The 72089-nt window shown below is 39.8% G+C and overlaps 3 protein-coding genes across 3 annotated transcripts; 1 reads left to right on the top strand and 2 right to left on the bottom strand.

Moving 5' to 3' along the window:
• Positions 1–24766: 24766 nt before the first annotated feature.
• Positions 24767–25312, bottom strand: LOC137834208 (uncharacterized). Its single transcript, XM_068642270.1, has one exon. The coding sequence runs from the start codon at positions 25310–25312 to the stop codon at positions 24767–24769; it is 546 nt and encodes a 181-aa protein (XP_068498371.1).
• A 23544-nt stretch (positions 25313–48856) lies between these two features.
• LOC137834207 (uncharacterized) lies at positions 48857–51301 on the top strand. The gene is made up of 2 exons (XM_068642269.1): positions 48857–49143; positions 51202–51301. Exons 1-2 carry the CDS (start codon positions 48857–48859, stop codon positions 51299–51301), a joined length of 387 nt encoding a protein of 128 aa, XP_068498370.1.
• A 1925-nt stretch (positions 51302–53226) lies between these two features.
• Positions 53227–58868, bottom strand: LOC137834206 (uncharacterized). The gene is made up of 6 exons (XM_068642268.1): positions 58577–58868; positions 58104–58387; positions 56910–57025; positions 55937–56333; positions 53563–53834; positions 53227–53455 (listed from the first exon to the last, which is right to left on the bottom strand). Exons 1-6 carry the CDS (start codon positions 58866–58868, stop codon positions 53227–53229), a joined length of 1590 nt encoding a protein of 529 aa, XP_068498369.1.
• Between the last annotated feature and the right edge of the window lie 13221 nt (positions 58869–72089).

The raw sequence follows: 72089 nt of genomic DNA, 5'->3' as shown, positions 1-72089 counted from the left end.
TCATTGATTTCTGCATGTGTTCCTTGATGATGCGGATCCAATTGATTTTGACATTGCTCATAATGCAATACATGTAGACAAGATCCTCCTCACTAAGCACAGAGTGATTGCTCCCCCTAGGTGTAAGCATCCACGTCACAATTAAGGAAATTAGCTTTTCATTAAATTTTAGACCTCCAACTGAAAAATTTCTCACTTTTGCTTGAGGATTCTTCAAGCAATTCTTGTAAAACTGAATTTTGTTAAATTCTTCCACCACACCAATGTTCCCTTTGTTGATTCGCAGCCCTGCATACTTTGATCCAGTGATGGCAGTCCATACTTCCTGTGTAATCTCCATATCAACCCCTTTTACATGAGAAACAAGGTTATTTCCAACAAACTGAAGGTTGGTATAGAATACCTTTATAAGATCAGGATACATGTTCCCTAATATCTCCAAGAACCTCTTCAGCATCTGTTCCTTGAGAAGACTTCTCAGCTCAACTAGCTTCTGCTCCTTTAACCAGTTGAAAGAGATGAGCTTTGGGTTGTTTATTGTCTTCTACTTGTTTCATGAAGATTTTTCTCAATCTTTTCATCTTCACCCGAGAACCATGCCTCAATGCGTCCTCCCCTTCTTACAACACTTGTATTGATCCTCTTTGATGAAGGGGGTGTGGGATCTATGAAGGCAAAAAGAATAAAAGAAAACAGGATGAGACTTTTGGCAGATTTAAAAACGAGCAAGAGATGCGGCAATGAATTGTTTTTGTGAAGAGAAACAACTAAATATGAGTTTATATATTCATAAAAAACAGTTCCAATCCTAGGCATTTAGTGGGTTTCAGTCTTCAAGAAAGAGAATCTGGTCCAAGACTACACAGTGGCATATTTCACATGGAAGTACATGAAGACTTTGACTAGTAAAAAAGGTTCTTAATTTTCCAAGAAATTGTGGAATATATTCCATTTATGACAAATGTAACACCCTTCTGAACGAAATCAAACCCATGATAAATTCATTTTGACCCATAACTGCTTGAGGAAAGAATCTGCAACAGACAGAATGCATAACAAAATTAATTCAATTTAATGTAGTGTTGTCAGAGGGAAACAATCGATTGTTTTGTGAAAACAATCGGTTGTTTTTCTGTGACAACAACTTAAGCATTTCACAGATTCATAATTGACAGGCAAAGATGAATCAGAAAGGAAGGCTTCACATACACATTACATAGATGAAAGATAAAGACATCAATCAATATTTTTCATACTACAGAATTAAAGAAAAATTCAAGAGAAGAAAATAAAAACAAGGAAAGTCTTATCCTTTTGACAAAGTAGTTATTTCAATAAGTCATTGTCCATGATCAAGAAATTTCTCTTGGCCTCCAAGAAGACTAAGCTGATACAACACAGTAATTGGAAGTTCAGAAGGTCCCTTCATAAGCTTGATCTTGTGAATCAAGACTCCTTGATCTCTTAGTAATTCTGCAAAATCATGAAATCAAGCAACAAGATTTGGTCCCCTTACAAATGTGGGTCCGTTGGCATTAACTTTATCATGAGGAACCTCAGAATTCTTGGGAATCCATCTCATTACCCCTTTAGGAAAAAAAAAATCCTAATAATGCAGAATCTAATTGAGTGACCTCTTTTCATGCAATAAAAACATGTAACAACCGGTTGTTTCGATTTTTCAATCGGTTGTTTTTCTGTCAGTTTTGAAAAAGACTTTGAAAACTCAGTTTTCTTGCTTTGTGGATTAAAACCTAAACCTGCTTTTCCAAAAACACAATTTTGAGATGCCAAGACAGTCTCAAAGTTGGATTTACCCTTTGAAAGCCTATCCACAGTTTTTACAAGGTAGTGAACCTTCTTTGCAATAGATTCACAATTTTCACAAACAAGTGAGTTACACTTGCAAGAAGAGTTCTTGTAAAGCATTTCTAGATTTTCAAAATCAGTTTTTGAATTCTCCAACTCTTTTTCTAGTGCCTTGACTCTGTTTTCAAGCAAGTTATTCAACCCTTTCAATCGATTGTTCAAGAGTGCCAATCAGTTAGCTTCCTCATGTGTTTCTTTAAAGGATTGAAGAATTTGATTATAATTTTCAGCATTTAAAAAAGTACAAGAACTTACACTACTTGCATCATCTTCTTCCTTGGCCATCAAACACATATTAGCTTATTCATCTTCACTTGATGAGGAGCTTGATGAAGAGACATCAGTTTCATCCCAAGCAATGTAGGCTCTTTTTGATTTTGCCTTCTTTTCCTTCTTGCTTGACTTCTTCTCTTTATTTGGGCATTCGGCCTTTATGTGCCCCTGTTCTCCACAACCATAACAAGTATAATTGTTAACATTAAAATAACTAGTTTTCTTGTTGTCATACCTTTCTTTGTTGGAGTCTTTGTTGCGGTTCTTCTTCAAGAATTTGCTGAAGTTTTTGGACAGCAAACTAAGAGTTTCTCCTTCACTCTCATCACTTGAAACTTGGTTGTTCTTGTGCTTGGTAGTTTTCAAGCCAATGTTTCTCACATGCTTTTCTTCACTCTCTTAAATATTGAGTCTATTCATCTCCATTTCATGCTCCCTAAGCCTTCCAAACAAGGAGGTCGTAGTCAAAGATGTCAAGTCCTTTAATTCTGAGATAGCCGTGACTTTAGGTTGCCAAGATCTATCAAGACATTTGAGAATCTTGATATTCAATTCTTCTTTGTCAAATACCTTTCCAAGACTCATGAGGTGATTGACAATATGAGTGAACCGCTTTTGCACATCCGCAATAGATTCTCCTTTAAGCATTTTGAACATCTCATACTCTTGGATTAGAGTATGTTTCCTTGCCCTCTTTACATCCTTCGTTCTTTCATGAGTTACTTCTAGAGTATCCCACATCTCCTTAACAGATATACATTGAGAGACCCATAAACACTCATAAGAATTTAAGGCAAAGGTGAGAATATTTTTTGCAATGCAATCAAACTTTGCTCTTTTGTTTTCAGCATCAATCCATTGGGACCTAGGCTTTTCAATAGAAACACCATCCGTTTCAAGCTTACGAATAAACAGGCCATTTTCAATTGCATCCCATATTCCTTTATCAAGAGATTCAACAAAGATCTTCATACGTACCTTACAAAATTGGTAATTCAAACCACATAACAAAGGTGATCTGTTTATTGAAGCACCCTCTCCAAAGGGTAATTTTTCAGCCATAAGAAAAAAAAATTAGGATCAAACTTGAATATTTTTCAAGAACCAAGCTCTTGATGCCAATTGTTAGAATATATGGCCTTAAACAAGAGGGGGGGGTGAATTGTTTATGAAAGACTTTCACAAACTTTGAAGGTATAATGAAGTTCAATACAGAATCACATATATAGAAATCCATAAAGCAATCAATCAAAAACTGTTTAAGTTGATTGTCAGAAAATCAACTGGTTGTTTTTGCGATTCAACTGATTGTTTTTATCAGCAGAGTTAAAAACAACTTAAAAGCAGAATTTAAATGAGTTCAGGGTAAGAGAAAAACACACAAGCAATTTATACTGGTTCACACTTATCCCAAGAGCTACATCCAGTCCCCATAAACCACTATGTATCTACTATGCAATCAAAATCCAGATTACAAACACACCACCAAAGAAGTGACCTTAAACACCTCAAGTCTCACATTTCCTTTGGCACACAATCACCACAGAAATCAGAACACCCTTTGATTCTGCACTTACGCACCAATATTGAGAAATACAAGAGATACAAAAAGGATTACACCTGATGAAGTTCAAATCAAATTATTACAACAATCCTATTCCACTTATTTGAGAAAACCCAAAAGCTTGAATGCAAATCTTGAAAACTCAAATCTGTTTTCACACTTTCATAAATGTATCAAAACTGTTATCAAACTTTAAGAGTGTATAACAACCTTTTTAAATACTCCAGAAGTTTTTTAAAAACATATAAAACAGGAGCCTATTCAGTTAGAAAACATTTAAAGTTGATTTGCAAACATAACAAAAATTCTGTTATGGATTTTCAACAAACAATTGGTTGAATTCTCGAAACAACCGATTGAATTGGTTTGACAACAAAGTCAACCAAGCCAAACAACTTCAAACCCTGTTCGAAAACCACTAAGTGTTAAACAACAGATTGAAACGATAACACAACTGATTATTTTTCTACTTCTTTAAAAAACAATATTTTTCAAAAAGGTTTTGATTCCAAACTGTTTTAGATTCAAACAAAGAGTGGATTACACATTAATCTATCCAGATCCCACCCACACAAGCAACAACTTTTGCCTTCCATCAAACACTACAAATTTGGAGACATCAAAACTTCAAGATCATCCTGGATCAACAAAAAACACGCCGGCTTGCATCGGCCAACTAGAGCGACAGAAATTGCATTGGCCAAGCCGACGTGTGACAGAGGCAAATATCGCTGACCTGGTCGACGTAAAAGGGGATGCAATACCGTCGTTAAGACTGATGCAAAAGTATTAGAAACGGCAGAATGCATCGACCAAACTGACGCAAAAAAGTTATATCAAGATTTATTTTGACTAGGCCGACACGAAATTGGACAAAAATAAAAGTCAACTTGGACCTATTTTGCTGCTAATAAGTTTTGCTATATGCAACCTCTATTTATTTTATACATCCACTAGCTTGGGCGCATTCAACACCATGTTTTGTCAAGTTAAACATTCAACTGGGCCATGATTTTTCCTATCTACACCATCCAAGATAGACTACACAATTTGTATTTAGAAGCTAATTCAGAAGTTTAACTCCCCAAAACAAACTTCACTCCCATGTAAATCACATAAATTTCCCACAAAATTTCCCAAACAAAATCAAATCAAACCATAAAATGAAACAATCATAAAAAAAAAAAAAAAAAAATCCTAAACCAAACCAAACCATATACAAACAATCATAAACAAGAATATTCATAAATAAAAACAACCTAATCCAACAACTAACAATGAAATAACTCAAAATAACACTTTGCAATTTAAAAATTTACCTTTGGGAAACAACTAAAAAGGAAAAGGGAGATTGAGTTGGAATGTTAGAAGTAGATGTGGTGGAGCTTGCTGAAATGAAGAAAAAAGTCAATAACAAATGAGCTTCAAAAACAAAAACAGAAGCAACATAAAAGGGAGAAAATAGACGCGTATGAAGCGCCAACGGAGGCATAGCGGCGGAGACAAACTGCGAGGGAGCGACCGGCGGAGGCACTGCAGCGGCAGGACTGCGACAGAGGGAGGAAGGCATGATGAAGCTCCAAGAGAGTGAAGAGAGAGAACAGAGAGAAATTAGGTTTTTCATTTGAGAATTTCGAATTTAGGGAAAACTCAATACGGAGAGCAAAATTGCGCTATATATTAAAGAATTTGCATCAACCAAGCACTTCACGTCGCCCATGACTGGTGCAAAATGACACACTTTGCATCGGTCTCAGCCGATGAAAAACAATGTAACATTGGCTCCCACTTTTGCATCGACAATTAGAATACCACATTAGTGTCGGACTAGGCTGACACAAAAAAATAAAATAATTTTTTTAAAACTAATATTCTCATTTAATTAATTACTTAAAAATGACATTTATTAAAATTATAGAAAATTTATTACAATGAAAATATTTAGAAAATTTTGGATTAATTTTGTTAGAATTTATTACTTTATTTAAATTGTTAAATTATAATCTACATTAATTAAATATATTCTTAGATCATTGTTTATGAAAGTGTATAAGTAATATTTTATATATTTTAAAGAATGACATATGTTATACCTTAGTATTTGGTAGTCAGTATTTTATAGTGATATGATATATTTTAGTATTCTAACCTTCACAATTTAAAACTATCACATTATAAATATTATTATTTTTCAGTTTGTTTTATCTTTGTAATTTGAAAATGTAGATAAAGAGTAAACGTTAACTATTATAACTCTTACGATACTTTAATCAATATTCAAAACCTTTAATAAAACTTAGTTCATCCTATTATGTTTTTTTATAAATATATAAGTTGACAAATTCTTTGTTAAATTAATGAGGATAACACTTCGTTAAATTTATATATGTTAATAAGATATCAACATATTTATTCTATCTTAACTTTACATTTATTAAAAAAAACCATTTATAAAATACTTTTTTGAATAAACTAACACACAATTGTTTCTTCAATAACAAACAAAAATCAATAACTTATACTTATATAAATTTCATAATAACCAACTAAGTAAATTTATCATGTCTTAATAATTAAAAAGGAGGACATGCATACGAATGAGACAAATTTCGACATACAAATATTCCTGTATGATATTCAATGTTAGATTTATTGAGGTCAAATGTAATGATGTGGATTTTATATTTATGATAATATCAAAATACACATGTAAACTAAAAAATGAATTATTTTTCAATCATAATATATAATAGTATTAAGTAAATTTTTTAATAAATTAATAATTAATATTATAAATATTACAAAATATGTTCATACAAAAAAGACTAAGTACGATTGTTCCTACAAATCTAGAACTCTGCAGAACACTTCTTCTAGTTGCAATCTTCTTGTGTTTTCGGTCTCTCGATTAGTCTTCTTTCGGTTGAATCTCCTCTAATCTGAACACGATTAGGGGGGGGGTGCGCCTGCGAAGACACTCCAACGATCAAGTCAGTTCGAGAATTAGATATCAGGAGAGCAGAGAATGAATAGTTACCTCGAGTGGTGTGCCTCTCCCTCTATTTATATTATTATGGATGGGCTCTAACTGTTATAGGCTTGCTTTTGAGTCCAGTTGGAGGCCCAATTGCACCTTAATCATGCTTTGCGCTTAACCTGGTTTATTCTCGTCTAATTACATGTTTGGTTGTTAACCTTGTCGACTAGTCGGCTTTTCGGCCATCCGGTAGTACATATGCCCCGCAGGCTCGAATGTAGTCAACGTAATGCAGAGTCTAATGAATTTGTAGTGTTGCCTTTGGAAGGTTTCTAAGGTCGACATGCCGCGTAGCCAGTAGCTAATGCGAGGGATGGTTGCTATACTTGAGGCGCGTGAGCATAGTACAATGTAGGGGAGATCTGGCGTGATTTGGACCGTTAATTGGGAGTCAATCCAACGGTGGAGAATAGTTGTGACAGTTCATATTTTGGGTTTTCCTTTTCCTATAAATAGGGTGGTGGGCTCCGTTTTCCTCGCATGGTCCGTGAATTGCTCTGAGAGTTTGAGAGCCGAGTAACCTACCCCTGCAATCTTTTCATTTCGGTTGAAGAGTCTTTGGAGGTAACAATGTCTTCCCTTTCGGTTACCAGCTTATTTTCATCAGTGTCCGAAGGTCCGAGTAGGGGGCCATTGGCCACATATATCGTTTCTAGTGAGGCTGAGAGGGTTGAGGATTCTTCCCATGTTGTCGGTCCTTTGAGTAGAGAGAGTTTGGAACTGACAATGTCCTCATCGTTGAGTGTGTATGATGGTGAGGAGACCCTAGAGGCCGAATACATGTGGGTTCATGAGAGGGTCCGTGGGCTTGGATCATAACTATATGCTCATCTACCGTATGATCATTGTTGGTGTTGTTCCTTGTTGATACCATTGTTGTTGGCTGCTATTTGCTACTGGAAATTGAGTAATATCTCAGTCCCACGGTGGGCGCCAATTGTACCTGTATAGGCTGAGGGTCCTAGATAGTAACTGTGATTGAATGCACAATTGTTGGCATGTCGGTGATCTCCAAATGTCTTTAAGCCTCCTTCCTTCAACACTGATGCTCGATTGGACGGGGGGTACCTGCGATTGCACTCCGACGCTCAAGTCAGTGCTAGAATTTAGGTATATTTTTATAGGATGTCAAAACCGTACCTTACTTCTCTCCAGAAGACTCTATTTATAGTGCTTGATTTATGGCTTTGTTCCTTATGGGCTGGATCAGTTGTTAACTGGCGTGCATGGCGGTTCCTTCATATCTGAAGTGTATCTTTCAGATTATTCGGTTTTGTTTGTTACGTTAGAGATAATTTCTTAGGTTGAAGATATTTTTCGCATATTTAGAAACGTGAGTTGACTCATTCAACGCCATCATGTTGTTGTCGGAATTTTATTTCTATTCTTTTATGTTGTTAGACTCGGACGTTCGATGATTGAGACTGAGACACACTCATCCAATACCTACCGATACAATAGAAAAATAATCCAATATCTAAACTTTTATTGTTATATGTTTTGGCTTGGTAATAAGTCCTATATTTGATCAAATCTTATTTAATGTATAATATCATAATTTGTTTTCGTTTATAAACTTCTATTTTACTCAATGCGTTTGTCTTTTTCATGGCATCTTTTCTTCCACCTTTGATTTTAAGAATGAGGTAATAAAAATATAGTCTCCGTAAACTTGTCACTTAAATTTATCCAAATTTAGAAAGTTACGAAGCTAAAGTTAACATTATAAAATGAAGATTTTTACTAGTCTGGTATACTTTTATTTTTTAATTATTAAAATAAGTATTTTTTTTTTAAAAAATTACCAGAATAGATAAATCATGCTACATTCATATAATTTTAGTTAAAATTTAATTATATGGATGATACATTACACTAAAATTGTATTATTTTGGTATAATTTTTTCATAATAAAATTTTGTTATTTGACACACTCATTTGTTTTAATAATTTTTTAAAATTTTATTAATTTTGATAATTAAGAAATAAAATTTCACGTAAAAAAATCTATAAAATAATCATGCATTTTCTAACCTCCATTTAATTTGAATTACCTCTTACTAATTTGAGAACATTTTGGAGACACAAAAAGTAAATAAAGGAGAGAGGATGTAGTGATGAGTGGTCCTATGGATGGAGATTTGAAGGAGAAAAGGTGAGAAAATTTGATTTTACATGTTTGTGTTCATTGTTTTGTTTTCAGGCGTGAAATAAAGTGTGTGGCTTCAATCACATTGTACGCTAGTGTACATATTCACTCCTCCGTAAACAACTCTACAATTATGTGGTTGTCCCATTAGTGTCACATCAGACATCTCCTTGTTTTGTCATAAAAATTAGACGGGGTAAGGTAACACATGCTCTGTTAAATCAATTTGTGTGAATTTGTCCCTATTCTTTTAAAAGAAATGTGAATCTTAGTTCTATGGATATACACTTAAAAAAATAAAGAAATTAAAAAATTGTAATAGGTTCCAATTATTCATGGATTCAAAGTTTTTTTGTGTGGTATGATATATTATTTTTATTAGCCCAACTTCATAACAAGACTTGCATATAAGTGTGTTATGGGAAATTATTTTAGTTTAGTATCATTACCTATTTTTTAAAGTTAAGGAAATTATTAAATGAACTTTTTGTTTTATACATTAAAAAAGTGAAATGATAACAAACTAAAAAAATTAGTTTTATCGACGGACCCAAATATGTTTGTTTCGTAATTATTGTTATTTACTATTATTTTTTTTTATTAAAGTTAATATTATGTTTTTCTGCAAATAGGAGTTTATACTGCAATAACTTTTAACATTAAATAAAAAATATCTATTAATCAATCAAGTTATGATTATTATTATTATAGTAAGAAAGAGAGAATTCACCACAAAGAATTTATATTTATTTACTCTTAATCAAAAACTACACTCAGTCTTATCACACCACTGAGAATTCACTAAGTAATCAAAACTAGATTACAAAACAACTAAGAGTGTTGATCTTGAACCCTTCAAGAACACAACACTTTCAACAAAAAATTATATTTCTGAAACACTATATGAAATTGTTTACAACACTTTACAATATAAAATAATGAATTTAGAATACATATGGGCTTTACACAATTGAAGAACGGTAGAAGAATTAACATAAAATCCTATTTCACATAGTAGTAATGATCAAGATATCCAGAATGATTCTAAAAGCTCTTTGATCTTCTTTCTTGAAAAAAATATTTTTAGTAAAGTATCTTCTTGTTTTTAAAATGATCAGAAAGCAATCTTTATATGGACTTCAAAAGATGGTTAAATCAGTTTGATCATTTAAAGAAACTGTTTAAAGTATTTAAAAAATAATTTGAAAATCATAACAACATTCTGTTAAAATTACTTAATTGATTTTAAAACAAACTGATTATTTTCATTTTCTTTTAAAATCTCAAGATAAAAAAACCAGTTCATTTATCAACATAACTGATTGATTTTTTTTACAGAAAAGACAAGAAAATAATTCATTTTTAAATCCTTTTAAAAACCTTAAGTGTTTTTCAATCGGTTGACACGATAAATCAATATATTGAAAAACTTGTTATAGTCATCAGACTTCAACATAAGTTATTTCTACTTATTTAAAATACTAATCAACTAACTTAAGTAAACACAGATTTGAAAAACAATACTTTCAAAAGAGATTTCAAACCATGTGAACTTGGATGATAACTATATGCAAATTAACAACTCAAAATCTACCTAACTACACACAACAACAGATTCTTCATGAAAGATTTTGAAATCATCAGAGCTACCTTGTTCAACATATACTACACCGATTAAATGTCCCAACCAATGTAGTATATCATGCAAAATAAAAAATTAATTTTTTTACCCTATAAGAGGTTACATTTTACACCGATTTTCCAAATAACTGATGTAATATATGTTCAATATTTACAAAATTGCCACCACATTTTTATTTATAATGGTTTTGTGTTAGTTGACCTTATATATAGTTGTAGAAAATGTTATTTGTTCTAGTGAAAACTAAGAAAGTTTGACCGATTAAAATTTGATGAAAATGCATGCAAACATAAAACGTTACGACACATGCATGAAGAACACCTATACTTCAAGGTTTTGGTTTTTCAAAAGAAAAACAACACTTTGAACCGATTAAAATGCTTAGAAATGAAATCTAATTGGTGAAATTGGAAGAAAACATCTAAAGAACAATTAAACAAGTAACAAGTTTATGTTCTTGTAGTGCTCAAGAACATATTTGTAATTTCTTTTAAAGAAATTGTCTTGTTTTAGTGAAATTCACCTTGATGTGAGGTGGAACAGCATGTAGCTCTGTTATGAGTGAACACGTATAAAATTCTTGGTGTCTCTTTTGTGTTCTTTATTTTTGCTTTATAAAATGTTTGCATAATAATTTGTACTAATATAATAATATGTTGTTTTACAAAACTAATCTATTGTTATTTATTCTTTGCAGACTTGTATTGATTCTTTGTAATAACTGAAACTAGTGTGATAATTGATATTGGTTGTTACATTAAATATTGATATATTTTGTTGCAATTTGTATTTGTTACTAATTAACAATATTAATTGAAACAAAAAATACTTTAATAAGATTTCACTCATCTTTATATAATCAATTGTTTTCTTAAAGCACTTATTGTTTTTTCCTAAAATTTGCACCTACCACATAATCAGAAAAATTTTATTTTCAGTATTTCTTGATCATAAAAATAATTTGTTAATTCCAAAAGTAACCCGTTGAAATTAATCTTGATATTTGTTTATTTTAAAATAGATTTAGATCATGTCAACTACACTTCTAGTTTATAAGATATTTGTTATAAGATCTCTATAGGAAAGGTTATTAAAATTCTAATCAATTGTTTTTAAATAAAACAAATTCATTTATTGTATTAGTGCATTTCGATTACAAAATTAATATGTTGTCTTTCATAACAATCTGTTAAAATTCTCTTTGATTTGTTATGAACCAAATATTAGTGAAAATCTTCTAAGTACAATTCACCCTCCTCTTAAAGTTAGCTTCCCCTTATTTCAACAATTGGTGTCAAGAGCTAGGGTTTAAATAATCAAGTTTTTTTGAAAAATGGTTGAGTTTAAACTTTCTTTTGTTGAGGGTGCATTTATTAAAAGACCTCTTATGTTTGGTGGTGTGAATTATTCTTTCTAAAAAGTTAAAATGAAAATCTTTATGGAATCTATTGATAGGGGTATTTGGGATGTTATGGTGAATGGTCCTTTTATTCATATGCATGTTGTTAAATATGAAACTATTAAAAAACCATGGTTTGAGTGGTATGGAGCTGAAAGTAAAAAAGCTCAATATGATACTATAGCTAAAAACATAATTACATCTGCTTTGAATCTTGATGAGTTTTTAATAATGTCTCAGTGCAACTCGGCTAAGGAGATGTAGGACATTCTTGAGGTTACTCAGGAAGGAACTAAGGATGTAAAGAGATAAAGGAAATACGCACTCATTCAGGAATATGATTTTTATAAATGCAACAAGAAAAAAATATTGTTGAGGTGCAGAAGAGGTTCACACGCATAGTGGATCATTTGACAGGCTTGGGAAAAGTTTTTGACAAAGAAGAATTGAATATAAAAAGGTTCTGAAATGTTTGGATAGAAGCTGACAACCAAAAGTTATAGCAATCTCTAAATCCAAAGACTTGTAAAACTGTCTACAACAACTTTGTTAGGAAAGTTGAGACAGCATGAGCTAAAACTTAACCGGGTGAATGATCAGAAGAGTCTTGAAATGAAATTAAAGAGTATAACTCTCAAGGATAGTCTAGAAAAGAAGGCCTCCAGTGAAGATTATGAGGACTCTGATCAAGATGAGACCTTAAGTCTACTCACAAAGAAATTTAGCAAGTTTTTGAAGAAGAAAAATCGTGACAGATTTTAATCTAAGAGGAGGTATGCTTCTAAACCTAATGATTCCAGTTTTGCTAATTACACATGCTTTGGTTGTGGTAAGTCAAGGCATATTAAAGTGGATTGTCCAAGATATCAAAACAAGGATAAGTCATAGAGTAGAAAGGCAGACAATGTAAGGGCAAGAAACCATACATATCTTGGGAAGATAATGACATGTCTTCATCCAGTGATACCTGATGACTATTTTACGGCAAATATACCGAGTCAGAAGTAATAAATTTTCCCTAAGGATGAATATCGAACCCATAAGGAACAGTTATAAAATCTTAAGTATAATATTCACTAAATATGAAAATATGTATAAGTTTGTTTGAAAGGTTGTTCATATCCTTAATTTGTGAGAAATTAAATAAAGAAAAGTAACTGATTTGTATGAGTAAATTGGGATTGGGGTTCGTCCTTCTCAATCATTTTTTATTTTCAAAAGCATATAATATTCCATCTTGATTGATATTTATGAACATATAAAAACCATTCATATCAATTCCTCACATACAAATTTATTATGAGAGTCCCCTAAATACCGAACCTAAGTCCTTTCAGTGACCAAGGAAACATTAACCACTAGACTAGACAAGTTATTTGGTCATATTATCATTTTCATTATACTTATTATTATAAATATAATTTATACATATTAATAATAATAATAGTAATATAAATTATATTCATATTATTAATATTATATTCATATTATTAATATTATTCATATTATTAATATTTGTTAATATTGTTAATATTGTTAATATTGTTAATATTATTATTAATAATAAGTATAATAAAAATCATAATAGTACTAAAGAATTTATTTGGGTTAGTGGTTAAATTTTCTTTGGTCACTGAAGAAACCTGGTTTTGAATCCCATTCACTGCAAATTTTATTTTATGGTGCCAAAAGTTACATACGGATATAATCTGTATGTAATTACATACAGAAAAAATCTGTATGTAATGTTGATTTTACATACAAATTTTGATCCGTATGTAATAATCTGTATATAATTCGTGTTTTTCTTGTAGTGAATACATAAGAGTTTGAATAGATTACTCTCAATTCCAAAAGGAAGAATTAGTCACTCATTCTGACCATTACAAGAATGGAAAGTCAAGGAAGAAGATCTAGAATGTTTCTCCTTGACGGGTGCCCCCTCTAGGGTTTTCTATCTCTCTTTATTATCCCAATGATGTCTAGGGTTATGCCTCATGCCTTCTATTTAACCTAACTGGGCTTGGACAAAGTGACATCTCGCTTAAACGAGTTATTACTTGCTTAAGTGAGTTTGACGATAAAAAAACCCAACTTCACTGGACTGAACTCGCTTGAGTGAGTTCCTCTGGAGTGATCTTACTTGGGCGAGTTTCCAATTAGGGGTTGAATTATAACTCTTTTATCAATTAATATCCATAAGTGTCTATATTTTTATATGTAATATTAATGAATGATTACACTTATCAATACCTCTTCAAAAGAGCCAACGTTTGCTTCATGGTAGATGAAACATTTAACAATGATTCAATAAGTATTTGCTCTACTGATTCTGAGAATTATGGTCATCTACTACTTGCATTTCATGAAACACATATGGAGGCGAGTAGAATTATTGTTATAGGAAACAAGTTAAAAAGTGAAAATAAATTTCTTGAATGAAAACTAAAATCATTGAAAAAGATTTGCATGATGCTCAAACTAAGCTTGTTAATTTAGAACTGATTTGTTTGCATGCTAGTTGTAAATTTGTTGAATCTAGTAAAATGAAAAGGAACCATAAAAATTGAAAATTTATGGAGGATAAGATAGAATATCTTTTTAAAACCTTGTTTAAGTTCACCATGGGAAGAGCTAATCTAGAACCTATTTTAGGATCCTAAAATGTTGTGTTTGGTAAAAGTGGATTAAGATATAAACCTAGAAAGAAAAATAATGTTAAGAAGTTATCTAGTTTCTTTGTACTAAAAAAATATGTAATCCATATCATGTTTTTAATGCATGAAGAGTGGTTATACTTCTAGGTTTTTCAGGCTAAAAAATTATCTTGTTCCAACGGGTTTAGCCAAATGGATGGATAAGGAGAAAACGAAAGGAGAAAAATATATTTGAAAAAAACTAAGGTAGTCTTCTTTGGTAAGAGGTTCAATAACAACTATCTCCTTAATATTCATCATAATACTTCTACAAATGAGTGTCTTATTTCTAAAGATTATGTATCTGTTAGAATTGTAGGCCTTAAACAAGAAGGGGGGGGGGGGGAGGGAGTGAATTGTTTATGAAAGATTTTTGCAAATGTTAAAGGTAGATTGAAAGCCAATGAAGAATCAAAGAAGTAGAAATCAGTTCAGCCAAGTTCAAAACTGTTTTTAATGTGATTCCAGAAAATCAACCGATTGTTTTTGCGAAACAATCAATTATTTTTATCAATAGTGTTAAAAATAAAGCAAAAGCAGATTTAACAGAGAGTAGGGATAGAAAGATCAACACAGAGAGTTTATACCGGTTCACTCTTTACCAAGAGCTACATCCAGTCCTCATAAACCTCTGAGAATTCACTAACCAATCAAACACCTTAATTACACAACACCCACCAAAGTGGTGATCTTGAACCCTTCAAGAATACACACCACCTTTGGCGAAAACACCACAAATCTCAGAACAACCTCTGAATTTGTACAATACCAGTCTTTACAGAAATACAGTAGTCAAGAGAAAAATGATCGAATACACCTGGGTACAATCTCAGATTGAAGAAAAAGAATACAATGCAGTCATATTCCACTTTTAGAAAAGGATCCAAAGCTTGAAGCATTCTTGGAAAAAATATTTTAAAAGTGTTATCTTAAATCAATAACAACCAGGAGCTTATAACTACTTATTTATACTCCAAGCAGTAAGCATTTAATGCAAGAGCCAAAACAATTTTTGTTAGAATTATAGGCCTTAAACTCTCGCGAAGGAGAGCGGGTGAATTGGTTATGAAAGATTTTCGCAAACTTTGAAGGTAGAGTGAAAGATAATGGAGAATTAATCAATTAGAAAACTGTTTAACTAATTAGAAAAATGTTTTTAATATGATTGCAGAAAATCAACCTATTGTTTTTATGAAACAATCGGTTGTTTTTATCAACAGTTTATAAAAACAAAAGTTAAAGAAGTTTAAAGAGTGTAAGGATAGAGAGATTCACACAGAATGTTTATACTAGTTCACTCTTAACCAAGAGCTACATCCAGTCCTCAGAAACCACTGAGAATTCACTATGTAATCAACCCTAGATTACAAGCTACACACACCAAGAGTGATGATCTTGAACTCCTCAAGAACACACACCACTCGTTGGCAAAAACCACACCAAGAATGTTGATCTTGATCCCCTCAAGAACACACAACACTTCTTGGCAACTCAAGTACAAAAATACAATTAAAAAGGAAGAAGGAAATAGAATACACCTGAGTAAATTACAAGATCAAAGTTCAGAATACAAGACTCAATCCTATTCCACACTTGAAATGATCCAAAAGCTCTTTGAAAACTGTTTTTGAATGATCTCTCTCACTTTGTTAATGCATAAGAGCGTAAAAAAACCTTTTTATCTTTCATTCAAATGGTTAAAACAGTTAAAACAAAAAACCAAAAGATGTTGGAATCATTTAAAATAGAAAAACCACTTAACAAAATTTTGTTAAGGTTTTCATAAAACAATCAGTTCATTTGTCGAAACAATCAATTGATTTTTGTATGATAGCAAAGACAAAGACAAATCTTTTCCAAATCATTTTAAAATCCACTAAGTGTCAAACATCCTGTTGATTCAAAATTTCAACTTGTTGAAATTTGTTTGATAACAAAGGCAAAGATAAAGCTTTTCCAAATCATTTTAAAATCCACTAAGTGTCAAACAACCCGTTGATTCGAAATTTCAACCTCTTAAAATTTCACTTCTATTTAGAAAATCCATCTATTCAAAAGTTTAAAGATTCAATTGAGCTTGGATCATCTTAATGACTGAATTAATAAGTTTCAAACAACTAGACAACACACCCACACCCAACAACAAGGTATTTAATCTTTCCACTTGGATTTGGAGATATCAAAGCATCTTGTTCAACAATTTTAAATCAATTAAAACAGATTCAATAAACTTAACGAAATTCTATTAAGGATTTTGTACCGACCAGGTAGTCGGGAGTGATGACGTGGCAGCAAGTGATAATATAGGCATGTCGAACGGAACACCTGGCTAACGGAAGGGAAGGACATCGAGAAGTTCGTGTAGTCGCCAATTGTTAAGTTGGTGTGCTCCGATCTCTAGCATATCTAAACCGGCGGTCACCAGGCTTGTGTCGTAGTCGCCGTATGCGAGCTTAGGCGACAAAGTGATCAGAGATCGCCAAGAGGGGGACATCGCCGAAAGATCAGGAAAGCTTGTTCAAGGCTTTCAAGGGGCACGAGTACGGAGGATGAAGTTATCCAATGATCATTCCCTAGCCAGAGGTTGAGGCCAGGGAACAGTTTACCAGAACATGCACGACGAGCAAGTAATGCAGATCGTGATAGCGGCAGGCGAGACCACAGAGAAGGTGTGCATGGTGGCACCCGTGCTCGCCATTAGAAGAGATCGCGCTCCAAGGCAGCTATGCACCGAGTTGCTCCTCACCTGAGTAACTTAGTCGAACAGCCTGAAGAATAGAAGTGGCGCTCAAGCAGAAGACGTTCCAGATGGTGACACGTGTACAGCTGGATGCGAGCCACGTGTCCAGAGGTGTAACCGTCAGGAGAGAGAAAACACACAGGTATATAAGGAACTCTTAACAGATTCTGAGGTACGCGCATTTAGAACACTTCTTTACGCTTTGAGAATACTTGAGTACGCTGAGAGAGATTTTGCACGGTTCCTTGAGTTTCTAGCTTTTCTCTTTTAGAGTTTTGGTGATTCCGTCACTGACTTGAGCGTCGGAGCGCGATCGGCCGCAGCGGCGCCACTCTGTCTTTTGCAGGTTCTTGAGAAGAATCGAGGTGTGAAGGACGGAAGCTAGCGTGGTGCAAAGCCGATCCAGAGGGAGATACCTTTGATGCGACAAGACTCTTGCGCTCTGGTCAACCGGCAGGATCATCAGGCGCCCACCGTGGGGCCGTGTAAAACCTGTCCCCATCCACAGTGTGAGTTCTCGAAGTTTCTGTAGTTTCTGTGTGGTTGTGTGCTGGTGCAACCATTTTCCACCGTTCGTTCAAGCTTTTGTTCGGTGATTTCGAGTTTTCCGCCATTCGTTCGAAGCTTTCGATCGGATTCTTGAAGTTTCTTGCTGTTTGCGCGGTTTTCAATCGGTTGATTCGAAGGTTTACCGTTCAGTCGCGTTTCTGATTGGTGAATCGGGAGTTTTGCTGGAGGAGCGGTAGGTTTGTGGTGAGATTGCAAGTATCTGTGAAGGTTTCGACGTCCGAATCTATCGGCGTGCTGTTGTGGTTGCGTTCTTGGAAGTTCTTGGGAGTTTGAGAGTTTCTGACCGATTGATTGCTGGATTGATCGTTTGCTGGTGAAGGTTTTGCTCGCTGAAGTTTGGTTTGCTGAGTTTTCATGAGAAAGATGAGAAGCAACCGTTCAAGCCCCGTTGTGCCAGTTGCTGCAGAAGGCGCCATGACCATGGCACAAATGATGGAGATCATGCGTGCGCTGCAACCGAATGTGGAGGCATCGCGCATAGAGCAAACGAAGATGCATGAAGACCTGGTCGCCTCTCAGGCCAGGAATGAAGAGCTCAGCAAAGTAACTGAGGAGTTGCGTCAAGCTCTTCAGGAGCAGAGAGGACGCCCAGTTGTTGAAGAGGTCGCGTCGTCGTCGCCACCGTGCGTTTTCCCAATGCCGTTCGCTCAGGCGATCACAGACACGCCTATCCCTGCGAGTGTAGTACCTGTGAAAGTTTCTTTCACCGGCGTGGAGGACCCTGAGGCACATCTCACTACGTTCCACACGCAGATGATGCTGTCAGGGGGCTCGGATGCTGTATATTGCAAGATGTTTGTGAGCACGCTGCAGGGAACAACGCTGGAATGGTTTATGAGCTTGCCTACAGGTCACATAACCAATTTCCAGCAGTTTTCGAAGCTTTTCGTCAAGCAGTACATTGTGAACAAGGCGCCACCTAGGGTGTCTTATGACCTGTTCGACATCAGGCAATACCAAGGAGAGTCCCTCAAGGACTATTTGAATCGTTTTGGAGCACAGATGGTCCCTCAGGGTCAAGAGCGGGTTTTTGAACGATTACCTGCTGGACAAGAGGACGGGAGGTGCGTCGAGCTCCCAGCCAGCGGGTGGTGAGGCTCAGCAGCATGAGATGCCCACTCATGGCGAGATCCACACCATCGCTGGAGGTTTCTCGGGTGGTGGATGCACTGTGTCAAAGCGGAAGAAGTATGCAAGGTCTGTGATGACAGTGGATATGTTTGAAGACCACTCACCAGATGTGGATATTACATTCACGAAGGAAGACCTCCGGGACGTTGTGCCTCACGACAACGATCCCATAGTCATCTCGCTGGTCACGGCGGGAAGGAAAGTCCACCCGGTACTGGTGGACCAAGGAAGCTCGGCGAATGTAATGTTCTGGTCGACTTTCACAAAGTTGCAACTACCCCTTGACCAGCTAAGACCCTATGGAGGGTGCTTGTATGGGTTCGCTGGCGATCAGGTGGAGGTCAGGGGGTACATCGAGCTAAGAACAACGTTCACGAATGAGGTGGCCTCGAGGACGGAGAAAATCAAGTACCTCGTTGTGAATGCCTCCTCAGCATATAACATTCTGTTGGGGAGACCAACCCTCAACAGAATAGGAGCTGTACCCTCAACTAGGCACATGAAGGTTAAGTTACCATCGATGGAGGGGGTGGTGATCACCATCAGATCTGACCAGAAGGAGGCGCAGAAATGCTATGAGAACAGCCTCAAGAATAAGAGGTCAGTAAGTTACATCACCACGACGCCGCCTCCCGGTGTGAAGCCCCAGCCAACAGAATGGCGAGTTGTTGATGCGGCGATGGAAGTGGCCGCCGGAGGCGATGTCACCATGGTGGATGCTGAGGTTGAGGGAGAGAGCGCCGGACGGGAGGAAGAAGCGAGGAACCGCCCAGAGGAAGCGAGGGAATTGGGAATCGCCAGGGTGGTGATCGCCAGGATCGCCAGGGCGGTGATCGCCAAGGAAACCAGACCCAAACCCGTCGAGGAGTGGCTCGAAAGGGAGATTGGGGGAAAGGTCTTCAAGCTGGGAAGATCTTTGGAGGCTGAGCTCCAAGACCAGATCGCCAAGGTGATAGAACGGCATCTGGATGCTTTTGCTTGGTTTGCTTCAGACATGCCGGGAATTGACCCCGATTTCTTGTGTCACCATTTGGCAATGGACACACAAGTCAGACCAGTGCGGCAGAGAAGAAGGAAGTTTAACGAGGAGAGGAGGCAGGCGATTAGGGATGAAACACAGAAGCTCCTCGTCGCAGGCCATATCAGGGAGGTCTAGTACCCTGAATGGTTGGCCAATGTCGTACTGGTGAAGAAGAGCAATGGGAAGTGGTGCATGTGCGTCGACTTCACTGACCTGAACAAGGCTTGCCCAAAGGATTCGTATCCTTTGCCAAGCATAGATGCCCTGGTCCACAGTGCAGCAGGGTGCAAGTTGCTGAGTTTTCTGGACGCCTTCTCGGGGTATAATCAGATAAAGATGCATCCTATGGATGAAGAGAAAACTGCCTTCATGACTGAGAGGTCGTGCTACTGCTACAAGGTGATGCCCTTTGGGTGAAGAATGCGGGGGCCACGTACCAAAGATTGATGGATAAGGTACTTGCACCAATGCTGGGAAGGAATGTGCAAGCGTACGTAGATGATATGGTCGTGACCTCGCCAGAAAAGAGCAAGCACGTCTCGGATCTGGAGGAGTTGTTCACCACGATTTCCAAGTTCAGATTAAAGTTAAACCCCGAGAAGTGCATTTTCGGCGTGGAGGCAGGGAAATTCTTGGGTTTCCTTTTGACTGAAAGAGGAATAGAGGCAAATCCTGATAAGTGTGCTGCCATCTTGGCGATGAGAAGCCCGACTACCGTGAAGGAGGTGCAGCAACTTACAGGTCGGATGGCCGCCCTGTCTCGTTTCGTGTCAGCTAGTGGAGAGAAGGGCCATCAGTATTTCCAATGTTTGAGGCGAAACAACAAGTTTGTCTGGTCGAAGGAGTGTGAAGAAGCCTTCGTGAAGCTTAAAGAGTACTTGGCGAGCCCGCCGGTTTTGTGTAAACCCTTAGTAGGAACCCCTCTCAGGTTGTATTTTGCTGTGACTGAGAGGGCGGTGAGTGCGGTGCTCGCCCAAGATCAAGACCAGGCTCAGAAGCCTATTTATTTCGTCAGCAAGGTGTTGCAAGGCCCGGAGGTGAGGTATCAGGCCTTGGAGAAAGCTGCACTGGCTGTAGTATTTTCAGCGAGGAGGTTGCGCCACTATTTTCACAGTTTTACAGTGCTGGTGATGACCGACTTGCCCATCCAGAAAGTCCTGAAGAAGCCTGATGTGGCTGGGAGGATGGTGAAGTGGGCGGTGGAGCTGTCGGAGTTCGACATCAAGTATGAGCCCCGAGGTCCGATCAAGGGGCAATTTTCGCTAATTTTGTGGTCGAGCTCTCGTCAGAAGCAGCACGAGTTGAAGGGGATGACTTTCGTTGGGTGCTCTCGGTGGACGGATCGTCAAACCAGCAGGGTAGCGGTGCTGGAGTCATTCTAGAAGGGCCCAATGGCGTGCTGATAGAACATTCCTTGAGGTTTGCCTTCAAAGCCAGCAACAATCAAGCAGAGTATGAAGCATTGATCGCCGGAATCTTGCTGGCCAAGGAGATGGGGGCTAGGGTGTTGATGGCTAAGAGTGACTCGTTATTAGTCACGGGACAAGTAACAGGCGAGTTCCAGGCCAAGGATCCACAAATGGCGGCTTACTTGGAGTATGTGCAAGAGTTGAAGAGTTCCTTTGTCTCATTTGAAGTGGTGCATGTGCCCAGAGAGCAGAATGCCCGAGCAGACTTGCTAGCCAAGCTCGCCAGTTCGGGCAAGGGGGGTAGGTAGAGGACAGTGATCCAAGAAACTCTGAAGACGCCTAGAGCATTTGTGGCAGACCACCTGGTTCTTCAGATAAGCAAGTCGACGGAGAAAGCGGCGAGGAGTCACAGGTCCTTGACCCAGGAGACTTTAAGATCGCCGAGAATAAGAGCATGTCGGGGGGAGAGGGTGAACATGACGTAGGTCTGCGCTACGCATGAGCCAGACACATGGATAACACAGTACCAGCGCTGCCTGGCAGATGGCCTTCTCCCGCTGGATCCGACGGAGGCTTGGAAGATAAAGAAGCACTCCAGCAAGTTCACCATGATCGATGGCGAGCTATATAGGTTTGGGTTTACACACCCACTCCTAGAATGTGTGCACGGAGAAAAATGCACTAGAATCATGGCCGAGCTCCATGAGGGGATATGTGGAAGTCAAGTCGGGGGTCGAGCTCTGGCTGCAAGAACTCTCCGTGCAGGTTATTACTGGCCAACAATGAGGGAGGACTGCAAGAAGTATGCACAGTGCTGCAAGCAATGTCAGCAGCACGCCGATTGGCACAAGGCGCCTCCTGAGGAATTAAAGTCAATTTACAGCCCTTGGCTGTTTCATACGTGGGGAATTGAAATCCTGGAACCTTTCCCATTGGCGATCAGGCAGATGAAGTAGTTGGTGGTGGCGATTGAATACTTCACCAAGTGGATCGAAGCAGAACTAGTAGCCCAGATCACCGCACACAAGATTGAGAGCTTTGTATGGAAGAACATCGTGTGCCGGTTTGGTGTGCCTAAGCGCCTTGTGTCGAACAATGGGACTCAGTTTGCAAGTCACCTACTGAAGAAGTTGTGCGAAGAGGTGGGGATTCAGCAGGTGTTTGCATCCGTCGAGCACCCTCAGACAAATGGCCAAGTAGAGTCCGCTAATCGGGTGTTGCTGAGGGGTTTAAAGAGAAGGCTGGAAAAAGCTAAGGGATCGTGGGCTGAGGAGGTACCCCGCATAGTTTGGGCGTACCATACCACCGAGCAGTCAGGAACCCACGAGACCCCGTTCAGCTTGGTCTATGGATGTGATGCAATGATTCCAGTGGAAATCCAGGAGAGCTCGCCGAGATTTCAGAATTTCGTGGCGGAAGACTCGAACGAAGAAAGAAGGTTAAATCTGGATTTGCTGGATGAGGTCAGGGAGGAGGCAAGGGTAAAGGCTGAGGCAGTGAAAAGGAGGATTGAGCGAAGGTACAACTCGAAGGTGATGCCAAGGCAGTTTAGAGAGGGCGACCTGGTGATGAGGAAGGCCCACCAATACGAGATGGAAATCAAGTTATCGCCTAAGTGGACATGACCATTCAGAATAACCGAGGCGCTCGGGAACGGCGCCTACCGCTTAGAGACGTTGGAAGGAGGGGCGATTCCTCGCACTTGGAACGCCACACACCTCAAGTTATATTACAGTTAAAGCTTTGTAAGTAAAAACGAACATGAAGAGATTTGCAAGCTTTCTGTTAAAACAGTTTGAAGGGGGCACTCTTTTTTCCCTAAGGAGGGTTTTTGACGAGGCCACCCAATAAAGAAGAGTTTTCAAAGAGTTTAAAGCTTCTAAGATTGCATGCTTGTTGTTTCGAAAGTTTTAGAAAAAAGACCTTATCACTCGTACGTGATTTAAGGCAAGTTTAAAGTTACGCTGCATGCTTTCTGAGAAAAAGTTTTAAAGTCCCCATCGCTTTTCGGCGATTGGCGGCATTAGTTAAAGTTTTAAAGTCCTCATCGTCTTTCGGCGATCGGAGGCACCAACGACGACTAAAGACCTCAGCGCTCTCGTGCGTTTGGAGGCGAGAAAGAGTAAAAGACCTCCTCGCCCTTGAACGAGTGCAGGCGAGAAAGAGAAAAAGTCCTCAGTGCATCCAGGGGGGAGGAGATGTACACCCTGGGCAAGTTGAGGCACCAGATAAAGTCCTTCTCGCCGTCGAGCGAGTTCAGGCCAGATAAAGTCCTTCTCGCCGTCGAGCGAGTTCAGGCAAGATAAAGTCCTTCTGGCCGTCGAGCGAGTTCAGGCAAGATAAAGTCCTTCTCGCCGTCGAGCGAGTTCAGGCGAGAAAAAGTCCTTCTCACCTCAGAGTGAGTTCAGGCAAGATGAACTGAAAAGTCAGGGGTGTTCGTGACCTTAAACGGCGGAAAGGAAAGAAAACGCTTTTCCCCCCTTTGAGTGAAACATCAATATTGACTTAGTAAGACCAGAGAAAACTTCCACGCCTGTAGGCGGTGTGAGGGTAGTTAAAATCCTTCTCGTCCTGAACGAGTTCAGGTATGGCGTGAAGGGTGAAAGAGGTTTAAGAGATAGCTAAGGTAGGTTCAAAGAGAACATTTCGCTATCCAGTTCTTTGTTCTGAAACTCAGGGAGGTAGAGAGGGATCCTAAAGGCGCCTCTACCCCCCAGGTGAGGGAACAATAGTCAAGCGATGAAGGCAAAGAAAGCCTACATCGCCAGAACCCTATGGTGATCAGAAGAATTCCAGGCGATGACGAGCGTAAAAGCTAGTCTTTTCGGGCAGATCAGGTAAACTGTATTGTGATACAAGTTTAAGTTAAAACCTGTTGCCTAGTAAGTGACTTATTGCCTTAAGTTTGCAAGTTACTTTAAATGTCACCGTTTGAAAGTTGGTAGTTGCTCAGATTTTACTTTGAGTTAACAGTTCGATAAATTGTTATGAGATTAACAGTTTGCTCGAGTTCAAAGCAGTGAACAGTTAAGCCTGAAGAATCGTTAAGTCAATTTGTTTAAGCGAGTTCTACCAGTTATGTTGGTTAATCACACAACGAGTAAGAAGCGTTTGAGGCACGGTATTAGACAACAATATCTTGAGCAGAAGGAGTTACATAAAGCAATGTCAGTTCAAATACATAAGAAGAAAAATTACATGTAAAGTTTTTACAAAACAGAAATGAGCACCAAGTTTTCAAAGAGCAAAGTGATGGAGGGAAACAATTAATCTTCAGAGGGCACGATCTTCCCATCCACCACTTCGTTGCAGATCGACACCATGGAGACATCGAGCTCGGGATATTGGCACGAGACTTGCTCCAAAGCGGCGTCGAACCCGACAGAAAGGACTTGGGCGGAGCTTTGCTCGAGCTCTTGAGCTTGCTTCTTCAGCTCGTCAGTTTGCCTCTTCAGCCCTTCAGTTTCTTCGCGAGCCCGAGCAAGCTCTTCAGCATCTTTCTTGTTTTCCTCCCGAGCCTGGGCCAGCTCCGCAACAATCCTCATGTTTTCCTCTTGAGCTTTGCCGAGCTCAGCCTTGGTGTTGTCCCTCTCTTTCTCAACTTTCCCGAGGAGCACGTCCCGATCTGCTGACCTCTTTTTAAGGTTCTCCACCTTGGCCGCATCTGCTTTCATTGATGCCTCCAAGTTGGCCACCTTGAGCCTGTAGGGTACCAGCTTACTCTCCAGCTCAATTTTCTCTTGAGCTAGGAGGTGCAGTTTTTGGCGCAGATCGGAGGCCTCCTTACGCGCGCCCCTTAGCTTAGCGCTCATGGCGTCCTCCAGCCTTCAATGATCGATTTCTGCCACCATCAGGTTGCAAGACAGTTTTTCCGCCTTAATCCTTATTAGGCGGTTCGCCTCCTGGAGCGTTGAGTTCTCATCTCGAAGCCTCTTGTTGGACTCCTCCACAGCTTTTGATACAATTAAGGGGAGATCCTCCGCCATCATTTTCAGCTTGGCCGTGAAGGGCCTCAAGGCCTCGTCAACAGAAGAAGGGCGGCTTGAGGTTGTTGCCGGTGGAGGTGCTGGAGGAGCTTGGTGCTGACTTTCACCACCACTCTCTTGAGTTTGTAGGGCGATGAGGGCTTCTTGGCGTGGTGGTGAAGTCGGAGATTCTGTTATCAGGATTGGCGAGTTATGGCCACCCTTATCTCCTTCTGGTGCAGCCCCAGCGATAGAGGTGGTTGAAGGAGGACCCTCTCCAGCAGATACAAATGGCGTGGAGGCGCTTGGAGGATTCTCAATAAAGTTAGGCTCGCTGCCTTCAACCACAGGGGGGGCGACAGCCAAGGGTGATGCTTGGACTAGCGGTGATGGAGCTGGAGGAGAGGGCGGTGTTGGTGTTGGGAGAGCGGGTGGTGAAGAGGGTGCCACCCTTGTTCTTTTGGTGACAAGGTCGTCCTCAGTCGCCTCGTCATCCTCTTCTTCCTGTACCACTTGAGGAGTTTTCCTCTTTGGCTTCCTCAAGACAAGTTTTTTTCTTTGTGGGGCGGGTAGTGTCTCCGGAGGAGTTGGACCTTGGGGAGGAGTTCTGCCCTGAGCAGCGGCGATCTCCACCACCGAGTTGGGCACGGTTTGGGAACCCGTCGCCAACTTGTGAGATCGGGCGATCGCCCTCAGTTCAACTAGTTTACCTTTGCCCAACATGAAGTCTGCACAGGGTAGAAAATAGATGAGTAAGCACAAAGCAAAAGCAAGATATACCAATATATGCACGCAGGAATAACGCAATCAAGTGGCACATGGATTCAAGATCAAGACCAATGCAGAACAAGCAGAACACCGAAGGATGGAATGGTAGGAACGCTGAGTTAGTTCCAACACAAAACAAGAGTCTTGGTGCTGGAGAAAGGGCTAACCTATGTGAGTTTCAAGTTGGCCCTCGAAGAACTCGAAGGAGATGATTGAGGCAGTAGGGAAAGTGATGTAGGCAGCTGCTACGCTCTTCCAGAAAAGGTAGAGATCTATGTCTAGCTCGCCCATGTTGTCAGGACTCCTTGACCTCCTGAAGCATTCCTTGGAGTCTTTGTTCCCCTTGTGTACCCAGTACAAGGGGAAACCGTCGAGCAGTGAGGGATCTTGCTCGTTTGGGCGCACCTTGATAAACTTCCCTTTCCAGTCTTTGTAAGATTGCTGGAAGATCGAGAGGATTGACCTCCCAACAATCCCGTTTAAGCTAATCCAGAGGCGGTCTCCGGGATTCTTAGCCTCGAATAGGAAAAGGAAGACATCCACTGAAGTCGGCAGCCCCAGGTGTGCGCAGATGATTTGGAACGCCCTTACGAACGCCCAGCTGTTGGGATGAAGCTGGGCGGGGGCGATATCGAGCTCGGTTAGCAGCTCTCTCTCGAAGCGAGTAAAGGGAAGTCTGAGCTTCACTTTCTTGAAGAAGGTGGCGTAGAGGAAGCAGAAGGACTCGTCGTTGTTCCCTTTGTTGTCCGCACAGATCGGCTCTCCGGGAAGCAGGGCAGCACGACCACCTTGCTATCATGTTCTTTGTGGAAGGAGAGGTCGGACTGGTCTCCTTTCCTTAGTCGGAGCACGCCCAACTCCGTGTTTATTGAAGAAGTCTCTTTTAACAAGAGTGGGGTGGCCCAAGGATAGAGTTCCTTGTAGTCTCTTGGAGGCAAGGAAGCCCCTCCGGCGACTGGCGGGGTTGCCTGAGCGAGGTTGGCGTGAGAAGTTGCAGGCCTCTCAGCCTGGTTAGAAGGAGCATCAGAGGCTCGTGGTGGATTGCGCGCTGGTGGAGGATTTGCCCCAGGAGCAACCCTACGCGCTTGGGGTGGAGGGTTTCGCGACGAAGAAGGAGGGTTCGCGGTGGATTTTGTATGAGCCATCGTAGGAACTGCAAAGGAAAATGAAAGGGATGAAGCAAAGCCAACAGAACGACTCGATTGAGAACAAAGAAGACAGAGCGAACGAACAAGAGTTCGCTGGGATGAACGTAACGAAGAACGAAGCCCTAAGCTACGAGAGAAGGAGAAAGGGAAAAACAGCCCACAACGTATGCTTCAGACAGATAATGGATGATGCGAATCGGTTAAAATGCAGCAAATATCAACAGGAGAAGTAAAAAGGGTACCTTTTGATGATCGGATGAGCGTTGAAGAGAGTTGGAGATTGAGAGAGTTGAGAAGCTTCGTGGGTTCGCAGAGAAGAACTTAGAACGTTTTGAGGGTGCAGAAAGATGATGGAACAGTGGAAGTGCAAGGGGTTTAAGGGTTTTTCGAACGTTTTCGGAAGCGCAAACGACAGTTGAAGATGACCGTTGATGAAGCCACGTGTCGAGCGATTGGAAAAAGGGGTTTGGTGGAGCGTCAGGAAAGCAGAGGGTACAGACGTTTGGAATTCCGTGCCAGCGCCACGTAGATCGACGGTGATGTGACCTCTTAGTCTTTTCGCTGGACAAGTCTTCGCTTAAGACTGGGGGGCTTGTGTACCGACCAGGTAGTCGGGAGTGATGACGTGGCAACAAGCGATAATATAGGCGTGTCGAACGGAACACCTGGCTGACGGAAGGGAAGGACATCGAGAAGTTCGTGTAGTCGCCAATTGTTAAGTCTAAACCGGCGGTCACCAGGCTTGTGTCGTAGTCGCCGTATGCGAGCTTAGGCGACCAAGTGATCAGAGATCGCCAAGAGGGGGACATCGCCGAAAGATCAGGAAAGCTTGTTCAAGGCTTTCAAGGGGCACGAGTACGGAGGATGAAGTTATCCAATGATCATTCCCTAGCCAGAGGTTGAGGCCAGGGAACAGTTTACCAGAACATGCACGATGAGCAAGTAATGCAGATCGTGATAGCGGCAGGCGAGACCACAGAGAAGGTGTGCATGGTGGCACCCGTGCTCGCCATTAGAAGAGATCGCGCTCTAAGGCAGCTATGCACCGAGTTACTCCTCACCTGAGTAACTTAGTCGAACAGCCTGAAGAGTAGAAGTGGCGCTCAAGCAGAAGACGTTCCAGATGGTGACACGTGTACAGCTGGATGCGAGCCACGTGTCCAGAGGTGTAACCGTCAGGAGAGAGAAAACACACAGGTATATAAGGAACTCTTAACAGATTCTGAGGTACGCGCGTTTAGAACACTTCTTTACGCTTTGAGAATACTTGAGTACGCTGAGAGAGATTTTGCACGGTTCCTTGAGTTTCTAGCTTTTCTCTCTTAGAGTTTTGGTGATTTCGTCACTAACTTGAGCGTCAGAGCGCGATCGGCCGCAGCGGCGCCACTCTGTCTTTTGCAGGTTCTTGAGGAGAATCGAGGTGTGAAGGACGGAAACTAGCGTGGTGCAAAGCCGATCCAGAGGGAGATACCTTTGACGCGGCAAGACTCTTTCGCTCTGGTCAACCGGCAGGATCAGATTTCAAAAAATAACCGATTGAAAACACGAAACAATCGGTTGAATTGGCTTGACAACAAAAGTCAACCAATTTCAAGTTCTTTCAAATTATTTTAAAAAACCTCTAAGTGTAAAACAATTGATTGAATCTGTTGAAGATAGGCTTTGGTGTCTCCAAATCCATGAAGATTGGTTGAAGGCTTTGTTGCTACTTGTGTGTTTGGGTTTTGGGTAGTTTGAATTTGTAATCCACTCATAGAATTGATCCAAGGTTATTTGATTTTTAATCCTTTCGAAAAAGATGTGTTTTCAAAGAGAAGTGGAAAATCAACCTGTTGAATTTTCGTTTCCACCGGTTGTTTTACAGTTAGAGGTTTTTGAAAAGGATTTGAAACTGTTTGACTTTGGTTGACTTTGCTATCAAACCAATTCAATTGGTTGTTTCGAAAAATCAACCGGTTGTTTTTTGAATTTTCTTAACAAAATTCTGTTAAGTTAGTTCAATATGTTTTAATTGATTTAAAACTGATTTGGCTCTTGCATTAAATGTTTTTTAACAACTGATTGAAGTATATATAATTTTTTTTACGCTTTTGGTTGTTATTGACTCACAAGATTGCTTATAAATCAAGTTTTTTTGAGATTGCTTAAGGCTTTGGATTCTTTCTAAGAGTGGAATAAGATTGAACTGTATTTTCTTCGTTTCAATCTGTGATTGTATCAAGTGTGATCATTCCTTTTCTCTTAACAATTGTATTTCTGTAATAATTGTTGGTGTGCACATTCAGAGGGTGTTCTGAATTCTGGGTTGTGTTTTCCAAAGGAGGTTTGTGTTCTTGAAGGGTTCAAGATCATCTCTTTGGTGTGTTGTAATCAAGGTGATGATTGCTTAGTGGAATACTCAGTGGTTTTTGGGGACTGGATGTAGCTCTTGGTATAAAGTGAACCAGTATAAAACTAGTTGTGTTGATCTTTCTATCCCTTATCTCATTTAAATTTGTTTTGGTTTTGCTTTTTAACAACTGCTGATAAAAACAATCGATTGTTTCGCAAAAACAACCGGTTGATTTTCTGGAAACATAATAAAACAAATTTGTTTCTTGGCTAACTTGGTTTCTTTCTCTTTTATTCTTCATTGGCTCTCTCTATACCTTCAATATTTGTGAAAATGTTTCATAAACAATTCACCCCTTTCTTGTTCAAGGCCTACAAATCTAACCGAATTGAAATTTCAACAGGTTGATTTTCCACTTTCTTTAGAAAACATTTTTTTTTCAAAAGAACTTGAATCAAGCAACCTTGGATCATTACTATTAGTAGATTAACAAATTCAAACATTAGTAAAACACACACACAACAAGCAACAAAGTCTTCAAGCAATCCACTTGGATTTGGAGACATCAAATCCTATGTTTAACAATCTCTCTCTATTTTATGAAGACAAATCCCTAGTTTGCTTGAGTTGTTCTGTTTGAATTTGAAAGCACCTACAAAACAAAAACTGTGCATTTACAATATAGCAATAATACCCAGGTTTAAAAAGTACCAATGAACCAATATTCATCATATGGTTTCTAGCAAGAAAACCATTAAAATAGTGTGAAAACCAGTGAAAGAGGTGCAAGATTAGAGCAATCAACAACAATATAAACCAGAATATAAAAACCAGTAGTAGTAGTACGATAACAACACAATAAACCAGATAACTCTCCCCCTATTTGTCTTCACAAATAGAGTAAGACAATGGATAAAACAAAAGAAAATAAAATTGTTCAGCAGGCTAAAATAGGATTAGAAATAAAGCAATAAAATTCTTCAATCCTCTTTGACATATTAAATCTCAAAGAGCTCATTTTGAACAACTTCAATCTTTTCATCAAGGTTATGGAATCTTGCCATACAGAACCCATGATGACTCCTTTATTCATTTGCAAAACTTTCCATTCTGCTTACCATCAATTTCTCAAAGGGTGACATAGATGTGATGTGTTCTCCCATGTTTCCAACACTTGCACCAGCACCAAAAGCATCATCGTAACCAACATTATCTTGCCCAGCTTCGTTTCCATCATCACCATCATTTTCAACAACAAGTTCTCCTTCATCATCTTCAACATGGATACCACTTGAAGAACCAACTTGGTCACCGTCTTTGCTGCCCATCTTCCTCCAATTTTGGTGAATCTCATCTTGCTTAGAGATCCATTGTTGACTTCGTGTGATGCCTTGACCACTTCAGTTAGCTTCTCTTCAATATTAACTTCAAAATAATGCAAAAACTTAGAGATAAGCATAGCATATGGATAGTGATAATCACTTAATCTCATGGATTTTTGCATGTTCTCCTTGACGATATGGATCCAATTAATGTTGATCTTGTTCATGATACAGTAGATAAGGACAAGATCTTCCCCAGTGAGTACTGAATGGTTGTTTCTTCTTGGAGTTAGCATCTGTGATGGATAGGAAAACAATGATGTTATTTCTTTTAAAAAGCATTTAGATATTTTGCATATGGGCTTATTTGGACCATTTATAACTACTATTCTTGGTGGAATTTTTTATGCATTGGTCATTGTTCATCTTTTCCCTAGATTTACCTAGACATTATCATTGCTTTTAAAAATGATGCATTTGATGTGTTTAAGAAATTAGCTAAGGCTTTACAAAATGAAAATTGTTGCAATATTAAAAACATTAGAATTGATATGCTGGAGAAGTTAAAAATGAAAGATTCAAATTGTTTTGTGAAAAATAAGGAACTACTCATATTTTTTATGCTCCTAAAACCCCACAACAGAATGGAGTAGTTGAGAGGAAGAATAGGTCTTTAGAAGAGCTTGCTAGGACCATGTTAAATGAATATAATCTCCCTAAGTATTTTTAGGTTGATGTTGTATACACTGTTGCATATGTTTTAAATAGAACTCTTATTAGGCCAATTCTATAGAAAACAACCCTATGAGTTGTATAAGGGAAGAAAGCCTAATATAATCCCTCCTAGAGTGTTTGGTTGTAAATTCTTTGTTTTAAAGAATGGTAAGGATAATCTTGGAAAATTTGATTCAAAATTTGATGAAAGAATCTTTGTTAGTTATGCTTTGAATGGACATGCATATAGAATTTATAATAGAAGACTTATAACTGTTGAAGAATTTATACATGTTTTTTATGAGATTAACAATTATATTTATAAGCCTGTTGAAGATGATCTTAAATCAAGTGATTTAAGAACTGTACTTCAGAAAAATCAATCAATTGATACACAAACAACTAATTGTATTTCTGCTGAAGGACAAACTATTAATCCATATTTGCCCAGAGAATGGAGAACTCCCAGGGATTTGACTTTGGATAATGTCATTGGAAATATGGAGAAGGGTGCATTAAGAAGAAATTCACTCAATAATTTTTGTGAAGAAATGGCATTTCTTTCTCAAAGTGAGCCAAAGAACTTGATTGAAGCATTGCAAGATGAAAACTTGATTCTTGCTATACATGATGAGTTAAATCAGTTCATTAGGAATAAGGTATGGTCTCTGATTCCAAGAACAACTGACATGGATGTAATTGGCATAAAGTGAGTCTTCAGAAGCAAGATGGATTAACTAGGTGTCATCACTAGGAACAAGGTCAAGCTTGTTGCAAAGGGTTACAACTAAGAGGAAGGCATTGATTATGATGAGAGTTATGCTCCTGTAGCAATGTTGGAAGTTGTTAGACTTCTATTAGCTTTTGCTTGTATTAGTGGATTCAAATTATTCCAAATGGATGTAAAGTGTGCTTTTCTAAATGGTTATATCAATGAAGAGGTATTTATATCACAACCACATGGGTTTAAGGATGATAAATTTCCAAATCATGTGTATAAACTAAAGGAAGTCTTGTATTGACTGAAGCAAGCACCTAGGAAATGGTATGTGGTATCCTTGTCATGTTTCTTTAAATTTAATTGACTATTCTAACTCTAACTTGGCATGATGTAAGATAGACATGAAAAGTACAAGTAGAACGCGTCATATGCTTGGATCAAGTTTAATCTCATGGCATTGCAAGAAACAAGCACATGAGGAGTACATAGCTGCAGGGAGTTGTTGTGCACAAACCTTATGGTTAAAACAACAACTAAGTGATTTTGGAATAATCTTGAATAAGCTAGTGCTATAAACTTGACTAAAACTCCTATCATGCATTCACGCACAAAACATATTAAGATTAGACATCATTTCCTTCATGAACATATTTCAAATGGCAATTGTGAAATTACAGTCATCGGAATAGAAAAACAATTAGCTGATTTGTTTACTGAATCACTTGCACGGGATAGATTAAATTATCTCATAATTGAATTAGTTATCATTAACTTAAGTCAATTTTCCTAAATGAAAATATAATTTATTAAAATAATGGTCAATTGATTACTTTTCATAATTTGTTACTATTTTAATTGACTATTTTTTTTTTCTAATTCTGTTTAAATTTTTGTCATGTGTAGTGCTAAAGTAAATCTTTTTTGTTTGACTGTGTAAATGCACAATCATGTGATATGTTTGTTAGGATTTGGTGCTGACGAAAATATTCCACTACAGCCTTTCCTATAATTTTTTTTCGAATGTTTTAAACACAAATTAATTGCTATCTTTTCTCATAAAATCTTTTTCATCTTTATATAATCTAACGTTGCATATCATCAATTATCAAATTCTTGTTTCTATTAGTATTCAAGTTCTCATAAATATTTAACAAATGACTTCATCACAAAAGAAAAAGCGATCCAAAGGATCATCCTCTAGCTCTTGGTATGGATATCTTGAGACCTGGTTTGCTGGTGAAGAAGATTCCATGGCAACCTTTCTGCTTGAGATGAGCAGAAAGCAGATCAACATTCCCAAGGTTTTTCAAATTCTCTTGGGTGAAAGAGCAAAAGCTAGATGATTCGAGAAATCTTCTGAAGCTTTAGAAACTACAACCTCTCTTAGAATTGTTTACACTAACCTTATTAAAGTATTTTACACTAATTTGATTTTCAATTGAAAAAAAATTATAGACTAAGGTAAAAGGGATATACATGTTGATCACACCAGTTGTGTGGAAATCAGTAACTGGACTCAAGTATAATGGAGTCAAGGGGGTTGGAAAGGGAAACGCTGATGAAATCAACAAGTTTAACAAGATGCAGTTTTATTGCACCTGTTTGAAAGATCAAGAAATTTCCTTTAATCGATTTCAAGTAGTTAATCTCAAGATAACAAAGTGTTTTTTTCCACACATTGTGGCATGGCAATTAACACCATATGGAGTAACCATGCCATGTTAACTGAAGTGGATTTAATTCTGATGTATAGTCTTGTAAAGAAGATCAAGGTAAATTTGGTCTATATCATAAAAGAGCACATGATCAAATTCAAACATCTCACAAATTACAGACTTTGTTGGTGAAGATGCTCAAGGAATTGATATGAATGCATTGGTAGCCTATGTACCACCAACAGATAGAGGTGAATCATTGTCCAAATTTGAGAGGTTCATGATTCATAGGTTGGACTCCATTTCTGCATAACAAAGGGAGCATTTTGAGATGGTTGCATCAAGGTTTCAACATCTTGCTAATCAGATTGAGGTTGTACAAGAGTAGTTGGTTGAGATCTACCACCGTGATTCTTAATCTGTTGCTCTCTTCTTGTAATCAGTTTAATTTTTCCTATGTTTTGAACCCTTTAAATATTTTGGTTTTCTTTTAGGTTGTATGGTTCTTGTTTATGCACCTTGAAAATTTTATATTTCCCCCTAAGCACTATTATTACTAGTTTAATTATCCAACTTTGCTATGCTTATTGCTATTTGATGGACTGGTATATCCATTCAAATGATTTATTTGCATGTTTTATATTTGATGAACATAAAGGGGGAGAAATATTTGTGTTATGTAATTTTGAAAATAAGGGGGAACAAGATAAAGAATTGTTATTGTCTTCTTTTCACCACTAGCTACTGCTTGCAAAATTTAAAGTTTTTTCAAGACTCAAAAACTTGTTGTTGGACTGTTTTTCTTCAACAAACAGGGGGAGATTGTTGAACATCTCAAGGATCCAACTTTGGTGTTTAATGAAGCCATATTGAATACTTGTCTAGGTAGTTTAGTTTGTGTCTTGATTTATCTTTTGCCTTAAGAAATGATTATCAATCCATGTTTTTCAACTGGTTTTTAAATTGATTTATGCAAAGTTACAGTTTTTCAATCTGTTATCTTTTAAATCAATTGATTGATAGTACTATAAAGTTTTAGGTTTTTCTGAAATATGTTTTGTATACTAAAAACCATGATTTAATATGTAATATAAGAAGTGTTTTCAGTTTGAGTTCTTTCAATTTGAGAAAAATCAGTTGTCATGCATATTATATTTGTTTAAGTGAAATCAACATATTGTTCGAGTTTTCAAAAAATTGATTTTACTTAATTGCACCTTTTTCTAATCAATCCGTTTTTGTTAAAAGGGTATGCAGTTGTTTCAAAAAAAGGTTAACTCATACATTTATATCTAAGAAAGCCTATGTGATTCAAGTTTTTGGAAGAAATAGCTTTTAAAAGATCTTTGATGTTTCTTGGAGCAAAACTTTCATCATCTAGATTGAGGTCAAAAATATTTCACTATTGTTGTGAATTTGAGGAATCCATTTGTGTTTCTTGATTGACTTTTTAGGTTAATTCGTTCCTTTCTATATTGTGTTGTATTTTGTATTAAATTTTGGCCAAGCTAGGGTTTCTTGGTATGTTTCTCATCTATGACAAAATGATGTAGTGAGAGGTTTATACTTTTGTAGTGTTGAGGAACATATTTTAAATTTCATGTAAAGAAATTGTGTTGTTTATGTGAAATCCACCTTGGTGTGACGTGGAACTGCATGTACCTCTTTTACTATGGTTGAACCAAGTGGTGTTCAATGTTTTGAAGAATCCAAATCCTTTGAAGGATGATGAAGCCTCTTCTTTGCTTGATGTTGCTGTGCTGGTTTAAGCTTTGTTCTGGGGTAGTTTAATGTTGTAATCAACCCTTAGATTAAATCTCAAAGCAATTAGCATCTCAATTTTAACAAAGTAAAATGTTTTTTCAAACTAAGTTGAAACAACCGATTGTTTTGTCGAAACAACCAATTGTTTACACTTAGGTGTTTTGAGAAAGTTTGAAAACTGTTTTTGAATGGTGAATTTTGTTAAGTAACAAAACAACCGATTGATTCGAGGAAACAATCGATTGTTTGTTTTGAAACCATAACAGAAAAACTGTTTTCTTTGACTGAGCTTTAAATGCTTTAACTGTATACGCTCCAGTCATTAAATGCTTTGACCAATCTGTTTTAAATGCAATTAAGAGTTTGTTAAGATTTGATAACAAACTATATTCTTAGATATATTCTGAAAAACTGTTTTATGTTTTAAGAATCTTGAAACAAAGTTTTGAACTAAGAGTTTTTCAAAGAGTTCTAAGATTGCTTAAGAGTTGAGAGATTGATCAAGGTGCTGAATAGGATTCTACTTGTATTCATTACAGATATTCATCTGTAACAAGTGTAATCTTTGTAAACTGCTGAACCATTCGTGTGTGTGTTTTGCTGAGATTGGTTGTGTGTTCTTGAGGTGTTCAAGATCAGCAATCTTAGTGTTGGCCAAGGAGAGTGTGTTTCTTGAGGTGTTCAAGGTCATTCTCTTGGTTGTGGTGTAAGTGATCAAGTGGTGATTGCTTAGTGGATATCCTCAGGGTTTCTGAGAAGACTGGATGTAGCTCTTGTTTGGAGTGAACCAGTATAAACAACTGTGTACAATTTCTCTATCCCTATCTCTCTTTAATTCAGTTTTGATATTTTGGAACTGGTATAAACAACTGATTGTTTCGCTAAAACAACCGATTGTTTTTCCAGCTTTGTGCTTTTGCTGTTTGTTTTGGAAAAACTGAATCCTTAATCAATGTTCTTTCAAAGAATTTTCATTCTAAGGTTAAAAGTTTGCAAAAATCCTTCTTAAACAATTCACCCCCTCTCGTTTAAGGCCATATATTCTAACAGTGAACCAGTATAAAATTCTTGGTGTCTTTTCTATGTTCTTTACTTTTGCTTTATAAAATGTCTTCATAATAATTTGGACTCATAGAATCAATCTATTTTGTTAAAAAAACTAATTTGTTTTTTTTTTTTCTATACAACTAAAACTAGTGCGATAATTGATATTGATATATTTTATTGCAATTTGTATTTGTTACCGATTAACAATTTTAATTGAAACAAAAAATAGTTTAATAAGATTTCATTGATCCTAATATAATGATTTTTTTTTCTTAAAGCACTGATTGTTTTTTCGTGAAATTTGCCCCACCATATAATCAATACAAAATTATTTTTAGTATTTTTTTTATCATAAAAATAATTTGTTAATTCCAAAAATAACATGTTGAAATTAATCTTGATATTTGTTTCATTTCAAATAGATTAGATAATTTAAATTGTATTTCTGGTTTATAAGATTTTGTTCTAAGTTCTGTGTATGGAAAGTTTATTAAAAAATTTAATCAATTCTTTTTAAATAAAACAAATTAATTTCCTGTATCAGTTCATTTCAACTACAAAATTAGGTATAATTACATTTTTGGTCCCTACATTTAAGCTCAATATTCAATTTACTACAGTGGTTTTAAAAAAATCAATTTGGTCCCAAGGTTTCTTAAAAAATATGTAATTTGTTCCCTTCTATTAAATTTTACAAACGACGTTAACTGATGATGATTTGACACACACAATGTTATTAATATGCAAACATGCACTGTACACGTAGACACCAACTTTTAGGGGTTTATTTTTCTTCCCTCCATCCATTCTCCCCCATCAGGACCTCCACTCCACCCTTCACCCTCATCGCTTTGATTTTGGACCAAAACTAAAGGTGGTATAGCAGGTTAATTAGTAGACAAACCCCTAACTTGTTGGCTATGAGCAATGGTACCATCTAGAGGAACATTCCTAGCATGAGAAATACCTTCAAAGAAAAAAAGTTCACTTATTCACATAATAATCATAATAACTTATAAATATCAACCAATAATTAGGGATCAAAAGTGCTTTCCCTTCACCAAATTTAGGGTTTCGTCTCAATGATCGATCAAAGTGTTTTCCCCTTCTTCAATTTTAGGTTTTTCTGACCTTCATGATCTTCGCAGCCTTCACAATGGGATTTTCCCTCACGATGGTGTCTCTCCCGATGACCTTATAATCATGGGAACAATTGTGGTGGTGTGTGTACCAGTGCTCAACGCATAAGAGGTCATCGCATCATCGACAACGAAATTTTATAAGTCCGGCACGTCGCTGACATCCATGTGACTTGAGACCTGATGCCAAAATGCAGGTCATCACACCTAAGACCTGAGGCAAATTCATTGGGGATGGAGAAAAACGTTGTATTTCAGTATCACGTATGACTTTCAAAGTATCTATAGTAGTAGAATTGGGCAAACAAATATGAGACGAAGAGAAATTGTTAAATAGCAGGGAATTATTTTAACCCAATGATTGAGATTGGACTGGGAGGGCCTGAACAACTACTGAGGTTCTAATAATATGTCTTTGGCATTTATGTTGACCTACCTTACTCATTAACTGAATTCATATAATTCATTCGCATCTGAAAATTGTTTTGTTCAAAAAATTGAGTCAATGCTAGAGAAACAGGGGAAGTGTTGATGCAAGGGGGAAGGATGAATGCTATGATAGGATGGGGATAATGGATGGAGGGAAGAGAAAGGGATTACACATAGAGTGCAACTGTACATAAATTTGATACATTGTGTACCACATCATCACCAATTAACGTCGTTAGTGAAAATTTAACAGAAGAGACCAAATTGTAAACTTTTTAAAAAACTTTGGGACCAAATGGATTTTTTTTTAAAAAACACTGTATTATATTGAATTTTGACCCTAAATGTAGAGACTAAAAAGGTAATTACACCAAAAAAGTAATATATTTTCTTTCAGAACAATCTATTAAAATTCTCTCTAATTTGTTGTAACTCAAATATTTGCAAAAATGTTCGAAGTACAATTCAACCTTGTATTTTGAGAAAAGTAGGATATAAATTTATTTTGAGCCTTGTATTTAGACCAAACTTACGCTAGGTCAAATAACCTAACCTAGAAGAATGTTTTACCAACTCTAGGTTATAAACCCTAACTCAAGTGTCAAGTTAGGGTTAGGATGTGAAAATTCCCTTGCAAGTTTCTTCTTTGAGGTTAGGGTTTAATCTCATTTTATCATTATGTGAAAAAGACGAATCAAAATTCTAAAAGGTGAAAAACACATAAATTTGGAAAAGCATAATGCTAAAACTGGAAGAGATTAGCGAGAAAGCATAGTGCCTAACGCTTAAAAAGAATTAAATAATTTGGAATTTCTAGGTCAAATTTCGTATTACGTAGAAATCAATGCCTAGTATCTGTTTGATTTTAGTTTTTGAAGATAAAAATTTCACAGTTGAAAAACAATTTATTGAAAGATATAAATCAATCAAACAACTGACTTCCCTTTCCTGGGAACGAACTTTTAGAAACTTTGACTTTTTACCTTTTTCAAAACTTTTAACTTTAAAAAAAAATGAATGATCATTTCCATAAATCTAGTGTTAATGGTAGTCTTAGGTATGAAAGAAGGGAAAATTTGAGTGAAGAACTAAAAAACACAAAAAAAAAAGAAATATGTGAGTTAAAACACATGTTTGCTCATAAATCAAGAGCACGCATGGAGAACGGTCTAACAAGCGAATGAACTATCATGAAAACCCTTATTCCTAAAGTGAAGGGCCATTAAGTAGTCATTACAATGTTAACTACTATCAACAACCTCATAGGCATCATAGGCTTAGAAACATCATCTATTCCAGGGAAGTTGAGGTAGACCTTCCTGCATTTCATGGTCGAGAAAATATAGAGGAATACTTAAATTGGGAAATGAAGGTCAATCAAATATTTGAGTGTCTCCAAGTAGATTATGAGAAAAGAGTGTCCCTAGCCATACTGAGTGATGGATATCCACTAGGAGAGGATTTTATTAATGAAGTAAGAGGATTTTCACCTACACATTTGAAGTTCTTCCTTCTAGTCTTCTCACAAATTAAAAGAAGTCAAAGAGAAGATCAAGCCTAAAGATAAAGAAGTCTACAAACTCTCAAATAATAGGCTTCATATTAAATATCTCTCTTTATAGTTTCTTTTAAATTGTAAATAATATAGAATAATGTTTAGAAAGGTGCTTAGAGGGAAACATGAGACACCTCTTTTGTAAAAGCATCTTTAGGCTTTAGTTTAGCAAATTCTAGAAGCTTGGGGAGTGAGCTTAGTAAAGGGGGTGTGATCTTAGGAGTTTGTTTACAGTTCACAATAATCCCCATATTAGATACGGGAACGAGCTTGGAACAACCTTATGAAAACGCCATGTACCTTCCTACTATAATAGGGAGTTTATGTACCAATTCCAAAGACTCCAACAAAAGGAAAAAATTGTAGAGGGGATATAGGGAGAGAATGAAGTTACTCTTAAAGAGGGAAGGAATCAAAGAGGGACCAAGAATAACCATGGAGAGGTTCCAGAGTAGCCTCAATCATGAAATCTAGATAGGATTGAACTTTTACCTTATAATGACTTAAATGATTTGGTTCAACTTTGTATAGAGGTAAAATACCAACTTAAAGAAATTCTAACAGTGGGAAAGACTCTTCTAAAACATCATATTCCAAGACAGAGCTTAAGAGGGAGGGTTACTCCTCCAAATCTAGAAATGATGAGCCACAAGAAAAGAGGGATATGGATAAAGTAAAGAAAAAAGAAAAAGAAAAAGATAATTATAAAGAACCCTTTTAAAGAAACTATAACAAAAGATGTTCAGTGTTTCAAGTTTCTATAAAGAGACCACTATTCTTTTGAGTGTCCTCACAAAAGAAACTTGGTTTTAAAAGATATAAACAAAAGAAGTAAGGATAATATGTCTTCTTCACCTACTGAACAAAAAGTTGTAGGTTCTGAAGAGGAAGTATATCCTTGTGAGGAAGAATTATTGTTGGTAAGAAGGCTTCTTCGGTATCAACCAATTTAACTAAAATGGTCATAATGTGACAACTTATTCCACACACGGTGTAAGATCTTAGAAAGTATTTGTTCATTGATTATGGATAGTGGTTCCTATTGCAACTTTTGTAGTTCTAGGTTGATGGAAAAGTTAGCCTTGACTACTAATCCTCATCCAAAACCTTATACACCTGAATGGATAAATAATGATGGTGGTATAGTAGTCAAAGAACAAGTAAGTGTGCCCATTTTCATAGGTAGTTATGAAGAAAATGTTATATGTGATGTTATTCCTATTGACATTGGGCACATTATAATTGGTAGCCCATGGCAATATGATCACAAATATATACATGATGGCTATACCAACAAAATATCATTCACTGAACAGGGAAGTAAAATAATTTTAATTCCTCTCACACTTCAACAAGTGAGAGATGATGATATAAAACTAAAAGTAACACTAAAAAAAGATAAAAATGAAAGAAATAAATGTTGACTTGATTTCGGCAAGTGTACCGAGTCAGAAGTAATAAATTGTCCCTAAGGACAAGTACCGAACCCACCAGAAATATTTTTTTAAAAATTTCAATGCATATTATTCACTAAATATCAAAAGATGTGAAAAAGTTTGATTGAAAGGTCATTGCTATCATAAATTTATGTGAGAAATTAAATGAAAACAAATATAACGATTAAGATTCAATTGTGAAATTTGGGACTGAGATTAATCCTTCTCACTCCTTGAGATCTAAATTGGTGGTTGAACTAGTGTAATATGTCTCCTAGAACCGGTGTTGATAGCATTGCCTTCATTGCTGAATTGCTTTCTTGGATTTTTTAACTTGGGCGGAAGCTTGATGGCAGTATTAGACAAGGATGGCTCCAATGGAGCTATGGTTTCCTTGAAGGTGAATGAAGAGTAGGGAGAGTGATTGGTTGGGCTATATCATTTGGAGAAGTGAGAAAAAGATCAAAGTGTGTATCGTAGAGAGGTCTAAATAAGGGAGTGAGAAAGCTTGCAAACTTGGCAACAATTCACTCATATATTTGATCTTAGAAAATGAAAGGCAAGCACCTTTTTATATGGGGTAGAGGTCCGGCCATTCCTTACACAAAATAGGTGGGAAAATTCAAATGGCAAAGGTTTGAAAGTGGCGCCTAAAATGAAGTCACATTGCAAGCATAACTAGGTGTGCTTCATGTGACTCATTTAGGTCTAAATGACTAGTCTAGGTCAATTAGGAGTCTTCTAGAAACCCCAATTTAATCTATATTGGTTTTTAGATGCCTAAATTCAACCTTAGTTCAAAATAAGAAAATTTACACGTAAAATTCCTATTCTAAATTTAGCAAAAATTAAATTCTACTCTAGAAATTCAAAACTAGGTTATGACATTTTTTAACATGTATAAAAGGGTGTCTCTGCCATCAGTAGCAGAGTCCCAGTCTTCTTGATCGTCGTTGCCATTGACCTAGTGGTTGGTCCTAAGCTTGGCGTTCTTGCATCAGGTGTAATATACGTTATTTGCACTAGTGAATCTACCTATTTCCATAGGAAACTTTTTTGAAAAGGTTTTATGTGACATTATATCTATGAAAGTTAGGCACATTATAGTTCGAATGTCATGGCATCATAAAATCAAGCATGATGGTTACACCAACAACATATATTTCACTCACCAAGGCAGAAAAATTGAAAGAAGAGGAAAATGAAAAGATAGAAAGTACAAAAAGAAAAGTCTATTTCAACTATAATATGTATGATTTTGCACTCTTCTTTCACGAAAGGTAATAAATTAACTTTACAAAGTTTTCAAAATCAACCTATATCCCTCTACAATTTTTTCCTTTTGTTGGAGTCTTTGGAATTGGTACATAAACTCCCTATTATAGTAGGAAGGCACATGGCGTTTTCATAAGGTTGTTCCAAGCTCGTTCCCGTATCAACACTTTGTAAACAAGTTGCCTAATTTAGGCAATGGACCTTACAAGGTAAACAAAAATATTTTCAAAGAACGTCAAGTTTTTCACATGAAAAAATTTACAAAAATAAAAAAACCATCTTTTAACATTTTCCATAGAAACATTTTCATTTTGATAATGTTTGCAATATTTTTCAGATTGATACATGATCCTGGTGGAGAAATAAAATAATTTTTTGAGGAAACGATCTATTCCAAGTGGTGACTACAATGATAAAATTGGATTTGAGACAGATCCTTTTCAACAAAGAGGGTCTGATAGAAGAGCATTTGAAAGGACTCATGTTAGGCCCCTGACAAGGGTCATGGCTAGAAGATTGGAAGAAAAGGAAGGAGCTTAGAAGACTCTCTTCTTACGGAGAATTAATTATTGATTGATCTTCCAGTTTCTCTAGTTTTGTAAAAATTGTAGAAAGTAGTATATGCTTTATTTTGGACTTGTATTTGGGTCATTTTTCTTAGGTTATGTTTTGGGCCAATTTCCATGTGCAAATAAAAAGCGTGTTGTGACAAGGAACACATGAAGGTCCACATTTCATCCCCTCAATGGAAAGGATTTCCACCAATGAAAAATGGTCACTTTTCAACCTCTAATGAGAGGAAGCCAATTGTCATCATGCGACTGAAAGGGTTAAAATTTGCACATTGGTTGCCCTTAGCACTATAAATATCAATGCTAGTTCTATTGTAAATCTATCTTAAAATTGATAAAGAAATGCTACCCAAGTTTGTGCACAATTTGTCTTCTTTTTTCACTCTGTTAGTATTAGATTTGTGTCTAACTTATAATTACTTAGGATTTAGCTAAGTCTTTATATTCACCAATAAAATTTATCTTCTCCAATCAGTTTTCTTCATCCATTTAACCCACACAATATACCCATAAATCCACAACATATAAAAAATGACAAAGATACATGGATTTAACATACGATTACATCATAAAGACTCAAATTAAAAGAGATTTTCTATAATAATTATTCATAAATACAAAGTTTTTTATATACTCAGCTAAAGAAGATTATTGTATTTAAACATAATTGATAAACATAACTAAATAAAAATCACTTAATCAAAAAACTTGATTTCAAAAGGTCAACCTTAAATTACTCAATTGTAAAAGGTTCACCTTGTCAAACATACTGTACCGTCCCGTCCTCGGACGTTGACTAAAGTCAAAGTCAAAGATACGGTGGGACCCATTGAGGGGCCCGAGGAAGGAGGATGAGGCGTCGCCAAGATGAGGCATCGCCAGTAGAGGGAGTGCCGGTATAAGGCGCTGATGGCGTCGCCCCCCGATAGCCACGGGTAGGAAAGACTGTGGAGGGGACGAAATCGCCAGAGGCCAAGTTAGAGAGAGGAGAGAGGAGGCTTCAAGGCCATAGTTCCAATACCAGAGGGGAGTATCCTGGCTCGTGAAGTCCACGCCACTCTAGGGTGATCCCTGGGATAGTTACGACCCAAGAGAGGGTCATGCCCAGGGATGAACAAGGTGCGTGGTCCGAGAGGAAGGTAGATACACTCCCAGGGTGAGTGGCTGACCTGGGGAGCATGAGTTGGCACCCAGAATGTCACCCCCTGCGCCAGCGGCACTTCGAGAAGGAGGAAACTCACGCGACAGAATGTCCTTAAGAGTGGGATACGGCGCCATGAGGCCCTCCACGTGTGATAGCAATCAAGTCAGAGAAAAGATAGTGAGTTAGCGAGAAGTTAGCAGAGATAGTAAATGAGGAAACATTAAATGTTTCCTCATCAGGTATGTTTTTTATTTCAGTTAACGCTTTAAACGCTTTAAAGCGCTTTAAATGCCTCCATTAAAGGTTTTAAGGAAATGTGTTAAATGCGTCTTAAAGCGCCTTAAATGCACTTTAAGACCTGATTAATGCAGGGTGACGTTAAAAGGGTTTTTGAATGTTCGAAGCGGGGATCGGACTTTTGGTAAATTTTCCCCAGAACACATTCTAGTTGCTTGCTCGAGCCCTGAGGTTACGCACAAGGGACTAGAGAAGGATTGTTTGCCAGAACCATAAAACAGTACACAACATACAGTTCATTACCACCTTCAGAGTGCCTTTCACGGTGCTTCGATACGAAGGTGCAGATTTTTGGTGTTTCTTGTTGGCTGACTTGAGCGTCGGAGTGCAAACGGCCGCTAGGGCGCCCATTTGCTCACTTCTTAGCAGGTGTTCGCAGACCAAAAGAAAAAGGGTGTCCATAGCAGACGGGCAAAGGTCGCGCAGAAAGACGTACCTGGGTCAACCGGCGGGAACATTTGGCGCCCACTGTGGGGCCGATTTAAAACATCAGTCCCATCACAGATTTCAGATCGACAGTTCCAGAGAGTTCATTAGAGCCACTGTAACAACAAGCATGAGGGCCGCGAGACAAGGTTCCACGCGCGCTACGAGTGAGGAAATGACCATGCTGCAGGTCATGGACATGATGCAAGGGCTGCAAGAGGAAATGGCAGAATCAAGGGCAGAGCAAGAACGTATGCAGGCAGATCTCGCGGCCTCCCACGTGAGAAACGAAGAGCTCCATCGTATGAATGAGGAGTTGCGCCGTGGTTTGGGCAATAACCAAGGGCAACGTGACCTAGATGAGACCCAACGTCTCACCCCACCAAGGGAGTTTTCCACACCATTCTCGCAGGAGATTCTGGAAGCAGTGATCCCCAACACGTTTGCAGGGCCCAAGGTGATCTTCACCAGGATGGAGGATCCTGAAGCACATCTCACTGCGTTCCACACGCAGATGGTGCTAGTAGGCGGCTCTGATGCCGTGAGGTGCAAGCTTTTTATGAGCACCTTGACGGGAATGGCCATGGATTGGTTCATCAGCCTTCCAGACGGCCATATCACCTCCTTCCCGCAGCTGTCGCGGTTATTTAGGGAGCAATACCTAGCGAACAGTGCCCTACCGCCCGTTTCGTATGATCTGTTCGACGTAAAGCAGTACCAGGGTGAGACTTTGAAGGAGTACATCAACCGTTTCGGGGCCCAAGTAGTAAAGGTTGGTACTACGGAAGAGCCCATGATCGTGTACGCGTTCAGAAAAGGCGTGTGTCCCGGCCCTTTTTGCGAATCCATCATTCGCAATCGCCCCAGGACCTTCGCTGAAATAAGGCGTCGCGCGGTGGAGCGTATTGCCTCTGAGGGAGAGGTGTGTGAGAAGCGCACGAGCGTCGCACCCTCACGCCTGAGGGCACAGACACGGGCTCAACCTGTCAGGGTCAACGAGACCACAACGGGAAGGAAGAAGCAAGAGGGGAGACGCCCCTATGAGGCAAGAAAACCCCAACCCAGGGGTCAAGCGGGAGGAAATCGCCCGGCCAGAGAAAGGGCCAGACCAGCGAGGTACGACTTTGTGGTGGAGTTGAAGGACCTAATCGCCGTGCCTAATATAGCTGAAAGGTTGAGGCGACTGACGAAGACTGACAAGGTGTTAGGGCCTCGCAAGGACTCTTGGTGTGAGTTCCACGAAGCTTTCGGTCACCACATCAACAACTGCCTGTCGCTGGGGTACCAGTTGGACGAGTTAGTAAAAAGCGGGTTCTTAAAGGATTATCTCGCTAAACCCACCACGACTGTGGCCCTGCCAGAACCAGCGGAGGATCAAGCGCATGAGATGCTGGTCCATGGCGAAGTCCACACCATTTCTGGTGGTTTTTCGGGAGGCGGACCCACTGCATCCTAGCGCAAGAAATATGCGAGGGGAGTAAATTCGATTGATGAAAAGATCTCAGGCGACCCGTGGGAGTCAAACCTCGTGTTCACGAGGGCGGACCTGCGAGATGTCGTCCCACACGACAATGACCCCGTGGTCATTTCGGTTGTCACAGCGGGAAGAAAGGTGCACAGGGTGCTAGTCGACCAGGGATCTTCTGTAGATGTTATGTTCTGGTCGACCTTCAACAAGCTACGGTTGTCTCCCGACCTTTTGAGGCCCTACACCGAGTTCTTGTATAGATTTGCTGACAACCAAGTGGAAGTACGTGGCTACTTGGAGTTGAGGACGACATTCACAAATGGAGCAGCCTCACGTACTGAAAGCATTCGGTACTTAGTTGTAAACGCCAATTCGGCTTACAACATTCTGTTGGGAAGACCGGCGTTAAATAGGCTGAGAGAAGTAGCCTCCACGCGCCACATGAAGATGAAGCTGCCAGATCTCAGTGGCAGGGTGATTGTCATCAAGTCAGACCAGGAAGAAGCGCAAAAATGCTACGAAAATAGTTTAAAGACGAAGAGAGGGGTGTTCATGGTGTTCGAACGTCCATCGAGTTCAGACACTGTGATGGAAGTAGAGCCTTTTTACGTGGCGACGCCTACGGAGCCAATGCCTGGTGAGGCCGCACCCGTAAGGGCGACGCCTAAAGCAGACGCGCGCACAGAGGAGAGACATGACGGCGTTTCGCCCATAGAAGAGGCGACGCCCCCTAAGGAAGATAGCAGAGACCAGCCGGCGGCCAACGTGGTGGAGAGACAGATTGGCGGCAAAACGTTCAAGCTGGGGCGTTTTTTGAGCCAAGAAGAACAGGACGAAGTGGCGGAGGTGATTTCACGTCACTTAGATGCTTTCGCATGGTCTGCCTCAGACATGCCGGGCATCGACCCTAACTTTTTATGCCACCACCTTAGCATGGATGCCACGGTCCGCCTTGTGCAACAGAGAAGGAGAAAGTTTAACGAAGAAAGGCGGCTCGTGGTGAGGGAAGAGACACAGAAGTTGTTGAGCGCCGGACACATCCGAGAAATCCAATACCCCGAGTGGCTGGCCAACGTTGTCCTAGTGAAGAAAGCAAACGGGAAGTGGAGGATGTGTGTGGACTTCACGGACTTGAACAAGGCGTGCCCCAAGGACTCGTATCCACTACCCAGCATTGACGCCCTGGTGGATAGCGCCTCGGGCTGCGAGATGCTGAGCTTTTTGGACGCTTTTTCGGGGTATAATCAGATCAAGATGCACCCGAGGGACGAGGGTAAAACAGCGTTCATGACAGAGACGTGTAGCTACTGCTACAAAGTGATGCCGTTTGGGTTAAAGAATGCGGGCGCCACCTATCAAAGGTTAATGGACAAGGTCCTGACGCCCATGTTGGGAAGGAACGTGCAAGCCTATGTAGACGACATGGTGGTAACTTCGCGCGATAGAAGGCGACATACAACGGACCTGGAAGAGTTGTTTGCCACCATCTCAAAATATCGCCTCAAGCTGAACCCTGAGAAGTGTGTCTTTGGGGTTGAGGCAGGAAAGTTTTTAGGATTCATGCTTAAAGAAAGAGGAATTGAGGCAAACCCTGATAAGTGCGTAGCCATCATCGCTATGAGGAGCCCGACATCAGTGAAGGAAGTGCAACAACTGACAGGGCGAATGGCAGCATTATCAAGGTTCGTTTCTGCAGGAGGAGAGAAGGGACACCCCTATTTCCAGTGCCTCAAAAGAAATAGTCGCTTTGCGTGGACTGACGAGTGTGAAGCAGCTTTCATCAAGTGGAAAGAGTACTTGGCGACACCACCCGTCCTTTGCAAACCAGTGGCAGGCATGCCCCTCCGACTATACTTTGCGGTAACAGAACGGGCCATCAGTTCTGTGCTAGTCCAAGAGCAGGACCAAGTACAGAGGCCCATCTATTTTGTGAGTAAAGCCTTACAAGGCCCGGAGATGAGGTATCAGTCGCTGGAAAAGGTAGCATTGGCCGTGGTATTCTCGGCCAGGAGGCTCCGCCACTACTTTCACAGTTTTACAGTAGTGGTGATGACGAACCTCCCCATCCAGAAGGTACTGTAGAAGCCTGATGTTGTTGGAAGGATGGTTCGCTGGGCGGTGGAGCTGTCAGAGTTTGACATCCAGTACGAGCCCAGAGGATCTATCAAAGGACAGGTATATGCGAATTTCGTGGTTGCTCTCGGTCGATGGCTCCTCCAATCAGCAAGGAAGTGGAGCAGGAATAGTCTTGGAGGGACCTAATGGTGTACTGATCGAGCAAGCTTTACGTTTCGCTTTTAAAGCGAGCAATAACCAGGCTGAGTACGATGCACTGATCGCAGGGATGCTCCTGGCCAAGGAGATGGGTGCGCAGAACCTCCTGGTGAAGAGTGATTCACAGCTCATCACAGGGCAAGTCTCGGGAGAATTTCAAGCTAAGGACCCACAAATGGCAGCGTATTTAAGGTACGTCCAGCTGTTGAAGGGAGCATTTGGCGCTCTTGAGCTAGTACATGTCCCAAGAGAGCAGAATGCCAGAGCTGACCTGCATGCCAAGCTGGCCAGCTCAGGCTAGGGGGGCAGACAGAGGACAGTAATCCAAGAGACGCTCAAAGCTCCACGAAAATTCGTGGAAGATAACAAGGTGGACGTCCTCCATATTTGTACAGCGAGAGGAAGACCAAGGAGTCATCGTTCTTTGACTCAAGATACGATGAAGACACCTCGCATCAGCACATACACAGACGCACCCGAGGAAGGAAAGCATACGCAGATATATGCTTTAGCCGAGGGAGACACTTGGATGACGCCATACAGACGGTACCTGGCAGATGGGATTCTCCCAGCGGAACCAGAAGAAGGTAAGAAGATTAAAAGGAACGCTGCAAGACATACCCTAGTAGACGGGATGCTGTTCAGGCACGGGTTCACACACCCCATCCTGACCTGCGTAAGCGGCGACGAGTGCACCAAGATAATGGTTGAACTCCACGAAGGTATCTGTGGGAGTCACGTGGGAGGAAGGTCTTTAGCTTCCAAAGTGATGCGTGCCGGCTTCTACTGGCTGACAGTGAAAGAGGATTGCGTGCGGCACGCCCAGCGTTGCAAGCAGTATCAGAGGCACGCTGATTGGCACAAGGCGCCGCCAGAGGAGTTGAGATCCATATACAGCCCATGGCCCTTTCATACGTGGGGAATTGACATCCTAGGCCCTTTCCCACTGGCGATAAGACAGATGAAATACCTAATCGTCGCCATTGAATACTTCACCAAGTGGATAGAGGCGAAGCCCGTGGCCCAGATTACTATGCACAACGTACAGCACTTTGTTTGGAAGAACATCGTGTGTCGTTTCGGTGTACCTAGGCGGCTGGTGTCCGACAATGGCACCAATTTATAAGCCAACAACTGAGAAATATGTGCGCAGAGGTAGGCATCAAGCAGGTGTTTGCATCAGTCGAACACCCCCAGACGAATGGACAAGTAGAGTCAGCAAATAGAGTTTTGCTGAGAGGATTGAAGAGAAGATTAGAGAAAGCCAAAGGGGCGTGGGCAGAGGAAGTGCCAAGGATTGTATGGGCGTACCACACTACGCCCCAATCCACCACCATGGAAACACCTTTCAGTCTAGTCTATGGGTCAGACGCAATGATCGCAGTCGAGATCCACGAAAGCTCGCCACGTTACCAGAATTTTGTGGCTGAAGAGTCCAATGAAGAGAGGCGAGTGAACCTAGACTTACTAGACGAAGCCAGGGAGGAAGCAAGAATAAAGGCCGAGGCAGTAAAGAGAAGAGTGGAGCGACAGTATAGCTCCAAGGTGAAGCCGCGGCAATTCCAGGTCAGTGACTTAGTCATGAGGAAGGCTCACCCATATGAGCTAGAAAATAAGTTATCTCCCAAGTGGACCGGACCCTTTAGAGTCACCAAAGCCAAGGGGAATGGTTCATACGATCTAGAGACTTTGGAAGGAGGTCCTATTCCGCGCAGCTGGAATGCAGCCAATTTAAAATTTTATTTCAGTTAAGTTATGAATAACGAATTGTAAAGGGGACACTCTTTTTCCCTCTCGGGGGTTTTTTGATGAGGTCACCCAAGTAAAAGAGAAGTTCAAGAAAACTTTGTCTCAGTTTTTCTCCTCCCACTCAAAGTGTAAGACCAAAAGTTAAAGAGATAAAAGACAAAGACCCAAGGCAGCGTCGGGCGTCACCAAGATGAGGCATCGCCAAGATGAGGCGTCGCCAAGATGAGGAGTCGCCAAGAAGGGGCGTCGCCAAACGTAGGCATCGCCTAAGCAAGGCGCAGACATCAAAATCCAGAGCAAGTAGTAAGAACACGTGCGTTCACCTAAAGGTCAAGATTGTTGGGTTTAATAGTGCCAAAGTTCAAGAGGGGGGGTGAATTGACCTTTTAAAACCTTCTCGCAGAAACAGTGTTTATCACAGTTTACAGAAAATAAATCGATTTATTTGAAATTGAACAGATTTATTTTGGCACTGTTTGTGTTTGAAAAACGTTTATACAGTCAAGATTATCACAAGATTATGCAGATTGATTTTCCAGATACACACACAGATATACTGATGAAGAACAGTGAATCACAGAATAGCAAGCTTCAATTTTAAGCAATTGATTAAGGTTCAATTAATAGCTTTGACAATTTCTTGAGTTACCTATTACAATCAACCTGTTCCAGTGGCTTTTAACAGATTATAGGTGTTCTTCTCAAGATCAACCAGTTTTCCAGAAATTAAGAACAATATGAATCGAGCCTAGAAAGAACAGATTTATTATTGATTGAACAGATTTATTTCTTGGCAGTTTTAACAGATATGCAGAAATTTAAGTGCAGAGATTAAGGGAGAATGAACACAAGGCACTTATACTGGTTCACTCAACTGAGCTACATCCAGTTTCCACCTAAACCAAGGTGAAATTCACTAAATTACAATTCAAACAAACACAAATCCCAATGTTCTTGAAACCTACAAGAACTTAGGTACACTTGCTGAAAAACCCTATTTCAGCACACACACACTCTTTAAGAAAACCTATCAAGAAGAGTGTACAACCTAACTTTTACAAGAAAAGAAAAGTGAAACGACTACACCTGATTGAGGATGCAGAAATCTGCCTTAAACCAGTAGAACAGATTGCTAGAACAGTAGCAGCACCTCACACCAAGCTTTTGGAACCAAACAAGAACAAGCACTTTGTGATTTTCGAAATCTTTGAAGAACAGATGCTAATTCCTTGTAAATCCTTAATTCTCTGATGCAAAACTTGTTTTTACAATTGTATGATCGATTCTTAAACTCAAAAAAAAGTTTTCATTTTATAGAAAACCAACTTATAACAGATTTTTGAAAAATAGTTAATGCTGTTATAAAATGAACTGATTGAAAATAAAATGAACAGATTTATTTTCAAAAGCAGTTAGAGAATTTGTTATGTGAGACTTAGTCAGCCATTCTGGTGCAGGGACAAAACTGAAAACCGTTTAAGATAGCCATGGCACCAAGTCAAAAAGAATCTATTCATTTACAGATGAACAGATTTATTTTTCAAAACGAAAACAGAGAAAGCTTGACTATTTAAAACACAGTCGTTTTGAAAGGTAAAAGACTTAGTCAAAATGCTTGATGCACAAAATCTAATTTTCACAAGACTTAGCCAAGGCATCAGTTTAAAAATGAATCTATTTATTTAGAAGAGAATAGATTTATTTTTATGCAGTAAACGTGTTTTTTGTAAAACATGTGAAAAACAGTTTAAGAAACCTTATGCTTGTTCTTATCACATGGCCAGGGTAGGAGGTGAGTTACTCTGCAAAAAGCCCACTCTTAAACAACCTCAAAACACTACCTAAGACACACTTAAAGCAAAATGAAATATACATGAATTGTACATAGAAGTCTTCATCAAACACATGTCTTGAAGGGGCAACAACTATCTTCAACAATCTCCCCCTGTTTGATGGAGACAAATCCCCATAGCTCTATTGCTTTAAGAACCTGCACTGCACCAAAATTAAACCAGAAAAACAGAAGCATTGCATAACAAGTGAAATGGTTTAAAGGTGCAGAATTTAACTCCCTGTTTTAGCTAGCTTCACCTAGCATGGTGAGCTATTTTTCTCCCCCTTTGGATTCATCAAACAACATGTAATCATAGTGAAAAAAAAAACCAGAAGCATAACCATAATAGTCCAAAAGATAAAGACAAATTGTTCATCATTACAAACTTTTAAACTGATAAAGAAAGCATGAAAAACAAGAGACTATTGATCCTTGTAGTATAACTCTGCAAGTTGTGCCTGTACCCCTTCAATCTGATCATCAAGGTGCTGAAACCTTGCTTGAGTAGTCTCAAAGTAAGCCCTTTGTTCTGCAGTCATTACATCAAGACGATACAACACTTGCCTTTCAAACATGGACATTGGTTCTCTTCGGTACTCTGGAGCTTGATAGGCAACTATGGCATTTGCAGCAACTTCCTCATGCATAGATTGGGTAGCAGGTGAGTCATCCTCCATAGGAACAGCTTCATCCTACGCCTCATTGTGGAGGTTTGATGCTTCATGTTCTGCTTGAGGGTCATTCCCTTTGAGAACCACCCACTTGTCCTCAATTTTGTGAAATCCCATTTTGGTGAGAGTTGAATTATCAATCTCACTTACAGCCTTGATAGGGTCGTTTCTCTCATTTGTAACATCAACACCAAAGTAATCAATCAATTTGGAAACAAGTATAGCATAGGGAAAGCGGTAATCAACCAACCTTTTTTATTTTAGCATGTGTTCATTGATAATGAAAACCCAATTTACCTTAATCTGGTTCATGATGCATGTAAAACCGCATGGTTTGTACCTCTTGGGATAAGTTGCCATGCTATGATGTAGGCAACAAGACGTGGAGTGAGGTTCAAATGCCCTGCATGGAACCTGCTTATACTCTCTGTAGGATTCCTCATACAGCTTTTATAATATTGCAGCTTGTTGAATTCTTGAATTCCACTGGTGTTTCCTTTTCCTACTTTCAGTCCAACATACTTAATTTCAGCCATAGAATTCCACACCTCACTTGTGATCTTCATCTTGATCCCTTTCACATAAGAGACAACATTCTTTCCATCCAATGTGAGGTTAGTGTAAAACACCTTAACCAAGTCAAGATATACATTACCCATTTATTCCAGCAGCTTTTTCAGTTTCTGGTGCTTCAACACAGTCCTTGTTTCTTCCAATTTTTCAGATTTCAGCTAGTTGAAATCCAGCACCTTGGGTATATTAATCTGCTTTCTGCTTGTCTCCTGGATGTAGGCATTGATTGCTTCTTCATTTCCAGCGAACCAACCTTCTAGCACACCTTGAAAGGTGGTTTGCTTGCCCTTATTTTTCTGTTTCTTGGAAGAAGCCATGGTTGAACCAAAATTTTTCTCTTGTTTCAAATGGTGAGAACAGAAAATGGGTAGCAGATATTCACACAGATTTATATAGAAATGAATAGGTTGATATGGCAGTTATGAGTGGATATGCATGAAGATTTTATGCTCTGAATTTGTGCAGAGAATCTTTGAAAATATGCAACAAATATTTAGGGTCACGATGCACACAACTCATACCTTCATTGAGCACCAAAACCATCAAATCGGTTACATAACCATGACCAAAACCGTCAAAGGTACAGAGGTTAATGCCCACTAGGTCAGTCAAGCAGTCAAAGATCAGAATTTCTCTTTCCTAGTCATCAATGCATATCAGTACAGAAACTAAACACATTCAATTACGAATAAATAGATTTAATTTTTTACTGTTGGGCACAATTGACATTTATAATTCCCAATTCATTAAGCAGAAAATTAAACCTATCTTTAGCCAATGGTTTTGTGAACAAATCAGCAAGTTGTAAATCAGTACCAATGAACTTAATCTCACATGTTCCATTTGAAATGTGTTCTCTTAGGAAATGATGCCTAATTTCAATGTGTTTGGTTCTTGAATGCATGACAGGATTTTTGGTTAAGTTGATAGCACTTGTATTATCACACAGCAGAGGTATATGGTTAAGTAAGATACCAAAATCATTTAATTGCTGTCTCAGCCATATGGTTTGAGCACAGCAAGTCCCTGCTGCAATGTATTATGCTTCAACCATGGAGAGAGCTACACAAGCCTGCTTTTTGCATTGCCATGAGATCAAGCTTGATCCAAGCAAATGACAGGTTCCACTTGTGCTCTTCCTATCAATTTTTCAACCTGCAAAATCTGAATCAGAATATCCAGTTAAGCTTAATGAGATGTTACCTGGATACCACAAGCCAACTTCTTTAGTTCCTTGCAAATACTTCAAAATCCTTTTGGCAGCATTGTAGTGTGATTCTTTAGGAGCAGATTGAAACCTTGCACACATGCACACTGCAAACATTATGTCTGGCCTACTGGCAGTGAGATACAGTAGTGATCCTATGAGTCCTCTATATTTGGTTTCATCAACAGCAATTCCAGCTTCATCATGATCCAAGTGACAGCTTGTTGAGAAGGGTGTGCTGATTGGTTTACACTTGTCAATTTCAAATTTCTTCAACAGATCCTTGCAATACTTAGCTTGATTTAAGAAAATGCCATCCTTGAGTTGTTTGACCTACAAGCCTAGAAAATAGTTCAACTCACCCATCATTGACATTTCAAACTCATTCTTCATGACTTTCACGAAAGCTTCACACAATTCTCCATTGTTTGATCCAAAAATGATGTCATCCACATATACTTATACTAGAATTGAGTCATATCCTTTCATCTTGATGAACAAGGTCTTATCTGATGTGCCTCTGGCATAGCCTTGTGAGGTGAGAAAATCACTTAGTCTCTCATACCATTGCCTAGGAGCTTGCTTGAGTCCATAGAGAGCCTTTTTGAGTTTGAACACGTATTCTGGATGTTGATGGTCTTCAAAACCTGGTGGTTGTGAAACAAATACCTCTTCATTTATATAACCATTCAAGAAGGCACTCTTCACATCCATTTGAAATAGCTTAAACCCTTTGATGCAAGAGAAGGCAACTAGCAATCTAACGGCTTCTAACCGAGCCACTGGTGCATATGTCTCATCATAGTCTATTCCTTCTTCTTGATTGTACCCTTTAGCTACTAGCCTAGCCTTGTTTCTAGTGATCACTCCATGCTCATCCATCTTGTTTCTAAATACCCATTTTGTCCCAATTATATTCATCTCAGGTATTCTAGGAACAAGAGTCCAGACTTCATTAAGAGCAAATTGATTCAGTTCTTCTTGCATAGCTAAAATCCAGTTCCTGTCTTTGAGAGCTTCATTCAGATTCTTGGGTTCCACATGAGATACAAAGGCCATTGCTTCACAGAAGTTGTTCAAGGATTTCCTAGTTGATACTCCTTCCTCAATGTTCCCAATGACATTATCAAGGGTTAGGTCTCTAGGAGTTTTCCACTCTTTTGGCAAACCTGTAGCTGCAGTAGATTCTTGCATAGTATGTGCATCAGCAGTATCAAAATGAATCGATTCATTTTGATTTAAAACAGATTTAAAATCATTACTGTCAAGATCATCAGCAGCAGTTTTAGATATGCTATGATCAGTTTCATCAAATACAACATGCATTGATTCTTCTACTATGAGCAACCTTTTATTGAAGACTCTATATGCATGACCATTCCAAGCATAACCAATGTGCACACCTTCATCAGATTTAGCATCAAACTTACCAAGATTTTCTTTACCATTATTCAATACAAAGCATTTACACCCAAATACCCTAAGGTGGCTCACACTAGGTTTTCTGCCCTTATACAATTCATATGGGGTTTTCTTAAGAATTGGTCTTATTAAGGTCCTATTTAACACATAAGTTGCAGTATAGACTGCATCAGCCCAAAAATACTTAGGAAGCTTAGATTCATTTAACATAGTTATAGCTAGTTCCACTAATGATCTGTTTTTCCTTTCAACTACACCATTTTGTTGGGGTATCCTAGGGACTGAAAAGGTGTGTGATATCCCATGCTTCTCACAGAACCTCTCAAATCTAGCATTCTGAAACTCTCCCCCATGATCACTTCGAATTGATTTAATGCAGCAACCATTTTCATTTTGCAGAATCTTTGCTAATTTCTTAAAGGCAATGTAAGCATCATGTTTATGTGCAAGAAATAAAGTCCATGTAAATCTAGAGTAATCATCCACAACAACTAAGGCATACAAATTTCCAGCCAAGCTAGCAACTCTAGATGGTCCAAATAAGTCCACATGCAGTACATCCAAAGGCTTTTTTGTAGAGACAATATCTTTTAAATTGAAAGAAGATATGATTTGTACCTTTCACACAAGCATCACAGAGCCTGTTATCCTGAAATTTAATGTTAGGTAAACCAGAAACTAAATCTTTAGATTTCAATTTATTTAAGTGATTAGTGTGTATGTGAGCTAACCTCCTGTGCCACAGCCAAGACTCATCACTTCTAGACAGCAAACACTCATTTGAAGAGTTAGTTTCCATGATATTCAAAAGATATATGTTATTCACTCTCTTACCAGTAAACAGTACCTTACTAGATGAATCACTTGAGATTGTGCAGCCTTTTGACTCAAAGTTCACCTTGTATCCTTTGTCACAAAGTTGACTTATGCTGAGAAGGCTATGCTTGAGTCCTTCTACATAAAGCACATTCTCAATGGTTGTTGAGTTCCCTGTTCCAACAGTGCCTCTGCCCAAAATCCTTCCTCGGTTATTATCACCAAAGGTTACATGTCCTTCTGCTTTGAGCTTCAAGCTAGTGAATTTTGTAAGATCTCCAGTCATATGCTTGGCACAGCCACTATCCAAGTACCACTGATTTTTCTTGCTGCCAATCTGCAAAACAGATAAAAATGATACAAATGGTACCCTTTTCAGTATAGGGTCCAACACTGATTAAAACCTTCTCTTTCGTAGCCATTTTGTTAAATTCTTAGGAACAAGATGCTTTCTAGCAATGCAAGACCTAGAGATATGACCATATTTCATGCAGTAAAAACAGGTTACATGAGATGCCTTTTTGCCACTGTTAAAAGCTGAAAAACCTGACTTTGCTGGAACAAAAAAAATTGAAAGCTTTTTGACATTGGTTACATTTCCAGGGGTATAACCAAGTCCATTTTTATTGAAAACAGCATTCTGTGAACCAAGAAGAGACTCAAGGTTCTCTCTTCCCTTAATGAAATTGGAAAGGGTTTTTAGCAAATACTCCACTTGTTTTTCCAATTTTTTGCAGTTTTCACTGGTTTTAATAGAGGCATGCAAGCATGTTAGTTCAAGGCTTACCAAATTTGTTTTGGCCTTATGCAATTCTTGCTCAAGTGTTTTTACTTTAGGTGCAAGCACATTATTTACCTTTTGCAGCTTATTGCATATTACAGCTAGCCTATTTGCTTCATCATGTGTTTCTTTGAAAGAAGCAAGCAATTGATCATAGTTATCTGAATCCACAGAGAAATCACTTACTGAATCAGAGATTGACTCCTCATCCTTCATCATGAAGCACAAATTGTTTTCCTCATCTTCTGTTGAAGAGCTGCTGGTTGAAGATACTTCATTTTCCTCCCATGAAATGTAAGCCCTTCTTCCCTTGCTCCTTTCAACTCTCTTGCTGGCAGATTTGTCCTTTGCTTGATTGTCTGGACAATCTGTTTTGATGTGCCCTGTTTTTCCATAGCCAAAGCAAGTATATTTAGAGGAATTTGAATCATTGGGTTTAGGATACCTTCTTTTCTTCTGGTTCCTATCTCTGCTTTTCTTCTTCAGAAATTTGCTGAATCTTTTTGTAAGAAGACTGATTGTTTCATCATCTTCAGCATCTTCTTTTTCCTCCTTGATCTCATTCTGTTCACTTGCTTTCAGTGCAAGACCTTTGGGTTTTCTCTCTACTGTTTCCTGCTTTATGAGTCTCTTGAGCTCTAGCTCATGCTCCATTAGCTTTCCAAAGGGTGCATCAGTTCCCAGCTTTGACAGATCACGACTTTCAGATATGGCAGTCACCATTGGCTGCCAGCTTCTGTCGAGGCACTTCAATATCTTTATATTGAGTTCCTCTCTGTCAAATTCTTTACCCAAACCAGTGAGGTGATTCACAATATGACTGAACCTTTTCTGCACATCAGCAATGCTCTCTTCGGGTTGCATTTTAAACAATTCGTATTCTTGGATGAGAGCATGTTTTCTTGACCTTTTCACATCTTCAGTACCCTTATGAGTGACTTCTAAGACTTCCCACATCTCCTTAGCTGACTTACATTGGGATATCCTGAAGAACTCATCCATTGTTAATGCAGAGGTTATGATGTTCTTGGACACAAGATCATGTTGAGCCTTCCTCCTTTCGGTCTCATTCCATTCAGATGTTGGCTTTACCACTTCTTCATCCTTGACAACCTGCATTGGCACATAGGGTCCATGGACAACAACTTCCCATATTAATGCATCAATAGATTCCATGAAAATTTGCATCCTAATTTTCCAAAACGCCTAATTCATTCCATTGAACATAGGTGGTCTATTAACAACAGATCCCTCAGCAAAAAGACTTTAAACTCATACATTATTACGAACAAACTTGATTAACATACAAGTCCTAGCTCTTGATACCAATTGTTGGGTTTAATAGTGCCAAAGTTCAAGAGGGGGGGTGAATTGACCTTTTAAAACCTTCTCGCAGAAACAGTGTTTATCACAGTTTACAGAAAATAAATCGATTTATTTGAAATTGAACAGATTTATTTTGGCACTGTTTGTGTTTGAAAAACGTTTATACAGTCAAGATTATCACAAGATTATGCAGATTGATTTTCCAGATACACACACAGATATACTGATGAAGAACAGTGAATCACAGAATAGCAAGCTTCAATTTTAAGCAATTGATTAAGGTTCAATTAATAGCTTTGACAATTTCTTGAGTTACCTATTACAATCATCCTGTTCCAGTGGCTTTTAACAAATTATAGATGTTCTTCTCAAGATCAACCAGTTTTCCAGAAATTAAGAACAATATGAATCGAGCCAAGAAAGAACAGATTTATTATTGATTGAACAGATTTATTTCTTGGCAGTTTTAACAGATATGCAGAAATTTAAGTGCAGAGATTAAGGGAGAATGAACACAAGGCACTTATACTGGTTCACTCAACTGAGCTACATCCAGTCTTCACCTAAATTAAGGTGAAATTCACTAAATCACAATTCAAACAAACACAAATCCCACTGTTCTTGAAACCTAGAAGAACAGATGCTAATTCATTGTAAATCCTCAATTCTCTGATGCAAAACTTGTTTTTACAATTGTATGATCGATTCTTAAACTCAGAAACAAGTTTTTATTTTATAGAAAACCAACTTATAACAGATTTTTGAAAAACAGTTAATGCTGTTATAAAATGAACAGATTGAAAATAAAATGAACAGATTTATTTTCAAAAGTAGTTAGAGAATTTGTTATGTGAGGAGACTTAGTCAGCCATTCTGGTGCAGGGACAAAACTGAAAACCGTTTAAGATAGCCATGGCACCAGAGTCAAAAAGAATCTATTCATTTACAGATGAACAGATTTATTTTTCAAAACGAAAACAGAGAAAGCTTGACTATTTAAAACACAGTCGTTTTGAAAGGTAAAAGACTTAGTCAAAATGCTTGATGCACAAAATCTAATTTTCACAAGACTTAGCCAAGGCATCAGTTTAAAAATGAATCTATTTATTTAGAAGAGAATAGATTTATTTTTATGCAGTAAACGTGTTTTTTGTAAAACATGTGAAAAACAGTTTAAGAAACCTTATGCTTGTTCTTATCACAAGGCCAGGGTAGGAGGTGAGTTACTCAGCAAAAAGCCCACTCTTAAACAACCTCAAAACACTACCTAAGACACACTTAAAGCAAAAGGAAATATACATGAATTGTACATAGAAGTCTTCATCAAACACATGTCTTGAAGGGGCAGCAACCATCTTCAACAAAGATGACAGGTATGTCCAACATAAGGTAAAACCCGGGAGTTTTAGTCCTTGAGCAGAGGTTAAGGGATTCTTTTGGGACGCCCCCCCCCCCCCCCTCAAGTATGAATAACTAGCCCCAGTAACAGATGGGAGCACTTCGCCTTGGTGTTTTTAGACACCCTGAAGACAATACGACACTGCTGTAATAGGCCTCTCCTCAGGCGTGGGAACCAAGCACCAAAGAGATAAGGGAACAGTCGCCTTGGCGTTTGAGACACTCCATGGACAATACGGCGGTGTTATACAGGCCTCTCCATGGGCGGGGGCACCAAAGCGCGATTTTGTTCCTAGTGTTAGACATGCTAAGGGCGCCCAGAGAGGTCTCCCCTTAAGCGTGGACACTCAGTAAGGTAAGATAAACCCTCCTAAAAACGATGGAGGGTAGTGCCGGAGGTAACACACGTAGCATGGCAGAGGAAGCAGAAGTAGACGCAAATATGCAAAAATAAAATGGGCAGCGCTAAGACGAAGCCAAAGTATAGATCAAGAGTTAGGGTTACAGATAAAGTTCGTGATAACTGCAGATTAGACAAAGGGCAATCATGTACACGCCCTATATTCAGATGAAAGGCGAAGTCAGGCCGCCTTTCAGTAGCCTCCAGAGTCTAAATGGGATGATGATGAAACCCCGTTCTCGGACCTCAACGCTTGGGCCAGCTGTGACCTTTGGTGTCGGTTTATCTTCGAACCTGCACCAAAAGAGACAAGCATGGTGAAGGCACCACAAGATAAGTCATGCGAAAATCCAGTAAAGGCGAAGAACGGGAGGTTTTAAGGTAATCTCTCGTACGTATATATTTTTCCAAGGCCTCAGCGTTGTACTCCAGACTTATCAAGGCGGCAGCGTCAAAACCCCCCGCCCCAGCCAAGATCCGACAAACTTTCTGGTCGTTCAAAGGCAACCTCTTAAGAGGCCTGGACTTCAAGGCTCTTGTCTCCCTCACCCAGTACAGTGGAAAGCTGTCCAGGGCAGAAGGCACGAGATTGGAACAACAAACCTTAAAGAACTTGCCTTTCCACCCTGTGAAGGAGTGCTGGAAAGGGGTCAGGAGGACCCTACTGGGAACATTGCTGAGGGTCACCCAAAGGTTGTTCCTTTGCCTCTTCACCTCAAAGAAATGAAGGAAGATGTCCACAGAGGGTGCACACCCCAGGAAACCAAATAGTATGTCGAAGGCTTTGACGAAAGCCCAGTTGTTAGAGTACAGCTGGGCTGGGGCAGCATTGAGTTCCGTTAACAGTTCCCTCTCGAACCTAGAGAAGGGCAGGCGCATGCCGACGCTCTTAAAGACTACCTGATAAAATTAGAAAAAAGGGACCCCGTCGTTAGCCTGCTCGTCCCCACACACCGGCTCCCCTAAGGCGCAAGGAAGCACGGTGATATCGTCATCGTGCCTCTTCGCGAAGGCATGGTGATCGTAAGTGCTCCGGTCCCCCACATGTTCCCTCAGGGCCCTGGCGGAAAGTAAGCTAGAGCACTCGTCGAGGAGTTCACGCGAAGCCCACGCATAAAGATCCTTAGGGTTGACTCTAGGAGAAGGAGGATTGGTAGACATGTTGGCACAAGCTGTCAGTGAAGGAACTAGAAGATCAAAGGAGAAAGATGCGGTAGAAGTGCAGAAGGGAAATGTCAACGAGAAAAAAAAACGTAGGAAGAACTCTTTGGAAGGAAGAGAACGGTGCGAAGAAGATGCGAAAACACAAAAACGATGAGTGCAAGTACGAGATTTCAAAGACCCCAAAATTACAGTTGAGGCGCCAAAGGACACGAAAAGGGGCACCGTGCGATCGAGCCACGTGTCAGGAGATGGAAGGACGACCCTTAGCGTCACTTTTTCTCGTTCAGAGAACGTCGTGTCGACAGAGTCCCTGAGGGTACGACGCGCCGGCGAAGAAGAGAACATCTTGTCAAAAGCTCAGAAAATGTCAAGATCAAATCAAGCAGGGGAACGTCCCATCAGCAATATGGAAAATGCCACGTGGGTGGCGTGGGCGAGACCTTAGTCTTTTCCCTAAGGCAAATGTCCCGCCCTCGGGCGTTGACCAGAGTCAAAGTCAAAGTAAACGTCAAGGCCAAAGTCAACAGATTGACCGCACCAGGCATCCCCAAGATAGGGCGTCGCCAAGATAGGGCGTCGCCAGGATGAGGCGTCGCCAGTATGAGACACTCATGGTATCGCCAGTATAAGACGCTCATGGCGTCGCCAGTATAAGACGCTCATGGCGTTGCCAGTATAAGGCACTAATGGCGTCGCCCCCCGATACCCACGGGTAGGAAAGACTGTGGAGGGGGCGAAATCGCCGGAAGCCAAGCAAGTCATCAGCGGTGTTGCTCCCCGATACCCATGGGAAGGAAAGACCATGGAGGGAGTGACCCCACGGGAGGCTTCAAGCCCGCCTAGTGCTTGGCGTTTCTAGACACCCTGAGGACGATACGACGCTACTGTAATAGGCCTCTCCTCAGGCATGGGCGCCAAGCACCAAAAGTTAAGGGACAGGTTGCCTTGGTGTTTGAGACACTCCATGGACGATACGACACTGTTATGCGGGCCTCTCCATGGGCGTGGGCACCAAAGCGCGACTTTGTCCCAAGTGTTCAGACACGCTAAGGACATCCAGAGCAGGTTTCTCCCCGAGCGGCATACAGCTCTTCAATCTCTTTCCGCTGCACTTCGAAGGCACGAACCATCTCTTGAAGGCCAATGTTATGGATTTGATGGTAGGTGAAGAGGGCCAGCAGGTCTGCATATGCTTGTTCGATCTCGTGTGCATATGCTTCGGCCCCCTCCTTGGCCTCTTGGGTCATCTTCAGCGAAGCTTGGTGAGTTTCCTCCCTAAGCCCCCAAGCCTTTTTCTCATCCTTCAGTGCCCCCACCTCCTGTTTCAGACGTTGGAGGGCCTGCATCCCCATCGCAACACTCTGGGCCTGGGAGCGCCAGTCGAGTGCTATCGACAGGAAGGCCCCCGTGTAGAAGGGCATGCCTTCTCCCCTGTTGGGGTTTCCCTGCGACATCCCCTCGTTGAATCCCTGCGCAAACTGCCTGAAGACGGGGCCTGGGATCAGAATCTCGGGAAGAGAAGGAACAGGAGCAGGCGCGGGAGGGGCTGAGCCTGAAGTTGCAACTGCTTCAGACAATGGTAGTGGCGGAGGAGCAGACTCAGCCCCTTCATCCCGTTCTTCTTGGACTGTTTGAGGTGGAGGAGACGTGGCACTTGGAGGGCTATCCCTTAGAGAGCCCACGCCACCACCTGGAGACGCGGTTGGCAGGGTAGGGACCCTAGTAGCTTTTCTCTTTTTGAAGACCAAGCCAACCTCCGAGTCTTCACTATCAGAAGTTATCTCCAGCACCCTCTTCCCTTTATCTGGGGGTGCTGGAGCACACGTCGACGCCGCGGCCAGTGGGACCGCATCAATGGGAGAAGGGGAAGTAGGAGTTTGGTATGTTTGGGGAGAGGATGGTGGAGATGGTAGGGAAACGATGGGCGCCGGGCGAGTAGGGGGAGGCACGCCAAGGGCGAGGCAGTCCCCACCCCCCTTGGCGGATTTCAGTTGCTTCAAGGCCTTGGCGAGTGTGCAGCGCTTTGAAGAGTCCATTATCGAACCTGCGTTAGTCAGAATAGCCGAGCAAAGATTAAACTCGGGTAAGAAAGAATGAAAGCACATGCAGGCAAACCACTGAAGTTCAAGCAATTCAAGTAAGTTCACATACAACGATTCGGACAATCCAATTCAAACAAGACCAAGTAAGTGCAAGCAAGTTCAAGCAAACTAATCAAAAGCAAATACCGAAGTAGGTGGAAAGGCTGTGGGCCTTGAACTCGTTGGCAATAAGCTTGGCGGTGTCGAAAACAACCCCGAGCCCAGCTAAGGCCTTGCATACCTCCCTGTCAGCGGAGGCGAGTTCATCCAAGGCCTTGGGCTTGGTCGATATGGGCTTCTCCGACTAGTACAAGGGAAAGCCCTCCAGTGCAGTGGGTTCGAATTTAGTTGCACGCACCTTGAAGAACTTTCCCTTCCACCCCTTGAATGAGTTTTGGAAGAGGGTGAGGATGATGCGACCGGCGACGCCAGAGAAGCTCATCCATAAACTCTTGCCATGTTTCTTAACCTCGAAGAAGTGAAGGAAGACGTCCACAGAAGGGGGAATGCCCAGATACCCACAGAGAATTTGGAAGCTCCTTACGAACGCCCAGCTGTTGGGGTGAAGTTGGGCAGGGGCAGTGTTGATCTCAGTGAGTAACTCCCTTTCGAAAGGAGTAAAGGGAAGGCGCAGGCCCACTCGTTTGAATACCATTTGGTAGATGAAGAAGAAAGGACTTCCCCCAGTGGCCCTTTCGTCTACGCAAACGGGTTCCCCCGACTTTACACGACATACGAAGATGTGGGAGTCGTGGGTCTTGTGGAATGCGTTGAAATTGTAGAGTGTGGGGTCCCCCCTATGGGCCTCAACGTCTTCGACAGAGGTTAAGGTGGAGCACTCCGCAAGAAGTTCATCGGAGGCCCAGCGGTATTCCTCCTTGTAGTTGGACCTGGGGGGTGGAGGAGTAGCAGTAGTCTTGGTGTTCGCCATCAACTTAAGAGCTGAAGAATGAAGAAAAAGAAAGGGTTCAGCGAAAGGGGGTTTTGAAGAAGAAAAAAAAGGGGGAAAAAGAGAAACCCTCAATAAACCCTACCCACGCGAGAAAGAAGAGAAAGACATAGGAACAGGGAAACACAAGAACGGTGCAACAAGGAAAGAAGATAAACAGTCCCAGGCAGGTCATTCACACACAAAGCAAGGCAGTGAAGAAGAAGAGTCATTGAGGGGGAAAAGGTCGTACCTTTGAGTATTGGAGTGGTTGGAGATGGATAGTGTGCAGGAAGAATGAAGATCGCAGAGAGCCTCGAGCGTTCAGAGAAAGAAGATGAACAGTGAAGTGCGAAAGAGAGTGAATGCAACAGTGATTTCAAGCGCGGGCTGATGGAAAATTCATGGAGCTCTTCTCGGAATCATGTGAAAAATGGTGCGGAAGCTATGGATGTAAATGTGCAAGATCCTCCTAGGAGCTATGGTGATCTTGAAGGTGCATGATGTGTATGGAAAGAGGGAGGTTCGGCCAGCCCTATGGTAGGTGATGAAGGTGAAGATTAGATCCTAGAAACTACGGAAAAGCAAAGTGTACCGCCCTGGTGGTCGGGTATGATGACGTGGCACCCTGCTACAGTGTAGGCGTGTTGACAAGGCGCCAGGTTGGCAGTTAGGAAGGAAGTCGGGAGGCACGTGTAGTCGCCGATTGTTAAGTTGGCGTGTTCCGATCTCCAGCTTACCAGAATAGGCGATCGCCAGGTTGAGGATGAAGTCGCTAGATGCAGACCCAGGCGACCAAGCAGTCGGAGATCGCCAGAACAAGCACATCGCCGAAGATGAAGGAGAAGCAGATTATGAAGGCGGCCGGCGAGACCACAGGGAAGGTGTATGAAGGCCCTAACTCGCCAGTTCCAGTATAGATCGCACTCCTAAGTTAGCTATGCACTGGGCAGTACCATGCATAGGTAACTTAGCCAAAATGAGAGTACAAGCAGCGCCAAGTCAGGGAGCCTCCAGATGATGGCACGTGTACAGTTGGATGCGAGCCACGTGTCCAAGTCTGTAACTGCCAGGAGAGAGAAAACCACCAGGTATATAAGAGTTCTTAACAGATTTTCTGAGGTACGCACGTTCAGTTCATACACTTTACGCTTGCGAGTAACAGAGCTGTTTGTGAGAGAGAATTTGCACGGTTCTAGTTCTTAGTATTTGGTGATACCGTCACTGACTTGAGCGTTGGAGTGCGATCGGCCGCAGCGGCGCCGTGTCGTTTCTTTGCAGGTTCTTGAAGTAGATCCAGGGAGGAACGAAGGTGATAAGCGGTGCGCACGTCGATCCTTTGACGAGGCATTCTCCAGCGCTCCGGTCAACAGGCAGGATCACAAAGTATGGCACCATGTTGGCAGCATAACTTTACTCTCATTAATCTTGAAAATACAAGAGCTAGGCATCTCCTTTTATAGGCTAAGGAGGCCGTAAATCCTAAGCTAATTACACATGAAATGTGAGCAAAATGAAATGGAAATGAGAAGGCACATGGCACATGGACCACATGGCCGGTCATGTGTGCTAAGGTTCTAGAATGTGCACAAAATCTATATGTGCACATATAGGACAAGTTTGTGCTTTCTAACACTACACTAATTACATATACAAGGTCTTCTCTCTTCCATCCGTGGCTAGATCCATTTGGGCGTGAATGTGCTTAGCCATTGACCTTGTAATAGGTCTTAGACGGTCTAGGCCTCCTCCTAGACGCTCCATGTGTAGCCTCCCTTCATCATATTCAAGAGGTAGGTCCAATTTATATGCATTGTTATTGACTCGCTTGAGGACTTGAAAGGGTCCATCACCTCGGGGACTTAGTTTGGACTTCCTTTCAGTTGGAAATCTATCTTTGCGAAGGTGAAGCCAAACTAAGTCTCCTTCCTCAAAAATTATTTCTTTCTTCCCTTTATTGTTGTATTTTGTGTACTTCTCATTTTGTTGTTGAATTTGGAGTTTAATCTTCTCATGCATTTTCTTCACAAAGTCGGCTTTGATTACTCCTTCCTTATGCACAAATTCTTGTGGATTAGGAAGAGGCAACAAATCCATGGGTGTGAGAGGATTAAAACCATATACTACTTCAAAAGGAGAAGCATTAGTAGTCTTGTGAACTACTCGATTGTAAGCAAACTCAATGTGGGGAAGATACCTATCCCAAGATTTATGGTTGCCCTTCATGATAGCCCTAAGCATAGTCCCAAGAGATATATTGACTACTTCGGTTTGGCCATCCGTTTGAGGATGACAAGAAGTTGAAAATTGTAGTCTTATTCCAAGTTTGCCCCAAAGAGTTTTCCAAAAGTGGCTTATAAACTTGGGATCTCTATCGGATACTATACTTCTAGGGAGACCATGAAGTCTCACCACTTCTCTAAAGAAGAGTCTAGAAATATTTTGAGCATCATCTACCTTGTGGCAAGGAATAAAATGGGACATTTTGCTAAAAGGGTCCACTACCACAAAGATAGAATCATGGCCTCTTGCAGTCCTAGGGAGTCCTAAAATGAAATCCATGCTAATGTCTTCCCAAGGAGCATTTGCAATCGGCAAAGGGGTGTAGAGTCCATGAGGCATTGTTCTAAACTTTGCTTTTAAACATGATATGCATCTAGAACAATTGATGTGATTCCACTAGCACAATTAGAATGATTCTTGACATTCTTAGGAATCATCTTGAGTTGGTTAAGAGCTAGGCACTTTATCATAGAAATGGATCAAGGTTCTATGAACAAGAACTCACCAAAACTAGTGCCAAAACACAAACTCATATAGAAGATCCAATTATTGTGAAATTGAACCGAACAAAAAGGCACAAAAGCTAAGCAAACTGAATTTGAATGCTGGAAATTAAATTGAACCGAACAAAAAGCTGGAAAATGAAGAAGAAAGATGAAGAACAGCAAAGCATAATGAAAGAACCGAAGCAACACAAAAATAAGCTGAAACTGCCGAACCAAAATCAACTAGGAAACAAGCTAAGACAAGGAAATAACAAAAGAAGAAAGGAAGGAGAAGAGAGTGCTCATGAAGATGGAAGAATGGTTGTATGATCACACCACTAGAAGGATGGTTGCTCCTAGATGAGTGTGCTGCCGCCACTTTAGGACACCATGGATCCTTCAAGACGAGACTATAGAAGAAGGCTCAAAAGCTCTCCAATGATCACTCAAAATTTGAGTATAGTTTCTTTTCTCTAAAATTCAAATCTGAATTGTACAAGCTAAGCACCTTTATTTATAGCCTAGAGGTGCTGAAAAATAGGTGGGAAATTTCAAATAAAACTCATTTGAAATTCCCACCAAAAACAAGTCACATGGGAGGTGTGACCTTTTTCTACTATGACACCTCCTAAAAACTACACCTACACCACTCTCCTAAGTCACATGGACAATGTGACTTTATTTTACATTTTCACACTCCTTTATTTAATAACCACACCTCTTAAAACTATACAAGATTATTTCAAAGCTTGGCCTTGCCCCTCATGGGATGGACTTGGGCTCTTTGGGCTTTGGCCTTCTTGGGCTTGGGCTTGGGCTTTGGGCTTGGGCCTCATCTTTATTTTATGTCTTCTTTTTAATTTTGAGAAGACTAGAAGGAAGAACTTCAAATGTGAGGGTGGATTTCCTCTTCCTCCATTAATAAAAGCCTCCTTTATTTGATTCTCATCAACAATATCTTTGGACATCTTTCCTCATGTGTGGCCAACAAAATTTTGCTTTTAAAAGGTCTAGAGTCTTATCAACTCCAAAATGGCTCATGAGTCCCCCCTCAAGTGATTCCTTGACAAGGAGTTTCCGATGTGTGCCTTCGGGAATGCAAAGTTTTCCCTCTTTAAAAAGATATCCCTCAGACACATAGTAACCTCCTTGCGCTCTATGTTGGCATTGGGCATAGATGGATGAAAGTTCTTGATCTTCTTGGTAAAGCTCTCTAATGTGATCAAATCCATGAATTTGGGCACCCAATTTTGAAAAGAGTGTATGCCGCCTTGAAAGAGCATCGGCCACTATATTGGTGCTTCCTTTCTTGTATTTGATTACATAAGGAAATTGTTCAAGAAATTCCATCCATTTAGCATGTCTCTTGTTGAGCTTGTGTTGGCCCTTTAAATATTTTAAAGACTCGTGATCACTATGGATGAAAAATTCTTTGGACACAAGGTAGTGTTCCCAAGTCTTTAGGGCTCGCACAAGAGCATAGAGCTCTTTGTCATAGGTGGGATAGTTGAGGGTGGCACCATGGAGTTTTTCACTAAAATATGCAATGGGGTGTCCAGCTTGCAACAATATCGCACCTATGCCTACCCCCGATGCATCACATTCTATCTCAAAAGTTTTGGAAAAATTTGGGAGAGATAGAATTGGTGCATTGGTGAGTTGAGCTTTTAGCCATTGGAAGGCTTGCTCATGCTTTTCATTCCAACAAAATGCAACATCTTTTTTAACAAGTTCATTCAAAGGAGAAGCTAGCACTAGTGCAAAAACATAAAACAAAATGCGACTATTTCGAATTTATAAATGCGGCTTTATAACCGCATTTGATCAACACGCACTTGTAAATCAAGAAATATAAATGCGGTTATATAGACGCATTTATAAATACCATTTACAAATGCGGTTATTTGCTTTAACCGCACTTGTATATTCCAAATCATTAAAAAAAATTAAAATTTTTAAAACATCGTCAATCTTGTGTGAAGCCAACGTTGATGAAGAGCCACGGGAGCGAACAACGGTGGCGGCAGCAGAAGCGACGGCGGACAGGGAAGCAGCAACGGAGCAAACCAAAAAATCCACAAGAAACCACGAAGACAATGAAAGAGTACTGAGCAATGCGAGAAACCAAACAATGTAAGAAAAACGAATGTCAAAGCCAACGAAATAGTGCTTTGAGACCACCAATGCAAGGAAAAATTATATATAAGAAAAACGAAAAACATTTATGCATATATTTGTGAAGATGAAGAGGAAGAAAGAGAGTTCAAGAAACTTACATTGCACAAATGGAATGCAGATGCAGCAGAAGGAGACGAACTCAGAGTGCGAACGCGAAACGAAGGCAAAGACGAGAAATAAAGTTTGAAATTGTGTGTGGCGCGCTTCAAAATTTAGGGTGAAAAAGGATTTACGAATGCGGCTATACAAATAGCCGCATTCGTAAATCAAGCGCTTTGATTTACAAGTGCGGTTATACTAATAACCGAATTCGTAAATCAAGTGCTTCGATTTACGAATGCGGCTATTCAAATAACCGCATTCGTAAATCAAAATAATTTTGAAAAATGCCACCACGTTTTTTACGAAAGCGGATAGCGCAAAAGCCGCACTAAATAAAGCGTATCATTTTCTTCTTTTTGCACTAGTGTAGGCTTGAGAAATTAGGCACAAACCTTCTATAGAAGGTAGCTAACCCATGAAAACTCCTTACATCACTTACATTTTGTGGAGTGGGCCACTCTCGGATGGCTTTGATTTTCTCGGGATCTACATGCACCCCTTTTTTGTTGACTATGAAACCTAAGAAAACTACACTATCTACACAAAAGGTACACTTATCCCTATTGGCAAAAAGACTATTTTTCCTAAGCACTAGAAGAACTTCCCTAAGGTGACTTAGATGGTCTTCTAGGGTTTTACTATACACTAGGATATCATCAAAATAAACTACTACATATTTACCTATGCAATCTCTCAAGGTGTGATTCATGAGCCTCATGAATGTACTTGGGGCATTAGTGAGCCCAAAGGGCATCACCAACCACTCATATAATCCAAATTTGGTCTTAAAAGCGGTTTTCCACTCATCACCCTCTTTGATTCGAATTTGGTGATATCCACTTTTAAGGTCAATTTTGGAGAATATGGTTGACCCATGTAGTTCATCAAGCATATCATCAAGCCTTGGGATTGGATGCCTATACTTGATGGTGATGTTGTTGATTGCTCGGCAATCACAACACATGCGCCATTTTCCATCCTTTTTGGGCACCAACAAGACAGGTACAACACAAGGGCTTAGGCTCTTTTGAACCCAACCCTTCTCCAACAAGTCTTGAACTTGTGATTCTATCTCCTTTGTTTCCTCGGGGTTTGTTCTATAAGCGGGCCTATTTGGTAGGCTTGCCCTCGGAATGAAGTCAATTTGATGTTCTATACCTCTAATGGGAGGGAGTCCAATGGGCCCCTCATTAGAGAATATATCTTCAAATTCACTTAAAAGTTTTTCTATTGGAGGAGGTAGATTCGTGAATTCACTACTTGTGGCAGTGCATGTAAGTTCTCCTTTACAAAAGACAAGGCTTGGTTGTTCAACAAGAAGCAAATTTTCCAAAACGTTTTCAAAAGGCTTTTCTTGTTGAGCAACCTTGTGGGAAGGAACACTCTTCTCCCACGCCTTCCTATCCCTAAGGATTTTCTCTTTTTCTAGCGCTCTTTTTTATTTATTTTCCTCATCCCTCTTATGTTTCATTTGTATTTGGTCTTTCACCACTTGAGAATGTGGTAAAGGACTAAGTACAAATTTCTTAAGCTTGTGGGTGAAGGAAATCTGGTTAGTGAGACCATCATGCAAGGTTTTCTTGTCAAATTACCATGGTCTCCCTAATAAGATGTGGCAAGCTTTTATAGGCACTACATCACATAAAACTTTGTCCTTGTAGTTCCCTATGGAAAACTTCATTTCCACTTGCTTGTCTACACTTAGTTCCCCATTTTCATTAAGCCATTGAAGTTTGTAAG

This window comes from Phaseolus vulgaris, chromosome 5, assembly GCF_000499845.2.
Source record: "Phaseolus vulgaris cultivar G19833 chromosome 5, P. vulgaris v2.0, whole genome shotgun sequence".
Classification (NCBI taxonomy): Eukaryota; Viridiplantae; Streptophyta; class Magnoliopsida; order Fabales; family Fabaceae; genus Phaseolus; species Phaseolus vulgaris.
This window is presented reverse-complemented; position numbering and strand designations above follow the sequence as displayed.

Coding starts and splice junctions, on each gene's coding strand:
- LOC137834206 (XM_068642268.1), bottom strand. CDS start 58,868: ATGCAACCCGAAGAGAGCATTGCTGATGTGCAGAAAAGGTTCAGTCAT. Junction 57,026..58,103: donor ATGAAGCAAATAGGCTAGCT/GTAATATGCAAT, acceptor CTTGTGTGAAAG/GTACAAATCATATCTTCTTT. Junction 53,456..53,562: donor GTTGCCTACATCATAGCATG/GCAACTTATCCC, acceptor AAAATAAAAAAG/GTTGGTTGATTACCGCTTTC.
- LOC137834207 (XM_068642269.1), top strand. CDS start 48,857: ATGCGAATTTCGTGGTTGCTCTCGGTCGATGGCTCCTCCAATCAGCAA. Junction 49,144..51,201: donor CAAATGGCAGCGTATTTAAG/GTACGTCCAGCT, acceptor ACGTTTATACAG/TCAAGATTATCACAAGATTA.
- LOC137834208 (XM_068642270.1), bottom strand. CDS start 25,312: ATGAGCGCTAAGCTAAGGGGCGCGCGTAAGGAGGCCTCCGATCTGCGC.